Below are 72,089 nucleotides of genomic sequence, written 5' to 3'. Positions count from 1 at the left end.
CATTCTGACAGCCAACTCTGTGTCGCTTTTAAAAAACTAGCTTTTACAAAGTTTTATATTTTTGTTATATTTATGTAGAATAAAGTTTGACTCACCAAACAAGATCAATAGGTTTAAATTACAGCAAAATAAAGGTAATTATTAAACTTAATAAAATACCAACGGCCTGTCTACGTTCAAGCCCCTCATTTTGGGTGGTCAGAAATTTTACATGCTCATAACTTTTGTAATTTACAATAATTTTGAATGAAATTTAAAACCTGTTGATGAATTAAAATTTAGTATAAGATAGAAAAGTTAAAATTTTTACTACATACCTGCCCTCACGTTTTGGCTGGGTGTGGGGCCAAAACTTTGGGTTATTTTTGTTTCTATGCCTTCATCATCGCAATTTTTTACAAAGCTTTTTCATTTGGCATAGATATAAATATACTTAAGTTTGGAGTTAGCACAATATGTGATCAAATCTAAAACACTAAAAAGTCCTGTGGCCCCCATGCATATGTGTTTATATTATTTTTTTGCGTTAACACTTTAAAGCGAACAGATACGTTATAAGTACGGATGACTAGTATAAGGTATACTAATTTTACTATTGTAAAGAATACCGTTAACAAATTTTTTTTGGGCAAAGTTGTTATTAAAGTTTGTAAATAAGTTTTAACGGTTTACATAAAACAAACGTGTTTTTTATTTTATCTTTTTGTTTGTGTGTTTTATTATACTATTAACTATTGGTTGGACACTCTCACTAAAAAAAAACTCTCACTAGATAAACAAAAAAAGTTGAAGTCTTTAATTAACTCTTCGTTGGACACTCTCACTAGATAAACAAAAAAATTGAAGTCTTTAATTAAAATCCGCAATTACTTGATAATGGGTTTTAATCTTGCAAAATTAAAAAAATTAAAAATTAAAAAAAACGAACTATTTAATCACGATAATTCATATAACAAATATGGAATAGCAATTTAATTCATTAAGATAATATAATTATTAAGTTATGAAGCCAGTCCAAAAAATAATTATCAAATATAAGTAAATAGATATAATAAACTGTATAAGGGAGAGGTTAAGCGATTGGTTTAATTTGAAGAACTAATTTATACTTAAAAATGTATTAGTTAGCAAAATATAATAGGTTAAGCTTGTGAGGCTATTTAAAGTAAAATAATGATTTGTATCAAGGTATCCCACCCATGGGGAAGCTTGATACAAACTATGAGCATCATTTAAAAAGTAAATAAAAAGTATAAAACTTAGAGATAAGGCAAATCTTTACTTTATATCGAATTAAGATCTTCTAGTATTATATTTACTTAAATCTCTTAAAAATTGACGGTAAATAATAAAAGAAATGACTTTTAGAATTGTTTATGACACAATGGAGTACTATTCTACAGTTTAATGACCCGCAACAAATTAAGTTACCCCATGCTTGCTAATAGAAAACTATTGCTTCGTTTTTAGAACCAACTTGCTTTTTTAATACTTTTGTTTAGAGCTGGATTTTAGTTTACAAAATAATGTTACTTACCGATAGACATATTGAATAACATACCTTAAAACTTAGAAACTTTAAAAATTAATAAATTACTTTGTCAATAAAAAACACAAAATTTGGCCCCTCGCAGGCCTAATGATATTAAATGATATAATCTTTTTGTTAAAACAATAATAATAATAGTAACTGTTTCACCATAAGAAAGTGATCTCTTCATAACTCTTAAGGTATCTCATGTATCATGGTGCCCCAAGTCTCCCCTAATACTTTTTAGTATACCAAATATACGTCAAAGTATACCGTAAAGGTATACCATATACTGTCACCGGCAATCCCTGGTTTTAACAGCTTTTAAAAATAATGGAAACATTTTTTACACCAGTATAATTAAAAAAAATACTCGAAATTTGTGATAAAACCATTATAAAAGTATTTAATTATCGAAATGAGGAACTAGAAAAATAAATTTATCAACTTGAGAGATGAAAACAAGATATTCAAAAACGAACTATCAGAGTTAAACAAAGCTGTCGAATTTGCAAGTAAAAACTATGATAAAATTTACGTTGAACTAACAGAGTTAAAAAATACAGTCTAAAAAATCTATAGATATATCTTATAGTTGAATTTGACACAGTAGAAGCTCATAATAAAGTTATTTCTTGAGCAAAAAACTTAGCTAATTCAAAGTACAAAAAAATCTTCATTCAACCTTACGTTGAATGAAGATTTTTTTGTCCCCATCAGAACAAGCAAACCTTAACAAGTGGAACTTAGAAATCAAGAAACCTAGTGATGAACTTAATGCCAATTTTAAACTTGATCAGCCCTTTCAATATATTGTCCGTGGAGATTCCGTTTGTTATATAGGCGTTACCCAAAAAGATATTATCAGTTCTTGATAATATCTTTTTGAGTCAAAAAATATCCCTTTGGAAAAACAAAAGGCAGCAATCGAATGTTAAAACCATTGACCTATCACAATCAACAACAACTACCAGTCAATAAAATAGTCAACTATAAATCCAACAAAGTATCAGGTATACACTAAACGCTAAACCCCAAATCATTACCTAGTGGATTTTGAAGCTGCTTCTATACCTATGCTAAGTCTTTAAACCAAAACAATCTCCTGAAACTTTCAATAACTGTTTCTAACTATAGAAATGATATCATTTTTATCACGTCCTGATTTAACGATTTTTCTTTCCCATCTCTTCCAAACTATAATATTTTTAGAAAAGGCTAATCTACTTATGAGGGTGGTACTGCAATTTATGTTAACTGTAGCCTCATTGCAAGCGAAATTATAAATTCTAAAATATTTGCTGTAAAACATTCAGAACAACTCTGCCTCAAACTCAATTTGAATTGCAAAACTTTTCTTATTGGTTGTACTTATCGCCCAAAAACTTGTTGAATAAAAACTTTTAATGAAGTTGTAAACACCATTTCATACACCAAATGTTTATTAAAAAAAAGAAATGCAGAACTAATCATTACAGTTAATTTGAACTTCCTGAAAAATAAGTGGAAAATAAGGGTGGATATACACCTTGAAATAAGTTTAGATACAAGATCTGTAAACATTAACAGCTTATACTTACATCAACATATCACTAAACCAACCATTATTCAGTACAACGGATCTTTAAAAAATATTCTTGGCCAATAATCAGCAATTCGGCCGACCGTACAAGTGAAACTATTGTTGGTCCTCCGTTATAAAATATTTTTACACTGATAGTGTCTAGATAGAGTAAAGTGACACAAGGTCACTTTACTCTATCTAGACACTATCAGTGAACTAATGACTACACCAACAATAATTGTTTTACAAGTTCAAAATTTATTTATAATAAAGGAAATTATATTAAATTTAGCAGTTACTTTGCCAAGCAGAGGTGGGAAGTTTTATTTAAAAACTTAGACGTCAAGCAAAGCTACCAAATTTTCTGTAATATCTACAATAAAGGCTGAAAAATTTATTATATTCATTCCTTTAAATATAAGAAACTCTTGGTTAACCAAAGAGCTTTTATCACTAAACAAACAAAAGAAAAAACTCTCATTTCTCAAATGAAACAGCGCGTAGAGAATTATCTCGCTGGCAAAAGAGCCGCTACTTGTTCATTTGAGAACAACCTATCTGAATACAAGAACAATCCAAAGAGACTTTTTGTCTACATAAATAGCTTATAATCAAAGTCTACCTTAGTTTGCTCAACGCACATCTGTTTCTCTTTTTAACATTTTGTTTGAATATAAATCTGTTCGAAAACACCTCGAGGCACTTGACTGTTATAAATCTACTGGGTAAGATGAAATAAGTCTATACGTTCTTAAAGCATGCGCGAGCACAATGGCAACTCCACTTGCCATGATTTTCCAAATGTAATGGAACAAGCAACTGTACCAAAAGCATGGCTTGTTGTTAATCTATCTCCATTGTTCAAAAAAGGATCCAGGACTGACCCAAAAAACTACAGACCAATTTTAGTTACTTCTGTATCTAGTAAAATAATGGAAAAAATAGATAATTATAATTTATATATCACTTAATATCTAACGACCTTCTTATTATTTATTTGTAATACAGAAAAAAATCCTGTATTAAAAATTTACTTGAAATTATCTTTAAAAATCATATTCTTATTATACGATGTTTACATATGTTGAATTTGATAAAAAAGGCTGCGTATAAACATTTTTATTTGTTTGTTTTAGATATAATTTGATATAATTATATATTTGTTTACAATATTACGCTGACCGCTATACCTGATGATGCTAACCTATAGCGGTCAGCATTATCAGGTGTGATACACCTGATGGTGCTGACCGCTATAGGTCAGCGAAATTATATATATATTATAAATATATATATATAATTGTATTAAAGTATATTTAAAACAGATAAAAAAAAAGTTTATACGCAGGCGTCTTCATCAAATTCAACTTGAAATTATGGATATTTTGGCCTATACTGCCTCAGAAAAGTTACCTGTTGATGCCCTATTTTTTGATTTTGCAAAAGCATTTGACAAAGTTCCTCACAAAAGGTTATTAATAAAGCTTGAATCGTATGGGATTTAAGCCAAAATCTTTATTTCGATTAGTTCTGTTCTTTCCAACAGAACACAACTTGTCATCCTTGAAAATGTCGCATCTGATTGGGAACAGGTTAATTGTGGCGTTTCTCAGGGCTCACTTCTTGATTCAACACTATTTATAGTCTATATTTATGATTTACCAGAACACATTATCAGTGAAAATAATTTTAAAATGTATGCAGATGGCACGAGATCCTCAGAGTAGTTAACACTTTAGAAAGCAAAGTTTGTCTGCAAGCTAATTTTGGTAACATTGTCAATTGGACCCAAGTATGGCTCATGCAACATCAAAAAATGTAAAGCTATACATATCAACAAATCCAGATCTGTTCCTCACATCTATTTCATCGATTATAACAACTCCAATAGTGGAGCCATAAGAATCCGGTTAGATGTTAAAACAATATTGGAAAAAGACCTTGAGGTTAAACTCTCTGATAATCTAAAGTGCAATAATCAAGCGTTCACTGCTGCCTTGGCTGATAAAATCTTAGGTATTTTAAAGAACACCTTTGTTAGCAAAGGTGTGATAGCCTGGAAAAACCTCTATACAACTTGTGTACGTCTACATCTAGAGTATGCCGTGACAGCCTTGTAACTTTAATTGTGTGTATATATGTGTAAACCGCAATTGTAATATAAATACACAAAAATAAACTTAACATTCTAGAACCCTTTGTTTTAAATTGAGGTAGTGGTGTAGTGGTAGAGCACTTGCCTAATAAGCGAGATGTTCCGAGTTCAATCTCCACCAAGTTCCTGATAGTACCACGCTCAAGGTTCGTGTTTCAGAGTTATAGAGAGTTGAGAGAGGGTTGTAACCACAATTTAATTAGCCTCCTCAACTGTTGAGGCCTTTATGGGCTTAGGAAAGTGAATTAAAGTTAAAAAAAAATTGATAAAGCTCATCGAGTAGGAAATAAATAGCCATAAAGAAAATTACAAAACCAGATGCGTCGTTGTTCGTTTTCTAAATTATAAAAGACAAGCCCTAATTTTGAACAAGTATAAAAGAATAAAGCTTTGGAGCAATTCTACATAAATGAGAACTTTATTATGTATAAAAATATAAACACAAACTAACTAAATATTTAAAATAAAAGACAGTGGAAAGTAAAACTATTTACAAAAATTGCATCAAAATCTTTGGGCGACAAATTAAGGTGGTACTAGCCCGACAAATTTCAAAATTTTCAGATTTTTTTTTTTTCTAAATTTGAAAAATAGAATCATTGTAGATTTCAAAAATGTACAGTTTTACTATGTTTTTAAGTCATTTAGTGACAGAAAATGTTAATTTGGTAATATGATCTCAAAAAGAAGCCCTTAGCAACCGCATAGCAACAATAAACAATGTTTACTTTTGGGCTAACTTTCCATAAACTTCATCAAACAATTAATTTCTATTATTATTCTACATTTCATATATATCTCCTTTGCTTTATATCAACTTTGCAAATACGTTAATTCCATTAATAATATTAAATTGAATTGTATAGTGAGAAGGAAGTGAATTTATAACAGTGTATCAATAACAGCTTGTTATGATTATTTTATTGAATTTATTGCATTTATTTTTCACATTTTACTGCTTTATTCTTAGATGGGAAATAAAAAAAATAGCAAAGGAATGAAAAGAAATTATTTTCATGGAAATCAACATAAAATGTCTGATCAACAAAACATTTCACCTGAAAGTGCTTCTTATTCAAATATGTTTAGTAGTACTAATAGTACAAGTGCTAAAAAGTTGAACAAAGCAGTTAATTGTATTGGCAGTTCAGCTAAAAACAAACAGACATCTAACGACCTTAATTTTTTTATATTTATACATTTTGGCATTATGAAAGATTTATTTGAGGAGTTCTCATGCTGTTCTAAGTGTAGCTCACCTGTTAAGCTTACACATAATAAAAATGAACACAAAGGGTTTTCACTTAAATTATGTATAAAATGTAGTGTTTGTTCAGCATGCAGATTTTCTTATACTTCTCCTCAATATATACCTTTACAAAAAAGTAAAACTGTGAAAAAAGCACATGAAATTAACTATCGCACAGTTATGGCTTTTCGCGAAATAGGCAAAGGTCATGCTGGAATTGAAACATTTACAACAATGATAAATATGCCATTTTCTATTGCATTTACTACTTATAAAAAAGTTAATAAGACTCTATTGTGCATATGAAAAATCTGCTGAAAAAAGTACCCAAAAAGCTGCTCATGAAGTGCGTCAAGTGAATAACATTAATGCGTGTAGTAATGATATTGTTGACTGTCATATTTCTATTGATGGAACATGGCAAAAAAGGGGTTATTCATCCCTGAATGGCGTGGTATCTGCAATTTCAAAGGATAATAAAAAGGTCTTAGACTATTACACTATGTCAAAATTTTGTAAATCTTGTGAGATTTGGTCAAAAAAAAAGGATCAGCTGGTTATGAACTATGGAAAAGAAGACATAAAAGTGCAATTAATCATCACGAATCATCTGGTGCTATGGAGTCCGCTGGTGCTATTTCAATTTTTTGTTCTTCATTAAGTAAGTTTAACTTAAGGTACAGTCATTACATAGGAGATGGGGGACACTAAAGCATACAGCAAAGTAAGGAAAGCAAGACCTTATGGAGAAACGTTGATACCAGAAAAACTAGAGTGTCTCGGTCATGTTCAAAAGAGACTTGGAACAAGACTTCGGAATTTACGTGCAATAAAAAAAAAAAAGAAAGTTGAATGACGGTAAAACTCTCTCAGGTAAAGGGAGACTAACTGATGCAAGTATTAACTTAATGCAGAATTACTTTGGTATGGCTATTCGTCAGAATGATAAACTCTACCCTATGAAAAAAGCTGTACTTGCAGTTTTATGGCTCTGCTGCGAAGGTGATGCAGCTACGCGTCATCAATTTTGTCCCAGAACCAATACTAGCTGGTGCAAATGGCAAAGGGATAAGATTACAGGACAATGCACTTATAAAAACAAGTTAAACTTACCAGTTGCTATAAAACCTATTACACCCAATATTTATGGAACTTAGTTCGGACAATCTTTTCTCTGTTAACAGATTTTTAAACTTTGAACAAGAATATCTTTTGAACTACTTGGAGATTATGGCTAAAATTTTCACAGATTATTCATCAGGTTACTGTGAAGGGATTTGACCAAAAAGAGACTTTTATAGTTAGCTGTTGTCGAGATATTAACATTAGCAGCACAAATTTTACATAAAAATTAAAAATTATTTTTTAAAGTGCAGCCATTTTGATTCTGTAAAAGTTCTGACGGTGATTCTGGTCAAATCCCTCAATCAACATTTTGTTAACCTTTTTGCAAAATTTTAGCTTCACACACTGACTATTTCATGAGAAATCCTTGTTTAAAAATGTAGTTAAAATTGTATATTTTTTGCTGACTCAGCATGTTTTCGAGTATACTAATACTTTTTATTATATTTACTCTAAATAATTTTTTAATGCACATAGTTTAAAAAAAAAAATTGCATCAAAATTAAATAAATTGACTGTTTTAATTTTTACGGGCTAGTACCACCTTAAAACCTCTTATTGGTTCAAGACAAATAAACAGATCTCTCAATGTTGATAAAACGGTGTGGCGAAATAGTGTTGCAAAATTTTGAGTGTCACAAATTTTTATCGCAAATTTGATTGTCGAAAACGTAAAAAAGGAATGGTGTCGCAAATTGTCGCATTATTGATTGTCAAATAACAGAATAAGGAATAATGTCGCAAATGAAGTTAATGAATTATGTCGAAAATAAAAAAAAGGAATAGTATTGCAAATAGTAAAAATGAAATTGTCGCAAATAGTTAATTTCAGCAATTGCTTACTCATTTTGCTTATCTTTATAGCATACGGCTTTTACAGGAAAAAAAAGAAGAAAAAAAAATAATGAAAGAAAAGAATGCTACCAATCATTTGCGATAATATACCTTTTTTTTGCGACATTAGGCCTTTATAATATATTCAACACTATTCTGAAGTTCATTTTTCGACTCTATTCCTGTCATCCGATAAAACCAAATAGATTTTCTTGTATCCTCATTTTAAAAAACACTCACTGCTAAATAAAATGCCATGACTTTTTATTGCCAACTTTTTAATAAAAAAAGTAAGCTTCAGCAAATTTTTAGGCGTTCATATTGATGAAAATCTCTATGATCAGGGTAAAAGCACAATTAAAACTTGGGTAGTCAAATATCTTAAATTATTGGAATATTATATACAACAAGAAGCATCCTAAATAAGCACACTTTAACTAAACTGTATCATTCATTCACCTATTGCCACCTAAACTGTGTAAATGTTGCGTGAGGAAGTACAAATAAAAGTAAACATGAACTTCTATATCGTCAACAAAAACATGTTGCACGCCATATTAATTTTATGGACCGTTTTACTCATGCCAAGCCTTTCCTAATTGGCGCGGATGTTTTTAGTATATAGGAGCTGAATATCTTCAATGTTCTTTGTTTTATGTATAAATGTAAAAAACATCTTATCTTATGAATTCTTTTAAAATTTACATACTTTAAAAGAAAAGAGAATATATAATAAATAAATAATATAATAATAATAAATATATAATAAATATATAATAAATAATATATAATAATAATAAAAATATATAAATAAAATAAATAGAATATATAATAAATAATAAAGACAATCTGCCATAAATAAACAATAACTAAAAAAGTATTATATTTTTAATTGATGAAATCGAAATATCTAATATTTTTTAAATTCTTATTTTAAATTTTCTTTTAATGTTGTTTTCACCATTGAAATAGTTTATTGTTAAAATAATATTTCATTGTAAACATATAATATGTTCTTATGCAATAGTTCTGTAGATTTTTTCTTGGAAAATGTTATATATAGTTTGATGAAATATATTTTGTAAAACTTGTATGTATGTATGTATGTATGTATGTATGTATGTATGTATGTATGTATGTATGTATGTATGTATGTATGTATGTATGTATGTATGTATGCATGTGTGTATGCATGTATGTATGTATGCATGTATGTATGTATATAAGTGTTATTTGTTTGTATGTATATGTGTATACTTGTATTCATACATATATTTTTGTGGAAATGAGTACACATATGATGTTATGTTTGTACGACTAGTATGATCTTCATAGCTAACCTAAAAAAAAAGTAACGTATACGGCAATTTAAAATAAAAAATATTAATTAATGAATAACAAATACTTTCTTTTATTTGACTTCAAGAGTTAAAATAATTGTTGTTCGAAAATTAAATTTTTGCATCGAAAGATATCTTTAAATATGTTTGCAATCGGGGTATAACAACTTTCCGTTATTAAATGACTGTAACTGTTAAGTTTTTTTTTCTATCGGTCAACAAATGACTAACAACTACACTTCATCTTATAAACATTATATATATATATATATATATATATATATATATATATATATATATATATATATATATATATATATATATATATATATATATATATATATATATATAAAGAAATATAACATGATATTGAAACATTTCGCAAAAAAAATGTACGTTTTAAAATAAAAAATGTTAAAATAAAAAATGTTAAAAAATTAAACTTTTTCACTTAACAATACATATTTCAAAGTATCATAGCATAACACTTTTTGAAAAAATAGTCATTAACTTTTATTAAAAAGGATGCATCTAAAATGCGAGAGCTTTTGACATATCCAAAACTTGTTATCGGTTACACGAAAACGGAAAATTGTCAAGACCGATTGGTGACTGCATCCAAAGGAGAAGATCTTGAATTGTTACAAAAAATACGTCATTTAGCTTTCGTACATCGTTTATAAATCGTATAACGGCTGTAAAAATAAAAAACATTTTTTTAATTGCGCTTGTGATGCACTCCTAATACGATTATAATTTTCAAAATCTTACCGCTTTTTCTCGACGGTTTGTTATCAAACCATATTGAATCTGTAAACATGGAAAACGGTTGCTTGTTGTCATCATAGTGAAGCTTAAAGTTAGTCATGATCATTTGATAGACGCTTTCTTCATCGTCTAAGTTAACACAATCACTCATAGTTGTGCCAAATTTTGCCCCTGAGGCATCACATTGCCAAGTCACAATCGGAACCTCCCACAAACCTGGATAGAAATCTGAAACAGAACAAGTGCACTGATTATCTTAATGCAGACTAACAAATATTTTTATAGTAGGCAACAAGAATGTTGCACTTTTTAAATTAACAAAATTAAACAAAATAAAAATAAAGTATTCTAGTGCAATACTTGTTGGGCAGTTTTTCAAATAACAATTTAAAGAGGGCAAGTAGTCAAAAGTATACGGCCACCATCTTACTCCAGGAAATGTAACAAACGAGCTGTCGTACAAAAATCCGTTAACTGCTAAAATTCTAAACGTAGTTTCCGTGCTTTCGAGATATGGGTTTCGCCAACCTTTGGTAATCACACCCACTTCTGACTGTATTGCTTTCTGTTGACCAACAATTTCGGATTCGAGTTCTGTAACAGTTGCCTTAGAAAGTAGAATATAAAAAGTATATATATATTCTGAATAAGTAATCGATAAATTGTTTAGAAAAACTAACAAAGTTGATTCATTTAAAAAACAAACGAACAGATCTATTCTAACATACATTTGCGCTCCACCACTCTGGAGGAACTCTTTGAGATACTGAGTGATCGGCGAGTTCATGTCCTGAAAAAGGTATACAAATACAACGTTTGTTATTTTTAAAGTAAAAAGTTTGAGTAAAATTTTTTGAAAAAATATTGCCGCTTTCGTAAAGCTTTTTTACTAAGGTGTAGTTTGCGTTATCTCCAGAAACAAAAAAAGTGGCTTTAATTGGACATCCATTAAAATTGGTAACTCCTTCAAGCAAATCTTTGTAAAGCTGAACGTTTTGCGATGTAACACTGTCACCAAAGGTTAATAAGATAACTTGGGGCGTGTTATTTTTAAACAAACCACCTGGAATATCTGTTCCAGCGCACCTGCACGTTGGTAAACGACAAAGTAAGGAGTTGCAAGAAGCTAAAAGACATAATTTTAAAATGCGTTAGAAACTGTGCGTAAGTTTTTTAGTGAAAAGATTAGTTATTAAAATATAAACCAAAACAAAGTTACCTTGACCATTTGAAGCTTGATCTGATTGGTAAACCGTCGTTGGAACAGCATTTGTGATATCGGTTGGCAGGACGTCGTTAGCTGCATTTGAATTATTTTCTATTGTTTGAGTGCTTATCAAACGCAGAACACCCAAAATACACGCTACTGGTAGCATTGGTTTAGTCATCTAAAAAACAGCCTGATTTCAAACAGTTTGTTTTTGGGTAGTAATAATAATAATTATCAAGCAAAATTGAATACCTTAAAGTTTTTTTTTGTTGCTAATGATCTGAGTAAAAATGTAATAAATAATAGATTGGAAACTTTTCATCGAGCATTTATAGGACGCAATTTATGCGCAAACTATAGCCATTAAACAACTTGAGTAGTTGTTGAAATCGTTAACATTGGAAGCATGTACTCATAGAGATTATTAAAAAAGTAACAAATAGTATATAGAGTCTAATGTATCAACAGATTCCTCCGTTTTGATTTAAATAATTATGAAATAATGAAGCAAAAAGATCTTTTTTAAAATTAGTTTATTTCGCGGTTAAAAAATAATTAAAATGTCTACACTTGTATTAAAATTAATGGCTGGAGCGAGAAGGCACATTTAGCCTTATAGTCGAGCCCCATCAAAAAATTTTACATAATAGTAACATAAAACTTTTAGTTGCTGTACGGAAATTAAATGCGCATATACCTGGATGGTTGGTAGGTGTGTTTGAAAATTGATACAAGATGAAATCTTTTAAGCAAACAGATCGAATCGAAAGCTACATTTTTTAACGGTTTATTAGTTTATCACTTATGTACTCAATAATTATATAAAAAACAATCAACATAAAAACAAAATTTTATAAACAAAGCAGAATTTATTGAAACAAACAGATTCTCTGATTTATTTGTATTATGGAGAAGTATACATTTGGTTTTATAAAACCAATTTTATACTTTTCCATTAAGTAAATAAATCAAAATGTATTCATCTTTATTTACAAAATCATGGCCTACTATATTCAATACGAATATAATAGACCATGATTAAATCTTATAGTTAGTAACACTTATATTAAAAGAGAATCATTCGTAAACTTTTCAGGAATAAAGCTGGATGAAAAATTTTAGGGTTTTTTGTTCCCATTCTCCTATCACAGTAACTTTTTTTTGTTAAGAATCTTTTCGTCATACATATAAACGTAAAAAAAAATTGGAATTTACCCCAAATATTTTCGATAAACAGTCTATAGATCCTTAAAAACGGCAACTTTGAAAAAAAGTCTGACTCTATATAGTAATCTAATTGTGACTGGAACTTATACGATAATTTTTTTTCATACGACTTCTTATTTTCTTTGTAACGTAAAAAAAAAAATATGGGAACAAAATATGTGATAGGAGAATGGGAACAAAAAACCCTAAAATTTTTCATTAACGATTTCAACAACTACTCAAGTTGTTTAATGACTATAGTTTGCGCATAAATTGCGCTTCCGTTGCAAGTCCTATAAATGCTCGATGAAAAGTTTCCAATCTATTATTTATTATATTTTTACTCAGATCATTAGCAAAATAACAAACGTTGTATTTGTATACCTTTTTCAGGACATGAACTCGCCGATCACTCAGTATCTCAAAGAGTTCCTCCAGAGTGGTGGAGCGCAAATGTATGTTAGAATAGATCTGTTCGTTTGTTTTTTAAATGAATCAACTTTGTTAGTTTGTCAAAACAATTTATCGACTACTTATTCAGAATATATATATACTTTTTATATTCTACTTTCTAAGGCAACTGTTACAGAACTCGAATCCGAAATTGTTGGTCAACAGAAAGCAATACAGTCAGAAGTGGGTGTGATTACCAAAGGTTGGCGAAACCCATATCTCGAAAGCACGGAAACTACGTTTAGAATTTTAGCAGTTAACGGATTTTTGTACGACAGCTCGTTTGTTACATTTCCTGGAGTAAGATGGTGGCCGTATACTTTTGACTACTTGCCCTCTTTAAATTGTTATTTGAAAAACTGCCCAACAAGTATTGCACTAGAATACTTTATTTTTATTTTGTTTAATTTTGTTAATTTAAAAAGTGCAACATTCTTGTTGCCTACTATAAAAATATTTGTTAGTCTGCATTAAGATAATCAGTGCACTTGTTCTGTTTCAGATTTCTATCCAGGTTTGTGGGAGGTTCCGATTGTGACTTGGCAATGTGATGCCTCAGGGGCAAAATTTGGCACAACTATGAGTGATTGTGTTAACTTAGACGATGAAGAAAGCGTCTATCAAATGATCATGACTAACTTTAAGCTTCACTATGATGACAACAAGCAACCGTTTTCCATGTTTACAGATTCAATATGGTTTGATAACAAACCGTCGAGAAAAAGCGGTAAGATTTTGAAAATTATAATCGTATTAGGAGTGCATCACAAGCGCAATTAAAAAAATGTTTTTTATTTTTACAGCCGTTATACGATTTATAAACGATGTACGAAAGCTAAATGACGTATTTTTTGTAACAATTCAAGATCTTCTCCTTTGGATGCAGTCACCAATCGGTCTTGACAATTTTCCGTTTTCGTGTAACCGATAACAAGTTTTGGATATGTCAAAAGCTCTCGCATTTTAGATGCATCCTTTTTAATAAAAGTTAATGACTATTTTTTCAAAAAGTGTTATGCTATGATACTTTGAAATATGTATTGTTAAGTGAAAAAGTTTAACTTTCCAGTTGATTAGTATATAACTGGTTTGTTATTGCTTAGCCCATGATATATGTTTTGATAACATTTTTTATTTTAAAACGTACATTTTTTTTGCGAAATGTTTCAATATCATGTTATATTTCTTTATATATATATATATATATATATATATATATATATATATATATATATATATATATATATATATATATATATATATATACATATATCTAATGTTTGCTAATATATCTAATGTCAGCTGGCAGCTGGGTTCACAGCATATTCATAGTTGCTATTTTCCTACCTCCAAAATCCAATATCCGACCTTCAAAAATATCGAAAGATAAATCCTCCTTCTGGACTTCGGTTCTTTGGAAAACCTGCTTCTGGGCTTCATTTCGGTTTCCATATATATTAACCCCGCCTCCTGGGGTCTTGTGTAATTTTGGTTTCAGTTTTAATGGTCTCAAGTTATATATATATATTAAGATATATATATTAAAAACTTCGTTTTTTTATTTGAGATAAATCGAACACATGTTGGCTCAACTTATTTGGGTTAGCGAAGTTGGAAATTTAAGAAATGTAGGAGGACGCGTCAAGTTGAAGCAGTAATATTTAATCATATATCGCTTTTTTATGGGATTCTGCAAACCTTTTTTACTAATCTAAGTATTTATTTAAAAAATTTATTTTTTATTAATTTTAAAAGAATTTAAAAAAAAAAAAATTAATTATTTTAAAATTTAATTAATTTTAACGTTACCATCTGTAAAACATCAATTTTTAAAGGCTTTTTTAATAGTAATTTTTATTTGTAAATATATTTTACGTATTACGATTTTGCAAAACATATTCAAATGGTGCTCAGTGAACAAATAATATATAACAATAATAATATAATATAAACAACTGTGTAAAGAGCGTTATTTAATTATAGCATATGTTTATAAGTGTATAAACTTTTGTATAAACATTAATACGTTTATACATGTGCATCTTTTTAAAAGTATATATTATGTATATATAGGGTGATGATAATTTTTAACTTTTCTTAAAAATCATTTCCTGTAACAGGAATGGATGAACTTTTGCCTATTATTGACTAAAATGACCTATATTCCAATAAAATATTGAAAAAAGTCACACACAAACCAAATTGAAATGTAATATAGACCATTTTAGCGTAGTATATACTTGTTTTAATAATATTTATAAATAGTATAAGTTATTAAACCAACTTGTAAAATAATTTATATACTGCATATTATTATAGAGACAGACTTGTACCCCTGGGGGAGTCGCTGGGTGCAATCGACCCCCTTTTTTGAACCAAGTGGTCTTTATTTCACGGAAATTTGGTTATAAAAAACTAGCAAAGTATTTTTTTTTACTCTAAATTTCTTCGCTTTACAAAAACGAATCTCCCTAAAAAACCTTGCAGTACTGCCCCGAGAGAATTGTTTGGAATTTTCCAGAATATTGTATAGCATTATGCTTTCGAGAAGCGCCTACAGAGTTATAAAATTTTCTTTAGCTATTTTGCAGTGTGGTATAAACTGGTATATAAGTGAGGTGTTTAAAGCAAATAGTTAAGCTTAAATTAGCTTAATTTTGTGTAAACACTATTATTGCCTAATTGAAAGAGATCATGTATTATTTGGTGAGCTACATTGGTATTTGTACTTTATATACAAACATATAACTGCGCATATAATATTTAATTAGTGTCTTGAAATTGAACTTTCCACACGTATCGGATCAAATCATTTGTGCAAAATTATCAAAACTTTTGAAAGACTACGAGCGCTGCAGAAAGAAACAAAACTTTAGTGCATTGAATGAACAGCTTTGCAAAGAGAACGAGAACCTGTATAAACTGCAAATTAAGTGCAAAGGCTTGGTTGGTTATTTCACTGGCAAACCTGCTAGTGCCAAGACCATTCACCCATCCAAGCAAAATATGGTAATCAAAGCAAGATTGTTCAGTTACCAGCTCAGCGCCCCCTGATTAGTTTGAAAGTAGCATGGACTCCAACTCATACGAATTTCTTCTAAAGATGATGAAATTGCAACATCAACGTGCAAAAGGAAGCATTAACCAATATGCATTGTTTCCTACGGAGCAGGAAAGAAGTACCACCAGTTTTCCGGTGAGGGCATTGAAATCCCAGCACCTGCGCTTAAATTGAAAGATGGAAAAGCTCAAACAATTGCAGAAGGAACTCACTATGCGTTAGAAGAGTTCAACCTATAGGCTGAATTCCTCTAACGCATTATGAAGTCCTTTTAACGATACAACAACTATAAATAATGGCGAGAAGAAAGGCGTTGTTGCTTGGCAGCACTAAATGTTTGAGGAGAAAGGTTAACACAAACCCAAGTTCATGAGTTTCCAACACCATGTGCTGGATTGTATTCTTCGCATTGTCAAATATGATGAGCTCAATGGGTTGACTAAATCACCAAACATTGAATACTTCTTTGATGATTTGATGTGCAATTATGATAAATTGAAGTCAGCCTTCAGCAACGGTAAAAATGAGAATAACAGGCGGTTGGAGAGACGATATAAAGTTTTTTACCATCTCACTTGTGTCATCCGTCACACACTGAGATGAATTAGATTCGCAAATGAGTAATCCCAAACATCAGCAATGCACGCTGGAACTCTCGAACCATTCTAGCCCTTCTTGCGTTTATTCTGATGCTTGAAACCCGTAACAGGCTGCGTAAAAATCCTACTCGTGGGTCTGATTTCGCAGTTCCGCGCTAAAGATTTTGATGAACAGTGCTAAATGAATATTCAAAAGGTCTCAGATGCTTGCGAACCAATGGAAAACATGCATATTTCCAGTCGACAACGCCCGAAGCAACCAGTGCAGTGAGCGTGCGATCCAAGTTTTCCAAGACCTGTAAGACTCCTGCCACAATAAGGACAACTTCCCACAAAAATTCAACCTGTTTAATAACATTATTGTAAATAATTGACTTCCTTGTGCGTTTGTTGACCCTATAAAATGTTGCATATTTTATGCATGTTTAATTTTGAAACTGCTTAAAGAGACCTCAAAAATTAGGCAAAAAATATAAAAAAAAAATTTTAAGTCATTTTGTGCGTGACATTTTTTTATCAAATTACCTTGAAAGTAAGATTTTATCTAATCTTTAATAAAAGCTCATCAAATAATGATACAAGGAAATAAGATTGTAAAAAAAGTCATCACCCTAATACTTATATCTGTGTTTTTATTTGAAAATATGATAAAAGTTACAAAAATAGTTAAATATCAAAAACTATGATTTATAAATATAAAACAGTACTACATAATTATGTTACTTATAGTAAATTTTTTTTCGTCTCGGATTACTTGACGGTATAGTGACAAAGTTTATTGACAAACATAAAGAGATGCATCCACACAAGAGACACCGTTAAAACGCAAACCATAGTCGCAATTTCTTGGTATAGTTCGACCGTTGATGCATTCATAATATCCATAGCAGTTAAAAGGGTTCGCAAACATACCATTTAACTGGTTAACGCAAAATGTTGGGTCTGATAAAAAAAAAACAAAAAAAAACCTTTATGAAATACTATAAAAAACTATTTTTGTGATCCAAGGTAATTTTAAAAATCATATAAATTGCAGAAATAAGTTTTTTAGTTGACCAGCATGGGTAGAATGAAACGTGCGCATCAATATAAAGTTTTTATACCAAAACATACAATAGGCCATATCAGCCTGCGAATAAATAAGTTAATAAGTTGTTAAGATACTGTTGCACATAACATTCTGAGGGTTTTAACCCCTCAATTAAATAACTTTAAGTACAATAAGCCTTTGTATTTTTGGATTTTACATTATATAGGTGAGAGTCAAACAAGCTAATGTTAATCTATCTAGTTTTTTCCTAAATCTTTTGAAAAGTTCTAAAGCTAATGTATTACCTATTTTAATTATTTATTTGCTTCCACTAACATGTATAAATAATTCATACTTATATTACGCCTTAATTAAAAGAAAAAAAAATCATTATAACTATATGAAAAAAATATATAATTTAAATATTTAGTTATAAAATAAAGAGAAAGGAATCCTTATATTCTGGTCATGACTACTCCAACATGTCCGTTATTGACCAACATTTTTACTTACCGAAGTAATATCCAAGCTCTGAGTTAGCGGTGACTGGATTTAAAGTTGAACTGGCTTGAGGTTAAATGCGGTTAAATCTTTTTCTGTTTCAATATAATTCAATAAAATTTAATATGCTTACATAAATTTTATACTATGGTCAGAAATAAACGAAAGCCTGAATTTTGACAAATCGAAAATTTTTTTAAAGTCGACGATTTTTATAGCCTAATTACACTGAAAGTTTTTATTCTTATAAGTGACTTGCATTATTTTTTTGAACTTTTTTTTTTTAAGTTTTGTGATGTTGTTTTGTTGAACACAAGTCATAATAACAAGGGGGATCTTAATAATCGAGGGGGATCTTATTAATAATAGGATGGGTGGGGAAAATTTCCGAAAATTAATAAATGTTAATAAAGGGAACACCCAAAACTTGTGCTGCTAAAATTATTGCTATTGATAAGAAACGTACAATTTTTACATATATTTTATTCAGATAAATTGCTTAATATGTAATTGGATGAAGTCCTTTTATACATTTCATTGTATAACCCTTTTATACTTTCCGCAATCGGAACCAATGTCTTAAGAAATCGATTGAAATTAATGAGTTTAAAAATTTCTAAAAATTTTTTGTGCATTTAAAAAAAGTCTTTTTTTTTCAGCAAAAAATTTGAAAAACAAGGTCTAGAAATATTTTATGTTTATAAAACTATTATTTCTGTAAGTCATTCTGGTTCGGTAAAATCATGGTAAAGTCATTCTGGTTTGGTAAAACTATATTGTCTATTGAACCTACCTCCTATACTTAATGTGGAATCATCTGATAGATATCTAAGATGTAAAAACGCAAAATATTGCCTTTGAATATCATTACCCAAAGATATTATAATGTTTTCTGAAATTCAGGGAATATTTCGGTATTATTAAAAAGATGGTTTATTCCTTAATTAAAGATGTTGCACTGAACTGATAGTGATTCTGAAATGTAATGACAATCAGATTTTGAATTATGCAATGCATGGTATCATGACAGTAAATGAGCAAACATGATATCGCTCCTGCTAATCCTTTAAATACAGATACATGCATCGGATGAATATAAGGTGGTTAAACAAAAAATTTCTTTAGAAGTTATATTTTTAAAGCAAACTACCTCAAAAACGATGGTTTTGTAGGAACATTTATTGTTTGAGTAATGTAAATAAACCATTTCACCATAATTGACAAAGAATCTTTGATCTCCAAAAAAGAGGTGATTCAAAAATCTTTTAACCACTTCTGAAATCAAAATCTTCTTTAAAATTTGGTATATATTTTATTGATATCACAACTGACATTGCAATTTATTAAATTTTTCAAATGTACCAGTTATATGCCAATTTATGCTATATATATAAGATTTTGGTTTATTTATTAACAGTTAATCACAACTGATGTTGAACTTATTGATAAAACTGCTAGATCAATGACCTTGTTTATGTATAAACAGATATGTTGACATGGTTGTTTCAAAACACAAATAAATGATCGGTGTCGTGAGTTTGTAAATGAAATTTCTAAAGAACTTAACTCAAAAACAGGAACAAATTAAAGAATTATGAATGCATACTATACTCAAGCTAATAAATTAGTTGAGCGAAAGAATCAAATAATAAAGCGTACATTAGTTAAGGTGCTGGATGAGTCTGCTCTGGAATGGCCATATATTATTGATAGTGTTTAGTTTTCGTTAAGAGTTAGAAAGCATAAGTCTACTGGGTTTTCACCATTTTCTAGCAGTTCTTCCCATTGGTTTATATTGCAATTTAATTGATTTTAATGGTAATGATGCTCATAACAATGAAGATTCTTACAACAAAAAAATCGTTTCAGAAACGTTCTATGCAATGAATAAAATGAAGAATGACTTTTTGACGAAGCTTATCAAAACATAGTAAAATCTCAAAAAAGTCAAAAATGTGATTATGACAGGAGAAATGCTTCAAATTCTGAAATGAGCACAATTCAAAAAGTATTGCTAAGAAATAGTAGACGTCATGATAAAAAAGGCGGAAAATTTGTAAAGCCTTGAACTGGTATATATAATGTAACCTCCATTTTAAGCACAAACAACTGTACCTTGAAAAATCTGAAGGGCCTAATTCTAAAAACTGAAATGAAAAAAAAACTAGTGATGAACAAGAAAAAATAACAAGTGATGAGCAAGAAAAAATAACTAGTGATGAACAAGAAATCACATTTGATGAAGCGAATATGGAAGTTACTAATGATAAGACTGGAAAATACACAACTATTGAAATGAGAAGTTCTATTTCTAAAAATTTGAAATTTGTATAACCAGAAATATATTTACATTAGATGTTAATCTACTTTAGTGTCCTAAACATCTTTACAGAACCATAAGTGATGGTAATTGCTTTTTTAGAGAAACATCTTATATCATTACAGCCAGTGAAAGTAATTATGAAAATATAAGAGAAAAAGTTGTAAGAAATGTGTACACAAATTAATGATAAAATGAATTCATATTTGAACCAATCAATCATAACATATCTTAATGAAAGTCGTATAAGTGATAATAGAACATGGGCAACCAATGCAGAAATTATTGCATGTGTCTCATTGATGGGTATTAATATAAAAATATATAGTAAATATGGAGAGGAACTAAAACAGCTGACTTACCCATGTAGTTTAACACTAACGCAGCTTAGTGAATATACAATATTTCTTGACAATTCAACTGAAAATCATTTTAATGTTGTAAAACTTTTTTTTTTTCAGAAAAAAACTATTTATTATTCAAATCAGCTTGTCATTATTCATTATCTTCTCATAACCTTTAGAGAATTTGTATAAATATGATCCAAATAAGTTGTAATAATACAAAGTAATTAAAGGCCTTTATCAGAATTTTATGAAATAGTTGAAAATAAAAGCGTTATTACATTGTTTTCAGAGCTAAAAAGCTATGATTGGTTCTATTGTCAGTGACCCTGCAGGTGATAAGGCCCACAACTTTCGCCTCTCAATCTCTAACACAAATAGTCAATTTTCCAAATCGCCTTACCTTCTCAACTTAACTTATGTCTTGTCTTATGTCAGTTTCTCCACATTAACCCTTAGGTGCTTCTGATCATGTTTTGATCACTCTAAAACTATTATCTCATTCTTCTTCATCATTAGAATCCCCCTGTCATCATATCTCTTACAACTACCTTAAACCTGACTGGAACTTTTTTCATGATTTTTTGTGATGGACCTTGGGTAGAAATCTTTCGCCTTCCTGCTGACAAATGTGCTTTTTGTGTACCTTCTTGGATTCAGTCAGGCATGGAATCTTTTATTACCTTTTGACGATTCCAAGTCAAGCCTCACTCTTCTCCATGGTTTTCCTCTCATTGTACTGTTGCAATTTCCAATCATGACCATTACTTCCATATCTATCGCCAAAACAATTTTCCAGAAAACAGATGTAAAAAGAAAACAGATGTAGAAATCATTGTAAAAAGGTTTTGTCTAAAGCCAAAGCCTGCTCTTGTCAGGTCACGTATATCTTGTCAAAAAGTCTTGTATATCATCTCAAAAACATGACTCTCGTTACTTGAGAATCTTTAACAGTATCTTTAATAAGGGCAAATCTGTTATTCTACCTCACTTGTAAGGTTCAGATTTTTTCGTCTAACCTAAAGATAAAGCTGAATTGTTTGCTAAGAACTTCTTATCTATATTATCTCTTGATTCCACTAGTTGCGTTCTACCTGATAAAGCCGACAAAAAAGTTAATCGATAGCCTGACCTTCTTATCATTCTAGCTTCTGTATCTGAAACGATTTCCTGCTTTAACTCTTTTACAGCATGTGGTCCGGACAACATACCTGTTATAGTCTTGCAGAAGTGTTCTCCAGAGCTGCTGTCTATACTTTCAAAACTATTGAACAAGTACTAATCAGAGTCTTGTTTTCCAGCCTTCTAGAAAGCGGCATCTGTTAATCCTATTTTCAAAACTTTGGAGAAAATTCTGACTTGTCTAACTACCGTCTCATTAGTCTTCTTCCTATCATAAGCAAGGTTTTTAAGTTTTTAATAAACAAACACTTAATCTCTCATCTTGAATCTAATAACTTACTTTCTGATCATCAATATGGATTTCGATCTTCTTGTTCTACAGCTGATTTGCTAACAGTAATAACCGGTAGGTTTTATTGTGCATTAGATAAAGGTGGAAAGGTTAAGGCTATTGCTCTTGACATTTAAAAAGCTTTAGATAAAGTTTGGCATGCTGGTCTTCTCCATAAGCTCTCTTTTAACGGTTTGCCAGGTAACATCTTTAAGACTATTGAATCCTTCCGTACCAATCATAGTATAAAATTTTTGTCTTCGGTGGACAGCACTCTTTTTCATTTTCAGTAACTTCAGGGGTTCCTCAAGGTTTTATTCTTGGTCCTATGCTTTTTCTAATTAACATTATAATAATAACATTAACAATGTACCAGAATCTCTCACATCTAAGGTGGTATTGTTTGCTGATGATACTACAATTTATTCTTATTTTGATAAGAAGCCAACACTCTCTGATTACTTGGAGGGGGCAATTGAGCTTAAAAAGGATCTCACTTCTGCTACAGCATGGGGCTCTCAGTGGCTGGTAAACTTTAACTTAAATAAAATTCTTTTTTTTTTCCAGCTAATTGTTATTGCAACAGTCTAGATCTTCCTATATTTACGAGCCATAATTATTGTCACATCGCCATAATGTTGCTTCTCTTTCATTTTTCTATAAATATTATAATGGGCACTGCTCTAAAGAGCTAGCGCACATTACAGTATTTTGATACTATAATGGCCAATTAAAAGTTTTATGATACAAAATGAAACTTTTACTTTATGTAACTTATGTAAACTTATAAACTTTTACTTTATGTAACTTATTTAAACTTTTACTTTATGTAACTTATTTAAACTAAAATTCTAATATTAAAACTTTAATGTTTATGTAGCGCATAAACATTACAGTTTTAATATTAGAATTCAAAAATTTGAAGAAGATTAGTTTGCTACACAAACTAATCTTCTTTTAATAGCGCTACACAAACTAATCTTCTTCAACAAGTAGAGTAAAAAATTAATTGATTTTAACTGGGGAGTACAAAAAAAGGAAAGAAGTAAAGATCTAATTCTACACCAGATTTGTTTGTTTTGGCTTCAGCGTGGCGTTCATCTAATTTATATCAAGTAATATAAAAGACTCAGTTTTTTTTTAAATTTTAATAATCATTAAAATTATACACACTAAATATACTATTAATATCACACTAAAATAATGTTTATATTTTTTGATTTTAAAACTTGTATATCTAAGTAATTTTTTTTCTCGTGCTAAATTTCAAAATGAAACTTGACATTTTTTTTGTTGATAGTAGTACATATTTTGTTATTTAGTAAAATATGTTACATAAGAGTTACACTTAGTAATACGAATAATTTAAATAAAACAATTTTAAAAAACAGACAAAGGCTCAAAGAAGAAATTGTTGATGCAATACCAGCTCAATCTTTTCATAGAGCCCTGTAATATAAATTAATATCGTAAAAATGTTATATTGATCTAAGATTTGTTTGTGGCTTACATTCAAGTTATTGTTTTAAGTGCTGAAAACAAATTACTCCTATTAGCAAATTGTAAGAAAGTTACATATATCATGTATAAAGTAAATTGTTTAATCTTTTAATTTTTCTGCCAGAATAATAATTATTACCATATAAGGTATACTCTAAAGGTAAATAAAATACTATAAAAGGTAATCAATGACAGAAATTTAACTGAAGCTTAATAAAAAAACCATATTGAAACTGTGGGACACCAATGTCCCATAGTTGTTAAAGGGTTAAAACCATTCTTTGAGCCATAGCACTAGATTGACTAAAAGAATTTTTCTTTTCCTTATTATTATGGTTCCTTCCTTATTTATATGGCTACTATATGCTCAACTTTTACATAAAAGAGATTTTATTAAACAAAATAATAAAAAAGTAATAAAAAATATTTGGCTCTATTAAGTATAAGAAGTAGGTCTGGAAATAAGAAGTAGGTCCGGAAATTCAATTTAATCTTTAAATTCAAAAAATTTCAAACTCGCCAAATTTTTTGCTAAAAGCATTACAAATAAGCTGCTGTAAAAAATAAAATTAAATCATATTATAATTAATTTATATTAAACTTATTAATATAAATATTCAATTAATTTTAAAACATACACATGCAATTGTCAATTTCAATTTGAGAATTTTATTCGAACTGTAGAATTTATAACTTAATTAAAACTGTAGAATTTCAGTTGGTGTCAAAAAAAAATTATTTCTATCTGATGTAATTTAATCAGTATAAAACATATCGAAGTCAATTTTTTGCAAAACTTTTTTTTTAAAAAAAATGCCAACCTCCTGGAACTTTAAAAAGAGGATAAAACTTTTTACCAAAACTGAAAACTTTACCTTCGCAAGAGTAAGAATAAGATAACACACACATTCCTGATTTCGGAAAAAAATTTGTGTGTAAAGGACATTGTTTCTTTAATGGCAATTCATCTCCAGTACATATGTAATATTCGTTGCATTTTTCTGCGGGGTAACTACCAGGTATCTTTCCAAAACAGCTGAATGAAGGAGTTGAAACTAAAAAGTAAAAATCAGTATATATATATATATATATATATATATATATATATATATATATATATATATATATATATATATATATATATATATATATATACATATACACACATATATGCGTGAGGTGATATGTGACCTTCATAAATACAAACTTTCTTATGCAGCTTCTCAAGTTATACTTCCATAAATGCAACCGAGTAAGAATGCGTTGTCTGGGGGACTATCATCAGATATCTTATGGATATCTGGACGTCCGACAAACATACCTTAGGCAACGTGTGCCCACTGGGAAACTTTTATATGCTTCTCCTTGATTCAAACCTTTATGAAAAGCAAGCTTTGTAAAAAAAAGCAAATAAAATTAACTATTGCAGAGTTATACTTTTTGAGAGATTTGCAAAGGTTATATTTAATATTGAGGCATTTATAACCATGATGAAAATGCAACTTTTTATTGCATTTATTTTGAATAATAAAATTAATAAAAACCTTTATTATGCGTATTAAAATCCTGCTAAAAAAATTACCTAAAAAGCTGTTAACGAACTTTGTCAAATGCTTAACATTAATTTAATGAGCAATAATAGTACCGACTGTCATTTTGGGAAATGGGGTCATTTTTACTTAACGACGTTTTATCTACTATTTTGAAAATTAATAAAAAAGAATTAGACTTTAACACAGTGTCAAAGTTTTGAAAGTCTTGTGAGGTTGGGTCAAAAAACATCAATTGATTATGAATTTAGGAAACAACACATATATGCACTATTACTCTTTTTTTTTAATTTAATGTTATTTTTTAGTTATCACACCCCCAAATATATTTATTTAGGGATGGTAAAGTAAGTTAACTTCATCAATGAAATTTACTGAGTGAAAAAAAAAATATATTTTAAAGAATTATGTGCAAATTCAATTCTAGATTTTATAGCTCAACTTGCATTAATAGATCTTAATATTTGGTAGAGAGATAAGGCTGCAAGTAAATTTCCAAATTTAGCAAAGATTGCCAAATAAAATCATTTATTAATCCAACTTTTCAAGCTACAAGTCAATAGATATGGAGTTTGTACAAGTTTAAGTTAAGTATATAGTAAAAGGCAGACTTAACATATAGTATACTAGCAATTCTTACTCCTACAACCTTAACACATAATTATAATGTCAATTGTAGTTTATGTGCTATGTACAGAAATATACAAACTATTACCCATTTTTATTTTTCACAATTAATAGTATTTATCTTGTTTCAAGTTACTTTAATATTACAGATGTGTTTTTTTAAATTTAATTTGTAAATATATTTTAATGTTTGAGATTATTTAGCTTTTACTGTCCTCATATATATTGTATGTCTTACAATACAACAACTGTATATCTTTGTTAACCTCACAATACAACAAGGTTGTTTATTTTTTTTGTTTTTTGAGCTTTAAATAATAAAAGTTTTTTGAATTATAAATATTTTTTAAATATCTTGAATGTATAGTAATAACTAAAACTGTTTCTTTAAAACAATAATTTATAAGTTATATTTTTATACAATATTTTAAACTATATTAAATGTTAGATACCCTTGTTATCAAAGGAATGTAAAAACCATTGTTATCAAGGAATATAGATATTCATATAGTTTCTGAAATATTATTTACCAAGGATAATATTTTTTTATATTATCCTTGATAAATTATATTTTTTTAACTTTATAATACTTTTCTTTTTTAAACTTTATAAATAGGTTTTTGATTCTATATTAGGAATAAGTTACTTACGTATACAGTTGACATTTTTTGGGTAATCACATATATTTTGTTGTTCGTTGAACCATAAACCACGAGGACAACTTTGTATTTGACTGCGAACACCAGTGCATGTGATAAATACACTACAACTATTAGGATGAGCATAGTTGCCCAATTTTTTTCCAACACATATGTTTGAAGGCAAACTTGGTAAAGTTTCAGTTATTAAAGTTGTTGATATTTTTGATAACCATGCTAATAAAATAGGTTATAAACATAAAATGCAAAAACACAATTTACTTTTTTAATACCAGCTTACAATATAAAATTTAAGTTGCACAGATTTTCATAATGAATGCTAAGATGAATAAATGTTTTTTAATATAAGTTGTTCCAAGTTATAACTTAGCACTTTAAGATACTTCAATGAGTACTTGAGATATTCACTAAGAGTGTTGCAAATTAATAACGGGTGATGCGGAATTTATCGGACAAATCCTAATTTCATTATTTGAGCATAATAATTAGTTTTTGTGGCTTATCTTTGATTTTATCACAAAAACTGATTATTACTTGAGCATAATAATCAGTTTTTGAGGTAAAATGAGGTTAAATGCAGCTGAACGAGAATCTTTTCGAATGCGACTAAAAATGTTTTTTGTAAATAAACCTAATATAAAAAAAAAAATCGTAAATCATTTTGAAAAGGAAGGATTTGCTCGAAGTACAATATATGATAACCTAAAAAGACTTGAAACTGTTCAATCGTTTTCTGATAGAAAGCACCCTGGTCGTCCGACATCCTGGACTAGAGAAAAGAAAGCCAAATTAACGAGACTTGTCAACAATCGAAAAGGGGTCAGTCAGAGAAAAATAGGTATTAAATTCGGTGTAAATCAATCGACAATTGGTCGTCAGTTAAAAAAATGAATATTAAATATAGAAAACGTGAAAAGACTCCAAAATACACTATAGAACAACAAATAAAGGCAAAGAAAAGAAGCAGGAAACTAGTTAACCAACTCTATAGCACAAAATCGCTTCTAGTCATCGATGACAAAAAATACTTTTGTTTTGCAGGGGACAATATGCCTGGAAATTCTGGATACTACACAAACAACAAAAAGACATGCCCAGAAAGTGTTCGTTTTATAGGAAAAGAGAAATTTCCAAAAAAATTATTAATGTGGATAGCCATATCTGACCGTGGTATGTCCGAGCCATTGTTTCGCACTTCCAAGGCTGTAGCGATCAATTCATCAATCTATATTAATGAATGTTTAGAAAAACGACTTCTTCCATTTATTCACAAGTATCATGGAGACTTTAACTATTTATTTTGGCTAGATTTAGCAAGTTCTCATTATTCTAAAGATTCTCTAAATTGGATGGACCAATATATCTATTACATTGATAAAGAATCCAATCCCCCAAATGTGCCTCAAGCACGACCAATTGAAAATTTTTGGCGACATTTGGCACAGAAGGTTTACGAGGGAGATTGGCAAGCTTCAACAGAGCAAGTTTTGATTGATCGCATTAAATTAAAACTACAAGAAATTGATTTAAACTTTTTACAGTCGCATATGAAAGGCGTCAGAGCAAAATTGAGATCAATTGCAGATGGTGGTGTTTTTTCATATAAAAAATAATATATTTTTATTAAAAGATAAATGCTTTATTTATAAAAAAAATAATAGTTGTTTGTTTTTTATTTATAAATAAGTTATTGACGTTTTTATTTTGTCCGATAACTTCTGCATCACCCGTTAATAACAGTTACAACAACAACTTACAAATGCAATGGACGTTGATTGGATAATCGCAAACATTTTGTGTTTCATTAAACCATAATCCACTAGGGCAGCTTTGCACTACATAAGAAATCCCAGTACATGTTATAAATCCATCACATCTTCCAGGATGGGCGTAATTTCCTGGGGCTTTACTGCTACAAAAGGTTTGCAAAACAGCGGGTGTAACTTCTAAAGTTTGAGTTAGGAATTTTTTTGAGGTTTTGACATAATAGTTTGTTTTAGTCAGTGGTGTAGTTTCAGTAAAGGTCATGTCTTTGAAGCTATTAACAATTTCTTGTGAGTCTTTGAAATCAGATTTTGTGTCATTGGAAGCACCTGTTCTTATTGCTAAAAATGAAAAAAAGTAGTCTAAAAGTTCTTGTTATTTTTCCTTTCATTTTTATTCAAATTTTTTACCTTCACATTTAACATTTTCTGGAAAATCACATTGCTTTTTATCTTTATTAAACCAAAGAGGTTTTGGACACTCTATTTGATACTTCAAACCTCCCCGACAAACTATGTAGCTGTTGCATGCTTCTGGATTGGGAAATGTTCCATTGTGCTTACCTTCACAAATGTTTAAACTAGAAGTTCCTAATAAAAATAGTACTAAAATTATATATATGTGTATATATATATATATATATATATATATATATATATATATATATATATATATATATATATATATATATATATATATATATATATATATATATATATATATGTAAATTGTTAGTGTATTTTACAAATAGAGTGCTCAATGTTCTTAAAGAACAGAGCAATAATAAATTAGTAAAAAACACTTATCTAACTTTTTCTTCAACACAAAGTTTCACCATTGCTGAATCATATGTAAGAGTTACTAAATCTCAAAAAAAATTCAATTTATAGAAAAAATATTTATAACTTTCTGTAATATATTTTTTCTATAAATTGAATTTTTTTTGAGTAACTACTCCTGATGATCCAGCAATGGTGAAACTTTGTGTTGAAGAAAAAGTTAGATAAGTGTTTTTTACTAATTTATACATACATATATATATATATATATATATATATATATATATATATATATATATATATATATATATATATATATATATATATATATATATATATATATGTATATATTTATTTATTTAACATATTTAGTATGATGTTCCAAAAAAAAGACTAATTTTAACAAACACTGTTTGTCATGCCTGCCATTGTATTACTATTGAAATTTTCTTATGATTAGGCTACTCCATTATGAGTCCATAAATATTTAAATAGTTTTGCTATTGGAAAAATTGTTCCGAAAAATGTTGCCAAATTTTTTATAACATCTGTTGGGTAATTAGTTAGTGATTGGTTAGCAACAACTACTAACAATAAAAACAGTCATCTGCTTAGAGGATTGCTTGCAAAATGTTGATAAAGATAAGTTATCGACGATTCATCACACGAATAATTAAAAAATAGTAATTTGACTATGAAGTTTTCTTTACATTTTGTCTTAAACTTGCAAATTTTACATGAAAAAGCCGTTTAATATTGTTATTAACACAATACAAAACATCCAGTAACATTTAAGGAATATTAGCTTACATTTATTGAAACCAGTTTGATTTGCCAACAATTAGTGTATCTTAAGTATAGTACATAAACAGACTAGTATAGACAGCAAGTTCAAATATAGACAATAAATTTACCGAATTTTATTCAAATTTATGATATTCCTCTAGCACAACTCCATTTATTTTTTTAATAAATGTTGGGCAAAATTTAAATTCAAAAAACAAAATGTTCAATTATTAAAAAAATTCAATAGTAATATCAAGGTTTTAATATATTATGTGAGGTAATGTTAATTAGAATTTTATATTTTTTTATTTTGGAACAAATTAATAGACATTTTTTTGTTACATACCATTTATACACGGATACATGTGACTATGTACACAAACCATGTACTTTGGGTGATAATGAAGACCAGGTGGACACCTCTTAGTGGCTTCCTCTTTATTGATTTGACATACGATATACTTTGAGCAACTTCCATGTTCAGGAAAAGATCCTATTCTCCCATTGCACTTTAATGAAGACATGGCATTAACTGTGGGCAACCCACGTTTAGATGCTAAATGTTAATTGCCTGTATTTAAACTTGAGTACAACTTTATTAATTCAGTATTTTTAAATTGGAGTTGAAATATATTCAATACTCACTTAAAAATGTTAGAAAAATTATGATAAATTGTTGTAAAATACCTTTACAATTGATATTTTTAGCACTAAATAATTATGATAAATTATTATAATTATGATAATTTATTGACTAAATTATGATTAATTATTGTAAAATACCTTTACAATTGATATTTTTAGGACTATCACATTTTTTTGTTTCAGGATTAAACCATAATAATGGAGGACATCTCATATAATAAACTCCTTCTGGATAACATATTATATAGCTATCACAATAACGATGGTCAGGGTACGTTCCTTTTGGCTTATTGACACACGGATTAACTGATGTAGTTACTGTTCCTACCAATTAAAGTTAAACATAAAATGTTTTTTATTAAAAAAAAACTATAAACAATATATATTAAAAGACACTAGTTAGATTCTGTAAAAAATGAGGAGTCCAATATTTTTTTGGATAAAAGTTTAGAAAATTATAACAATAAATTATATATAATAAATTCTAGCGCGTTGCCTTATTTTTCAATGAGGTCATTTTCTACCGAGTCCTCATACCAATGCAAACCAATAATTAAAAAACTACATATATAAAAAACTGTTATCTATGTGCCTGTAAAATTAAAATCTCTAAACATTCTTGGTCTAAAAAAGAAATGTTTTTGTACTCTAAATAAAATCTTATAGCTATTAAGAGAAAACACAACTGCAGTGAACTAAATCAATCTTTTGCTTCAGGTTTAAGTTATACTAAATAAACTAAAAAAAAAGAAAGTAAAATAAACATTTTTTCACTATTAAATAATACAATTTTTTATTATGCTTTCTTTATTACAAGCTATGTACAAAATCTTCTTATAATAAATTTTTTTTCTGCTTTAATCAACAACACAATAGAGAAGCTGCTTTGAATAAAAAGGATAACAAATGTTTTTATCTTTCTCTGTGTGGTTTGAATGTTAAATGGAAGCCTCAGTTACTTGTTCACAAAATAGAAATAGAAGATTTCCTTATTTTCAATAAATTGTGGAACATGATGACTGTATGTTCTTTTGGTGGTTCTTTTGGAAAAATCTTTTTTTTCAAAATCAAAGAAACAAAATTATTGCTGAATCATTAAATTATTTTAAAATTATTAAATTATTAAAAAAAATTAAATCAAAAGAATCAAAATTATTGCCAAAACACCCTTCGACAACAGTTATAAACAAAGCAAATGTATGGATGAATACAGTACACTGATAGAAGCTGGCTTTTTCAGAGAGATTCTTCAATTGACCTAATTCATTAAAATGTTTCCTATGATATGGTTGAGAAAAATCAAAATGTTTTTTTACTAAGAGATTCACTATCCCAACATAGCAAATGGATGACTATGGATAGAATAGCTTCAAGCAAAATCTTGTCATTAGGAAACCCAAGCAATAGCAAATAGATAACATTCTTGAAGTATTTAGACTGTTTAATATCTCTCTAAGAACTTATAAAATTTTGACATTGTTTTTTTTAATTCACCAAAAGTTCTATGATGACCACAATAACAACATGAATGCTTACTGTTGTAAAACTAAATGCCACACACAATGTTTTCAAGTTTCATTTCACAAGAAGTGACAAAGAAGTTAATTCAACATTTCTTCTGATTCTTTATCAGGTTTAGAAAACCTTTGACATTTAAATAAATTTCTGGTGTGTCTTGTGCAAGTGCTTGTGTCTTGTGTAAGTGCTTGTGTCTTGTGCAAGTGCTTGTGTCTTTTGCTTGTGTCTTGTGTGGTCTCTGGTGTTTCTTGGTGGTCTTGGTGTGTGTGATCTCTGGTGTGTCTTATCTCTGGTGTGTCTTGTGCGAGAGGTTCTGAGTTTGATTCCCACCATGCCGCTGGTAGTACCACGCTCAACTTGTTTCTCTGCACAGTGGCCTTGTTCATCAAGGTTCGTGTTTTGGAGTTATAGAGTTAAGAGAGGGTTATAACCACAAGTAGCCTTCTCACCTGTAGCGACCTTCTCGCCTTAGGAACGTGAATTACAAACAAACAAAAAAAGGGCAATGTTAAATTATTGCTTGACTAGGGAGATAACAATTTGGCTAACTTTGGAACAAGACTGCAAAGCTTTGACTCATTAATCTCACCAGTTGAGATAAACGTGAAGCTCACTTTATAAAATGACTTACCTTTATTTATACTTAAAGTCACAACTCATGACGTTAGAGTGATCTTGTTCTTTCTCCAAATTTGTGAATTTTGAGATAAAATAATTTAAAAAATAAAAACTTCAGGAGACTTGACTCTACGGAGATAACATATACATTTTTTTTATAACATGTTTTCTAACTTTTTCACTTATAATTAGGTCTTAATACAGTAGAAAAACATTATTCTGAGGTACACAACGCAATCAATGACTCAATTTTTTCAAAAAGTGGAGATAAAACAAAATAATTTTTATGTCTGGAGTTGACGAATCACTAAACTTTTAAGACATTGGAAAAATTTCACACAGTTTGTTCAGACAGTAACAGTAAACAACTTGGCATATCAAATTTTATTATGCAACATTAGGTTTGTTGCCAGCTTTTTTCTAGCTTTAACAATTTGCTGAAAGTTTTGCTCTACTATTCTAATAAAGCTAATTTAATTTAGAATTGATAAAAGTTTTCTTATTTTAGTATCAAAAAGCTCAGTACTTTGCTGAACCTACACTATGATTTGACTTAACAAAGGTTTTCTAAACAGTCGCTGTTCAGCTGAAGGTTCATAACTTTAAAAAACCTGATGATGATGCTTCTTTTTCATAACTTTAAAAAACCTGATGATGCTTCTTTTAAGTGTGATTGGTTAAGCCAATATACTTAATGAGTTTCTTAAAAAGTAAAAGAATTAATAAGTATAAGAAATCATTAGAGACATTAACAATAATCTATTATTATTTGGGGAGGGTTTAGTATGTTTGATAGACAATATTGAAAATAATGTGTACTAAAGATAAAAATATTCTTATATATTTGTATATATATATGTTATATATATGTACATATATGCATGTTTTATAACGGGTAGGGCATAAAGAATGAGACAAATTTTGCCAATTAATTTTGTAATGTTGCAAATAAATTATTCCAAGTTTTATATATATTATTATACATCATGAAACCCTGTTTAAAACTATATAGCTTTTGAAATTTTGCCTTTAGAATTTGTTAAAATAATGATGCTAAATCTAATCATCCGAAATATGTTTAAATCTTGGCTAAAGCAAGGTTTCAAGGCTCAAAAAATCTACTGTTTATTACAAACATAAAAATCTAGGGCAACAGTGTACAGATGGGTCAATTGTATACTTAAATCTGGTATCTCAGCCAAAACCTCGCCTGGTAGGCCAAAGAGCATTCGAACAAAACAATTCATCGCAAAAGTGAGGCAATGTCTTGTATCTAACAAGAAAAAAAGGTCAGTTAGAAAAATTGCCAGAGAAGCAAGTTGTTCATCTCGAACTGTTTGTAGAATAGTTAACGAGGACTTAAAATTGAAAGCGTACAAAAAAAATTGTGTTCCTGCATTAACTGCAGCTCACATCGAAAAAAGAAAGTCGTTTTCTCATTGGATAAGTAATCGGTTCACTAAACCGAGTTGCCGAAAAATCCTATTTTCAGATGAGAAGATATTCAATCAAGATGGGCAATACAATCGTCAAAACAACAGAATTTATGCTGAATCAAGACAAGCTGCTAACAAAGGCATTGGCCTTCATCCAGTACATAAATTTACTTTTAAAGTCATGGTGTGGTGTGGACTCACTTTTAATGGACCAACCAAATTAGTAGTTAAGCCAGACAATATGAGCTTTAATTCTGATTTTTACATAAAAAATGTCCTACCAATCGTTAAACAAAAAGAAATTCGACTAATTGGAGATAATTTTATCTATCAACAAGATGGCGTCATGTCACACACAAGCAAACAAACTATCGAAAACCTTGAGCTCATGGGCATTGAAAACATTTCACCTAAAATCTGGCCGCCGAACTCTTAATCCCTTAGATTTTTTTTTGGAATGAAGTGGAGGATCGTTTGAAATCAAAATCTTTTAGTAACAAGATTGAGCTTGTTAAAAAAAATAAAAGAAGTTGTTAAAGAAATAACCTTGAAAAATATCCAAGATTCGATTGATAGTTTCAGGTCTTGAGTTTTTGCTATTAAACAAAATCAAGGTGGCTTAATTTTAAATAAAAATTTTTAATATTAAAGAGTTTTATTTCTTTATTAAATCAATATATAAAATGAACAGATATTTTTTTTAGTATCTACTTAAAAATTGATATGAAATTTGTCTCATTCTTTACGCCACACCCGTTAGATATAATCTGTTTTGCTTTTCTTTTTTTGTCATATTACAGGTAAAAACATGTGATGGGAGTTGATTCATCATCATGATTGATTTGTTCAGTTTTTCTAGCTCTCACATTTTTATCAAAAGTTTAAAGCTTTTTTGTACCAGAGTTACTAATTTTCACAATTGATTATATACTGCCTTCTATTTTATTACTACATTTGAATTGTCCATTGGAAGTTTTAGCAAATAAAGGGTATGCCTAACTATTCATTATAGCTCTATTCAACCTAATTTTAAAACCATATTGGCGTACAGGCTCTAACAAAAACTTCACCATTAACCGCTTTTCCTCTGACAACCAAACAAAGTGGCTGACAACCAAAGTGGTTACAATTCAGTTGTCTCGCAATCTTGCAATAATATATAGATAACATTTTGTGCTACAGATAAACAAATAAAACATTAGCATAACTCCATTTCTTAATCATCTTTGAGTATACCTTGTTCATTAAGTACTTTACTGGATTATTTTGCTTTGGCTTTTTGTTTCTTGTAAAACAGACTTAAAATTCTGTACATGTAATTAAATTTAACTAAAAATATTTGGCTATTAATGTGCAGTTTTAAAACACACTCTGGGTTGCAAAGTAAATAATATATCCAAAAAATCATCAAACGCATTCTTAACAAATGCGATTCATATCATGGAAACTAGTCAAATAAAAAAAAAGATGTTTTAGTGTTCAATTTACAGGCTTTAAAAACTCTTAATTTTTAAATATCATTTTTTTGGTAGCAGAAAAAAAAGTCAAATATACAAATAGGTCTAATTGAGTGTTATCTTCGCTTTAATTTCGTTTATTGACAAATTTGCGAAACATTTTACCCATTAAAAAAAGTATAAACATGCTATTACATCTTTATTGTATATATACAGCCGTGGGTATAGTAGGCTATGATTTTTCCAATCAGACTTGAGAAATACATCAAAAATTTTCTTGATTAGGCAACATTGATCATAATTTTAAAAAAATAGACTAGTATATTTTTGTTGCAAACAAACATAATCGAAGACTTGCAGCATCAGAAATGAATGAAAAAAACTGTATATCTTACTTTAAAGTTAAAAGACATTTGTGAGAACTGAGTTTGCTTAGTCAAGTCACTGCCTACTTTACTTGCTGGATATTTTTGAGGAGAAAATTGAGAGTTCAATTTTAATTTCAAAAATGGCTGCACTTAATATTTAATTTTTAAAAATTCAAACCTTTTGAAATATATTAGGTATAAAGATTTAAAGGTGTTTAAGTAAAATTGTTTATAGATTTATAGTCATAGCTAAATTTAATTTTTTCAAAAAAAATCTTCACATCAATTTGCATTTATGTCTATGTATAATAATTACAAATAAAAAAAGTTAATTACTCCTTCAAATTATATAAACTTAAAACAATAACCTATATAGACAAATGCTATACAACTTGCATAAAATAAACTTTATACAAATTTCATGACTTATATTAACAATTTCAATTTTGTTTTTTATCTTTTGCTTTATTAATATTTTTAAAAGAATTTTTAAAATTTTTGTTTATAATTAAAAAAAAAAATTGACAAGTATTATGTTGATAACATAAAACTCCCCATTTTTAAGGCATTTGCAAAAAACTTTGCCTTATGGTACATATTTATCTAACTTGTATATTGATGACTTGCTAACAGGAGTTGATAACAATAAATCTTCTTCTCAATTAAATCCAAAAAAGAAAATACTTTACAAGCTAAATCTTCAAGCTGTTTAGAAATTAAAATAGTTCATTGCGTGATACAAGAGAAAAAAAAGTCATATTATTAAGATCACAATCTATAGCTTTCAAATATGCTTTGGAGCTTTTGCATTTAGATTAGGGTTTAACATTATTAGTGGCTTCTTTGGGTATTCAAATAATTTGTATATCCGAATAACTTTTATAATATTATTTTTAAACCATTCAAATTATTTCAATATATCAACAATGTGCAAAAAACAATAATAATAAATAAATGTAAGTAATATAATATAATATATTTTTTATAAAAATCATTAATTTATTGTTCATTTATAACTAAAACAAAATGTTTCAAGAAAACTCCATTGGCTTTTAATATATTTTATTGAACTAACTTCTTCTTTGAGTTCTAATTTTAATTTTCTTTCTAAAATAATATTTTTGGTAAGTAACCATCTAAATGAAGTTTAGGCCTTTTCAAATTTTTGTTATTGCCTTCTTGAAATTTGGCTTAAGAATAGTTTGATGGTCTTGTTAGTAATTTTCAACAAATAACTTTCAACATTTTTAACTCAGTAACATTATTATCCGATTCAATTTCTAAAAAATTATAAAGTAATCAATTATCATCAATTATTCTTCACAAAAACCCAGTACAAACCAGTTTTTGTAGAAAATATGTTGTTGTATTGCAATCGGTTGTGATGGACAACCAAATACATTGTACCTGGTGAGCAGGACTTTCACGTCCAAATTTAAACATAGCGCTTGCATTATCATTTGTTGATTTAGCAATTAGTTTTTCAAAAGAAAACTAATTTTTTCAATATTAATTAGCAACTTTTTGAGTTTATGGTATCATAACCCTCAATTCAAACTCTCTGGATCCCATTTTGAATAAAAAAAACTCATTTATTACATTAAATTTTAACATTAAAAAAATTGTTTGTTAGCAAGAGTTGTCCACTCATTGAGAATTAGGCTTAATCTTCTACCACTGTTTAGTTTTTTATTAAAGGTTTAAATAAATTTGATTTCATATTCTTTAAACTAAGAAAATGATAAATCCATTACTTTTGATGAGTTTTTGAAAAGGCTAGACCTGTTTCTTACTGTAACTTCTTTATCTTAGACGTACTTCTTACTCTAACTTTTTTATGCTAAACCTGTTTCTTACTGTAACTTTTTTATATTAAACTTCTTTATGTTAGACATGTATCTGACTGAAACATTTTTATATTAGACGTATTTCTTATTGTTGCTTTTTTATGTTAGATGTTGGGTATAGCGTGGCATAATGGGACAGTTATGTTTAAAGCCTAATATCTCAGTTGTGAATTATTTTCTTTTTGAAACCTTTTTTTGATGAAACATTTTATAGTATTGTGTTTTAATATTTAAAAAAAAATTTCTTTAGAAGTACCAAAATGCATTAAAGTATTAAAACATACAAACATGCAAAAAATAAATTTTTTGTATTTTCTTAAGCAATACTACAAAATGTTTTTTTATATCTTGAATTATTGCTAATTCCTTTCATCTATAAAAAGTTTAGATTTTTTAGACATTTTTTATACTAATTTAGAATCTGGTTTAAAAAATGAATTCTTATTAAATTTTTGGTGGAGCATATCAGAACACTAAGTTAATTTAATAAAAATTTTTAATAAATATTTTGTGGGGCATATCGGGATGCCAACTTATTTATATAATCTAAATATTATTTGACTATATTACCACCATTATGTGAGGCTGTTTACATTTGATGATTTTAATTTCAATCTAAAATATTATTATTTTTATTTAGAAAAGTAATATTTGTAATGAATTCAATTAAATTAATAATTTTTAATGTAAATAACCATGGTAAGAAATTAAATAAGAAATACTAATCTTCCAAAATATGATGAAAACTTTATGTAAGATGCAGTTTTATATTATTTAAACTTAGTAGTGTTGGCCAGTTTAATATAATTTAATAATTGTCCAACTTAATTTTTAGAACTTTTTTCTAGGTTTATTTGTTAAATTTTTTAATAAAACACTAAAAGTTTCTTATTTAAATATATTCTGCTTTCTGATTAAGTTTTGAAAATATCATTTAAATAAAATGTGTACTCATATAAGCAATTAATTTTTTTTTTTTTTTCAATATTATATATACTTTATTAATGAAATTGATGCATAATAAAATAACTTCTATACTAAAGCAAAAAATAATGCTAACATTAACAAAAACAAGTATAAATACCTTCACATTTTACATTCTTTGACCAAATACAAATCTTAGTGTTTGGATCAAATAGCAACCCTGTTGGGCATTTATTTTCAAATATCAATCCTTCAGAGCAAGTAATATAGCTGTGACATGAGTGCGGATTCGGATAATTTCCATTAATTTTATCTTTACAATAATCAAGACTTATTTGATTTTTATCACGAGGGTTTATAAAAGATGTTGTCAGGGTTCTTTTATATGCTAAAGAACATTACACATCATAAGTTTGATAAAAAATAGTTTGATAAAGTAATAAAGCATATAGTTTAAATAAGGCTAAAAGCACTAATGCAACCAAGGAAAGAAATAGACATGTTTTTCCCCATATCCTAATTATAAAAAAAGAATGCAAACAAAAATTAGCACTTTTAATTTTATTTCAATTCACCTCATCAAGGCCATGAAGGCCACTAAAGTCGAGGAAGCTACTTTAGTTGTAGTTACAAACCTCTTTCAACTCTATAACTCCAAAACATGAACCTTGACAAACAAGGCTGCAGCGCAGAGAAACAAGTTGATATATCTTTACACTTTAATAACATTGAATAAAAAAGAAAGCCTAAATTGACCAAAAATTAATCCGAGGGCACGGAGTTGGTTTTGATAAGCCAAAAAAAAAATACAGTGAAGACACTGGAAAATAAAAACTTGGGTCCTTTCTATAAAAACTGAAGGTGTAAACCTGTTTTATAAAAATTTACAGTTTTAAAGAAGTATTTAAAGGTAAAAATTATATTTTTGTTTACAATTTTTATGTAATATCATAAAACTATTAAATAATAAGTGTTTGTGCAATTATTTTTTTCTTCTATTCTTTATTACAATTGAACAGCATGTCGTTATAAAATTTATAAATTAAAGTATGAAGATATATCAAAAATTACAAAAAAATACTGTTAATAAAGAATAAAACAAAGTGAGGACTTGTAAGATCTTGTCATCGAGAACAGCTAAAGTGAACATAATAAAGTTTCTCATAGTAATTAAATAAAACAATTCAATTTTTTTTTTACTGCGTCATAAATATATAAAAAGTAGATATATCAAAAATTATTAAAAGAATATTAATAAATTAAGAATTGTAAAAATTATATCTTTGAGCATTTTTTTTGAGTTTAAAGAGTTAAAGTTACATTGTTGAGAAAATTTTTTTTATTGTTATGTTCCATTAAAATGATCCGTGAAAATTAATGTAAGACTTATTATAATTTGTTTAAAAAAATAGCTGCTTAGTAAATTTGTCATTACATAAAATGTATTTATTTATATCTTTTGACAATTGATTAAAGGAAAAAAGGGAAAGAATTTATTTTTACATTTGCACATAAAAAAAAGAATATTATAAACAATAAGTTGATATAAATTTATATGCTTTGCATAAGTAATAAAATTCATTCACAAAAATTTATTAAAGATGCTGGATGCTACTGATGTCGATGAGGTTCAAGTTTGATTTTATTAGTACTTGTCCATAATTTTAATGGCTATGAAAAGTGTAATTGATTTAAAGTTTTTTTATTCAAAAAGCTTTTAACATTTTTACAAAAATATTTCAACATTTTCACCCCCCCCCCTACCTACCTCTCCCCACAAAAAATTCCTGGATCCGTCTCACTGTAAATTCTATGATTTTTGGGTAAACCTTTAGTTAAGCGGCGTAAAATAATTTTATTTTTTCACTTGTCGCTTGAGACTTGCTCAAGTGGTGACTTTTTAATATAAACATACGGAGTATTTTATTATCCTTTTTGTTTGTTTTTTAAAGTTTTTTTTTAATTATTTGATAGACTGCTTGCCCCAACCAAACCCACAATCGATATAGCGACACTTCCTTGTAGCAGCAGGCTTTAAGATAGTCGATGTAGCAACACTCCTTTGTAGCAGCAGGCTATAAGATAGTCGATGTATGTGCTGAAGTCAATAAATTTGCTTTATAATTATATTAAAAAGTCACCACTTTGAGCAAATGTCTTCACGATATCGTAACAAGCAAAAAAATAAAACTATTTTACGCCGCTTAACTGAAGTACAACCGATTTTTAAATATTTGTCACATAACTTTACAATGAAAACTTTTTTTTAAAGATTATCATCAATGTGAACGTGTAATAGTTTGTAACATTTACTCTATTTATTTTGATATTATCAATAAAAAGAAATTGCATTTCAGCAGGTAGCAATTTTTTTTAGAAGACAGATTTAGAAGAAGGAGATTCCGATTAGTTATTGTTAAGCAATAGTTTTTTTGATTTAAACCAACAAGAAATTTTCTTTAGTTTTAAGTTCATTATATGGAACCTTTTTAGTTCTGAAGTTATAATAGTGTAGTGATGTTACTATGACATTAAATTAGGTTTGTATAGTCTGCAAATAATTTGTATTGTCTGCAAACAATTAGTATTGTCTGCAAATAAACAAAACAAACAATGAGTATTGTCTTAAAACATGATTATCTTTAACCTGGATACGTTACAGATTGTTATTATATATAAGAAAAAGTTGAAATCTAAGAATAGAAATTTGTGAAACACCACAAGTAATTTTTAACAAACTCATTAGCGAATAATGGATACAAATTTGTAAAAAAAAATTGTTAAATTAATCGTAAGCAATTTGAAACAAATTGTATATTTGGATTTTTCAAACGGCTACACAATACTACTGATATTCCATGAGAAGTACAAGTGTACGGCTATATTTTTTTCTTTTCAAAAAGGGAATCTGTCCTTTATTTTTAAAGCAATTTTAAATTTGCATTAAAAACTAAAATGATAAAAAAAAACCACGTTGATGACCAATGCACAGTGGGCCAGTGACTGGACAAAAGTATAAAAACCAAAATCAGAATTTTGATGCTTAAATGGTGTCGAACCTATATAAAGACATTATAAAACAATTTAAAACCGTTTATATACACTTAAAGTTTTAATGAATATACTAATGCTGTGGTTGAAGTAGACGCGATTGTAAATTAGAAAAAAAAAATTATAAAGAGAAAAATGTTGTTTAAAAAATCGATTGAAATAAATAAAATTTACATAAAATATTGCGCTATTTAAAATATTATATTATAACTCTATATATTATCTAAATTTTAAAAGTTGTTAGACTAAAATTAGTATGTAATTAACATTTTTTTTATTGCTACATCTTGTTTTTATACTCAGATATTTTAAAGTTTATATATGTTTGCTTTAACAATTTCATAAATCTGGCTGCCACTAGGCGCCACTTTGATTTTTTTTTACGTTTGAACTCTTTTACCTAACAAAAATTCTGTAATTGCGCTCAAAAATTTTTATTTGCACAAAATTTTAAAAACATGGAAAACATATAATACGGTCTTAGTCATACAAAACGTATTACTGAACAATACTATATATATATATATATATATATATATATATATATATATATATATATATATATATATATATATATATATATATATATATATATATATATATATATATATATATATATGTATATATATATATATATATACATATATATATATATATATATATATACATATATATATATATATATATATATATAATATATATGAATATATTATATTAATATATTAATATATATATATATATATATATATAATATATATATATTATATATATATATATATATATATTATATATATTATATACATATTATATATATATATATATATATATATATATATATATATATATAATATATATATATATATATATATATATATATATATATATATATATATATATATATATATATCCTAATTTAAATTTTATTCTTATTTATTGGCGCTTGTCAAACCAAATTGATTTAATAATCTGTTTTGGTTGCTTTGGTTGTGGCTATTCATTTTAGATGTTGAAATGCTGTTTTTATTAAGGCTTCATGAGTGTCACAAGAAGTAAAATTCACTAAAATTTATTTTGATTATGTTAAGAGATGGATTCAAAGTAAACTAACCGGTGCAAGGTTTATTAGAAAGAATTCAGCTTGGCTTGAAAATGATTTTAATACCACATTTATGAAGGGTAGTAAAATTAAACAACTCGGCAGACCTACATTATCATTTCAAGAATCATCATTAAAAACAAAGAAAAGTTGCAACTTTTTCAACTTCAAATTCTTGTGAATTATTGTTTGCTAAGCTTGTACTACTTGAGGATTACATTGTCAAAGATTTTTGATGATTGTGAATGCATGGGAACAATATAAACATACAAATTTTAAAAATTCTGTAGACGCTCGTAAAATCGCTAATTAGAAAAACTAATTAATTAAGCTAGAATACAATTTTTTCTACAGGAAAACAAGTTTATCTAGCAACGTGTAATAGCACGTGTAGTAACTCTAGTTAATCATATTAAACTTAAATAAGTTTTGCTTTTCACGAGCAAGGATCTCATAATAAAACAGGTGCTAAATAGTGTACATAGCACAAATAAAACATATGCAACTAATAAAAGTTAGTTTTTAAAACTAAATTTTTGCTATCCGAAATTTAATATCTATAGCCACGAATTAAAAAAATAACACCTTCATAAGAAGCGCAGACATCATATTATTACTCATCCTAATTTTAGTCAATATAGCCCTAATATTAAATTAGTTATGAATTTTGTCCAGTAAAAGTGAATTCTGGCCCACTGTGTGATGTTATGGCAACGTTACTCGCAACATTGTTCTAACGTTTTACAAACGTATTTGTGCTAGCTGGGAAGGAATACCGGTTTTTGCCGAAAGCATTTTTAACACATTTCTTGAATAACAAGGGTATATATAACCCCTAGAAACATTGTAATTTAATATAAAAAATTTATAAGGATAAGTTTACATACTATACCAGATGTTTCAACTTAATTAAATTATATAAAAACTTATCTTAGATGTTAAATTTTAAAAATTATATTGTCGCTAATTATAGTATTGGATTATATCATAACATCAACGCATTAAAAAACGCAAAGAAAAACGCAGCAAAATCAAAAAATCAATGGATGTTTCTTCAAAGATGTGTTAAGCATTGCGTCATCCCAAGATTTCTTCGTATAAAAAATCAACTGAACAGTAAATTTAGTAAATGCTTAATGATAAAAGTTAAAAAAGATCTTCTACACACCCAAAAGCTAGCAAAAAAAAAGATATTTCAACAACATAATTTAATCAAAAAATTGAAAACTTATAAAATCTTGTGTAAATAATGAAGATTTTCAAAAAAATTACAAACATTACAGATAAATCCTACGAGTATATGTTTTTGCGATCTAGAAATAAGCTAAAAAACAAATTTGATTTATTAATAAAGGAAAGTCGATCTAAAGATAACGATAACCAAAGAAAGTACAAATTTATAAAAGAGGTAACACTTAATTTATGTGGTGATAATATCCCAACACATCACAAAAAATTACTTGAATTAGGACCTAACTTTGTTTCTATTCCAAGTAAAGTTCCATATATGGATATAATAAGTTTAACTGAAACGACAGCTTTAAAGTTAAAGTATTTTAACAAAAATACTGATGCAAATAAACTTAGACAAGATGTACTTTGAGTTTTGAAAATGCATAAACCGGTTTCTACAAATTTAGATAATGATCAGTTTAAAGCGCGCAAGGAACTTAAGTCTAGCAACACAATTAATATTTATCCGTTCGATAAAGGATCATCTTTACCCTTCAATACCAGCTAAAGAATCAATCGATATTTTATTAGAACAACTCCGTACCAGTCCTGTCTTTAATTTAAAATTATCGTTTTCAGAAATAAAAATACTTTTAGATTAGTGTTTGTCAAACTATTATTTTTTACATGAAAGCAACATACACACATTAGAAGATGCCGGTCCTATCGGTTTATCATTAATGGTAGTAATGACAGAGAGTTTTCTGCAACATTATGAAGAAAAAGCGTTAATACAGGCACAATATCTTAAACCACCAATACGTGTAAAATCATTTAAAAGGTATGTTGACGATATCCATTCCCGTTTTATTAATGAGGCAGAATCAGAACGTTTTCTCGACTTATTAAATAATCAACAGACAAATATCAAATATACAATTGAAAAAGAAAGTGATTCACACACAACAAATATTCTTGATCTCTCAATAACACATAACAAATCCGGAACATATCTTTTTAATATGTATTGCAAAGATGCAATAACTAATGTGCAAATAAAGCCGCATTCTTGTCACGATCCAAAAGTAATTTATAGTGTATTTAAAGGTTTTATCCAACGAGCTTTTGCATTATGCAGTAAAAAACACATAAACCATGAAATAAAGTTTCTTACGGAAATGTTTATAGAGAATGGTTTTAATAAAAAAATACTTGAAAACATTGTAAAAAAAATAAAAAAACAATAAGCAAAATAATCAACAAAACAACAACAATAACATCAAAAAACTAGAACTTAGTTATATTTCTCTACCATGGGTACCAAAATTAAGTAATCAATTAAAAAAGATATTTAAAAGTGCCGGCTATACAGTATAGCCGGCACTTTTAAATATCTTTTTGAGTTATTGATTTTTTTGAGTTATTGACTTTTTTTGAGTTATTAATTGTTGAAGGTTTTTTGGTGATTTAAAAACTGGAGTATAGTATACTCCAGTTTTTAAATCACCAAAAAACCTTCAACAATTAATAACTCAAAAAAACAAGCCTCGACTTCCCAACAACTCTTACCCAGGAGACTACAAACTGGAGTGTTCGTGTGGAAAGTTATATATAGGTGAAACAAAACTCAAGATTAGACTTGAATAACGAGGGTATATATAACCCCTAGAAATATTGTAATTTAAAATCAAAAAAGATTTATAAGGATAAGTTTACATACTATACCAGATGTTTCAACTTAACTAAATTTTTAACACATAAAAACAAATCAAAATTGCCGCTCAATATTGAAATCAAATAACTTACAATTTTTTTTTTTTCAACTTTGAAAAAAAAGGAGCGCCAGTTGATCGGTATAGATAGCGCGGGGTAGCTTCCTTTCCCAACCCTACGTCCTATGCTATATATATAAATGCACATATTTTTATATATATATATATATCTTTATATATATATATATATATATATATATATATATATATATATATATATATATATATATATATATATATATATATATATATATATATATATATATATATATATATATATATATATATATATATATATATATATATATGTACACTATATGTTATATGAATCCGCCACTGATGCTCAATTGAATTTCAATCATATAGTCTATCAAAAATACTGCATAATCGGACCTAGCAGCCAAAATATGTAACTTATACTTGAATGATGCTTCTTAATGAAAGGACACCATTTCTAAATATTACCTGCTTAATCGCACTCTTACTGAGTACAGTTCCAGTATTCCACGAGGAAAATATTAAAAAATTTTTTTTTCAAACTTACGTTTTTTATAAAGTTTACATTGGTATTACACATTTTGGTTTGTAAACTTTAAGCTTCTCTTTGAGCATAAATGGTTTGTTTTTTTATAGTAATTTTTTTTAGAAATTGTTTAGCTGCATTTATTTTTTCCAATTCTTTTCTTTTTCATTTTCAAATTGAAAATTTAAAAATGAAAAAGAGAAGAATTTGAAAAAATAAGAAGAATTTTTTAAATTGGTAATTTTTTAAACCATACCAATAAAAATTTACAAATGCTGATCGTAAATTAATATAATTTGGTTAGGTGTCACTCATATAGTTACAAACTAGTCAATGGGTGACACCTAAAAAACACCTTAAAGTTATAAATAAGAGAGAAAAAAAAGAAAAGATTGTTTAGTAAATAATAATGATATATGTAATAATTATAATAATAATACAAAATAATAATAATAATAAAGTATCAACAATATGAAGAATAATTATAATACAATATAAATTGTATGTACACATCATAGGTAATAACTAAATATAATAATAACATAAAATGTAGCAATAATAACACAATAATAAATAAATATAGTATAGATAAATAAAAGATAAAGCAAAAATCACCCCACTTGTTCAGTAAAGAAATTATATATCAAAGGCAACATAAGTACAGAGAGAAATTTTAAATAAATACATTCCAACAATATATTTTTAAATTGAATTCTGTTGAGCATTAAATAATCCGTAACAAGGGGTATCGTTTTTTAAATTTTTTTATTAATGCAGGAATACACTGGTTCCATTGGGAAATACATTGTTGTTTTATGGAAAAATTACCATATTTAATTGTGTTGAAAAAAGAAGAGTATAGCTTACTATTTTCTGTATTCCTAGAGTGATGATTGTGTATTCATTTGTTTTAATAAAAAAATTTAAAAAAGAGTTTGGTAGTTTATTTTGGAGAAAGTCAAACACAAAAAGACAATTGTAAAACTTTACAAGATCATGGAGTTTTAGGATTTTTAGTTCAGAAAATTTCTTTTCGATATCAGATCTCATTGGTGAAAACGTCATTCTAATAGATGCGCGTTGTAAACTAGCAATGCCATTTGTAAAAAGTTACTTTTTTGACCCCAAACAATACAACAATAGCAAAAGTGAGAAGAGAAAAAAGAAAAATAAATCATTAGAAGAGTTTGGATATGAACATAGTAACGAATAAGAGAAAGCATACTGTTAGCTCGTGTAAGTTTTTTTAAGATCATACAGTTGGTTATACCAAGATAAGTTTTCATCAAGATATACTCTAAGATACTTTATATATTTTGACGGAACAAGTTTTTTTCTGTTAGTTTTAATTTTAATATTATCAATAGTTTTTTGAGGGGAACGAAGAATAATGTATTCAGTTTTATTGATATTCAATGAAATACGATTACTATTTAACCAGTTACTTAAGCAATGAAGATCTTGATTAATCTTTTTACAAAGAGTCGTAAGTGATTTGTTGATATATAATAGATTGGTATCATCAATATATATATATATATATATATATATATATATATATATATATATATATATATATATATATATATATATATATATATATATATATATATATATATATATATATATATATATATATATATATATATATATATATATATATATATATATATATTTCAAAGAAGGTACTAAAATGAATCCAAACATTCCTCGCACTAGACTGCTACAAAAGCTGAAATCCTATGGAATTGAAGATAAAATTTTAAACTGGATTAAACCGTTTCTTTCAAATTGTACTCAGCGTATCCAACTTGGAAATGTAACATCGGAATGAGAAAAAGTTATTAGCGGCGTTCCTTAAGGTTCAGTTCTTGGTACAACGCCTTTTTCTATCTTCATTAATGATTTACCAGAACAATTTGTTGCAAAAATGTATGCAAAATGTATGCAGACGAATTCCTAGTGTGGTCATCTGAAAAACAAAAATTTTGTCTGCAAACTGACATTGACAATATTGTTAATTGGCTTCAAGAATGACTTATGGAAATAAATATTAGGAAATGTAAAATAATGCATTTCAACCAATCCAAATCCGTTCCACACCAATACATTATTGATGACCGTGGCTCAAACAACGGTTTCAACAGAACTCAACTTGAATCAACCTCATCAGAAAGAGACCTTGGTGTTTTACTTTCCAATGACCTAAAGCAAAACTCCCAAATATCTATTGCTGCAGGCAAGGCAAAAGAACATTTCTGTAATTGAAAGTATATAACTGCGTATTACAAAAGTGCCGCAAGAAATGAAGCCTTTTGGTTTAAAACCAAGATGTATCAAAGTTGGTCTCACTTTTCTATGCGAACGAAGTAAACGATTAAACCTTATTCAAAAATATAAATTAGAGAAAAAAATAGAGTTAGTTAACTGGTTTATTAATCCAATTAACATTCCCCCCAGCTATTGATTTCGCATCCGCTACCATCGTGAAATCAACAAAAACTGTCAAGTCTAATTTAACTTTTTTAACAACAATGGAATGCCTTGCCAGACAAAGTAGTAAATACTACCTCAGTGAAAAAGTTCAAAACTAATTTAGACCGGCATCTAAAACAGTTACCATAGCACGTCATTTTCTGTGCTATATATATATAATGCTGCTATATGAACTAGCTTTGCAAGTTAATGATTAATTTACGATATTGTTCCGTGTAACTTATCAATATTAAAGATAATAATGAAATTAAACAGCAAATCTGAGGGTCGTTTCTAAACCTACCGTAAGTAGACACTTATAGTAGACTTCAAATAACTTTCTTGACATAATTTCCTGACAGGAAGTTATTTATTTTCTATATTTTTTGTATGAACAACTGCTTTTCTGCCTTTTGAATTTGCAGCCTTGTTTCAGATATTATAACCAAAGGTAAACGTTAATTTTGTGTATGAACTAATTAGTAGGTAAACACACAAAGTTAGTTGAATGGTTACGTCATAACAAATTGGTTTGCTAAACTTCCAATGCTTTTGGGAAAAAACGCTCATTATTTAAATGGCTCAACGTGCATTTTCAATATGGATGAGAATGATTTTCAGTCATCAAAAGCTGATATAATAATTCGTGAACGAGGAAAAATTTTAAACGAAGAAAGTACTCCAGTTTATTTGCAGTAAATGCCAGTAAAACTTTTGCTACATTATTATGAATTTTTAAATATGTTCTTCTTCCAAATAAAGTTATAAATGCTGGTAAATCAGGATAGGACATAGGAAAAGTTGAAAATGGTTGGATGACCGCAGGAAAGAGTCTTACCTGACACATGTAAAATCTTATTTTTACCTAATGATATGCAACATAATAATGAAAAGCTATTCTAAACCTGTAAAGTAGAAAATGTGCATATTATAGCCGATGTGGAAAGAGTTGGTAATAACATTGCAGCGGTAACTGTGGTAACAGCAGTAACAACGGTAATAGAACCATAACCAGCTTATTTTAGTTCAAAATACCGGCAGAAATTATCCAATCAATAGGTACGTGAGTACTTACAAATCGTACGTGAATACGTACTAAACATCTGCGTCTCAAGACGGTACAAGGCGAAACAAGACAAAACGATAAAAAATATTATTTTACGAAACGTAAACAATTTTTTTACAATTTCGCAAAAAACGGTACAAAACGAAATAAAATTTTCTTGTTTTGTGAAAAATACGGTACTAATCGAAACAATAATTTCTTTTTTTGTAAAAACCGAAACGAAACGAAATAAGGTTAAACTTTTTACAAAATGAAACGGTAAAAAGCAAGACAAACAAGAAATTTCTGAAATTTACCTGAAAGCTAATATTTTTAGGACAGATAGGGTTAGCATAAAATAAAAAAGTAATTTACTTTTATATTCTACCAATTTACGCAGACATTTTCAATTTTTAACGAGAAATTAGTTTTATTTAGACTTAAAAATTAATTAGTTTTGCAGAATATTGAAAGTTAAAACAATAATCTCGTACTTAGTAGGTTCTCTCCTTTATATAGTAGAATTTAAAATATTTCATTCAAACAAAGATTGCAAACTCTTGTTTATATACATACAAATATGTATAACTAACACAAGTTTATATACATATAAATTTATAATTTATGTCTAGATGAACTTAAAGTTAACAAAAAATTAAAGTAAACCTACCTACAGTTGACAACTTTTTTGTTATTGTTTTTAATACAACAATAACGTCTTTTTAACGTTTGCAAACTTTCTTAGAAGCGCTAAATTTTATGAAAATGATGCTTTTTCATTGCTTTGTTAATATACCTTTTAGTTAAACTTTCGTTTACAAAACATTATGTTAGCAAATATTAAACTCACATTTATTCTGCTTGAATGTTAAAGTTCATGTATTGCTCGTGGGCGTGGGAATAGTGAAGTATCTGTTGGGGGCGGTAAAAACCGATACGAAACAAAACAAGTTTATTTTGTTTTGTAAATAATGATATGAAACGAAACAAAATTTTCTTCGGTACGAAACGAAACAAGTTTTACTTGTTTTGTAAAAATATGATACAAAATGATATGATTTTTTGAAATACATACGACAACAATAGAAAACTGTGTTTTAGTTTGATTAAAATATGAATTTAACCATGGATGATTTAATCACCCAAGATTAGCACTCTTATTAGTAATAAAATGACTACACTGTATATCACTTATCAATTTAATCAATTTAGTTGGATCAACTCTATTAAACACTCATTTTAAGTTATTACTTCTGTTAACAGTATAACCTTTAAGATGAAAATTGTTAACATAATTAATAATACTAATTATGTACTTACGGCAAATTAAATTGCATCTTCTTAATTCCTGATAAATATTTTATAGTTTCTAATATTTTACAAATGATACAACCATTGGAACGCAAAAAAAAACTGCGTTTTGCGTTTGCGTTCCAAAATAAAAACTCACACTCAAACTTAAACGCATTTGACGCAATTTATTGCGTTTACTTTCGTAAGCGTAAACGCAATATACGCAAATAACTGCTTTTACGCACGCATTTAATACGCAACTTACGCATATAAATTGCGTTTACGAACGTAACTCAAACGCAATCTACGCGTATAAATGCGTTTACAAACGTGACTGAAACGGAACGTACGCATATATATATATATATATATATATATATATATATATATATATATATATATATATATATATATATATATATATGTATACGTAGTGTTCTCCCCCTACGTAGTGTTCTCCCCCTTCGTTCTTTGCACCTTTAAGTTTAATTCTTTAATTACTTCTTTGTTTAACAATTGTTTTCATTCTCTTCATTTGCTTTCTTATTTTTTCAAGTTTGTGATAGGGTGGGGCAAGATGTTCATAAGGTCAAGTCCCCAGTGCGTTTGAATAATATTGTTTAATTCCTTTTATATACTATTTTTTAGATACTTACGTATTCAAACAATTAATTGGTTTATAAATAATTGGTCTATCAAGTTATAACTTTTTAAAGGATTTTGTTAGTAAATTACTAAAAAAGTTATAACTTTATATAAAAAATTTTAAAACAATGGAATTTAAGGCATTAAACAATATTAATCTACCTAGGTCTCTCAAATGCACAAGGAACTTGAGTTTAGGAAAATCTTGCACCACTAAAAGATAAAAAAATTAGTTGTATTATAGGTACGTTACAAAAACATAACGCCGTCGGCGATACTTTGGCTCCTTATTTGTGTGACAAACTTCGCATGCGTTTTAAAAGTATATTAGTTCTTCGTCATTTTTACTCGCTTCAGTTGGCATAAAAATCATATTTTGCTTATTGTTTTATTTAAGAAAGAATTACACTTTTATTTGGTGCTACAATTTAATTTTATTCTCCACCACATTCTTATTTGTGCTGGTTTGAAATTTAAAGTAAACTATTATGTTTAAATTTAACAAAAACATGAGCGTGGACCTTCATTATATATTTCAAGTTTGTAGGATATTCCCCTGACATCTAATTTTTTCCCCCTAGATTAGAACTTTTTATGTTTTTGACAGCCATTATTAAATTAGCTAATAAAACCTTTTATTGCGAATTTTTTTTAGTAACCAAACTAGTGTTAAAGATTTGTAATATTTTTATTTTTATTCAAATTCATAGGCTAACTTCTAACTTAAAAAATGTCTGTACCAAATCATCCAATCAAGAAATATGGTATAAGCCAGCTGTACATTACTGATAATTTTTCAGCAAACCTTACATTACCTTTTGGAATTGCAGTATTAAAGGGTCATGTTATGTTCACTTATTATTCAAATGGGTCCAATTTAATTAAAACATTTAAAGCTCTAAAGAACTAAAGAAAAATATCAACTTCGTTTACAAACACAGAGTTAGAAAAGTAGTTAACAACTTTAAGAAATTCAAAAGCATATTACTGTTATTAGATTTCAGCACTATAAATCTCTTTTTCATGAGCCTTTTGAAATTAAACCAGATATCAAACAGTCTAATAATAAAATAAACTATTCCCATGTTTCTCTAAATGTTGAACCTCCTACCACTAATTGTGCATAGTGTGCATCTCTTAGATTAAGGTTGCATAAAGCCATCAATGATAGAGTTTTTAAGAACAAAAAAAATGCTGAACGTATAAATAGCCTAAAAACTCTGTTACAAAAGCAAAAACATATGCAAGTTCTAAACCAAAAGCTGAAGCTAAAAGAGGTGCAGATGCTCAAGCTTAAAAACATATGTATGATCCAGAATACAGGTTGAGAAATATCATTAAAATGTTAAGAAAAAAATGCAAGTATTTAAGAAATGAAGCAAAACGAGCAAAACATTTTCAAATAGAAATCAACTCTGAGCTTCAAAATGTTAAACAATTTTATCAACAACTTCAAGAAAAAGAAAAATGTATAACTGCATTGCAAATAAATAATTCAGTTCTTGAAGAAAATTTAGGTGAAAAATAAACTTCTCCCTAATGTTCAAAAATATATCATGAATCATACACATTCAAATTAAGGCTGTTTGTTTATAATGCAATTGTTAATCAAGTGCCAAAAAAAAAACATTCCAATTATCTTGAAAAACTTTTGGTGTTGAGTTTGAATCAGTGTCTTGTTGCAGTACAGTTGAATTAATGGTAAGTGAGTTAGAAATAATAACTGACTATCAAGTATCAGAAAAATTATTATCTAATAAAAATCTTACACTTGGCTTTGATTCCACCACACAAAAGGATATCCATATTAATCCACCACACAAAAGGATATCCATATTAATCCTGTACATTTTACAACACAATACGAGTGTTTTGTTATGGCTGTTGACCAGTTAGCAGTTGATACTCTATTGACTACCATCAACATATAATTAATAAGATGAACCGTCTCGCTCTTGTTCCATTAGAGTTTAACAGTGCAAGCTATCAAGAAACTCGTAAAGCAATGATGAGCAATATTGTTAATACGATGACTGATAGAGTAAAAGTAAATCATGCAACTGTTGAATTGTTAAATGAATCATGGGATAAACCATTAAATGAGTTTAATGGTTATCTACATCCTTTAGAAACCATTTCCACAATGTGTTATTTAACCTTAAAAAAGTTAGAAAGTGTTTCTGGAACACTTTTTGGAAATAATTGTCTTGCAGGTAAAATTATTTTACAAATGAACAAGATGAGGTTTATAAACGGAAAAGTTTATCCCAAAGGCTTTTCTTAATTCTTAGAACTTGAAGGTTTTTTACGTGGTTTGATTTCAAGATATCGTGGAAATCATCTACATATCTTATTTCACTTGGCTGGAGCTTATTTAGCCACTGGTACAGTTAAATGTGGTGGCTTACAAACAAGTCTACGGGAAAATTTCTCAACTGACATTGCCTTATCGGAACTTCAAGTTCTCGGAATTTTGGGTAAACTATTCACAGGTCCTTGGATGAAGAAACTTTATACCTCAGTAGAAAATCAAGTTCGTCATCTATACGGAATTAATAAAGCTCAAACTGTTATTAATGTTTTAAAAAAAATATACGATGGTCCCATTAGTATTTTTAACTTGTGCAAAAGACTTTTTTGGAGAAGAATTACCAAATAACAGCCTGCTTCTTTCATTAAGAAAAAAATCATTAAATGAAGAAATGTTCCATAGACAAATGTCGCATGTCTAACTTGTTGTGTGGATGTTCTTCACAAACAATATAAACATTATTTCGAAATGGAAATAACAAAAGATCTTTTGATTGAAACAAAATCTGATAGACTGAATAACATTGATTGAGGAGGTTTTGGGCATGTTTAGTGCTGCTAAAAAACGTTCCTCTAATGCTACTTTGTGCTATTTGACATCTCGAATATGAGCACAAATAAAAATATTCTTGCTTTTATTGATTCATGCAATATAACTGAACAGGAACAAATTATAAATTTTGCAATTTCATATGGAAGAAAGAAAAGGCAGCAAAAATGTATTCAGTAAATAGAATTGCGAAAAGAAATGATAAATAGAGCAAACCATAACATAAGTAAAAGACAAATTTCAGATAGAAAAAATTAGAGAAAAAAGTGAAAAATTTAACTAGACAAAATCTAGGTGTAGAATTTCCTGAGTTTGATTCATAGACCAAACAAGATATTTTAGATATTTAGAAGGTAAAGTAATTGGTCGAAAGATTTTTCACGCTCGAAGTGATGATGATGCTCGTCAGGCAACTATTTACAACGGAAAAATTGAAAAAATGAAAAGAAAAATAGCCCTTCATATGTCACGGCTTACTGGACTAGTAAAGCTGATTATAATCTGGCAGAAGATTTTGACATTTTGAAGTTTGCTTTAGTTATAGATCTCCTTAGCAAAGATTTGGTATTTGCCAACTAATTGACTGCTAAGTAAAATTATTTTTTAAATAACATTTTTTTTTTCTTTTGTTGTTTAATACTTACACTTTTGTTAATTTTTGTTAGTCGTTTTCCAAGATCAATTCTTTTTTGTGTGAAAAAATTACAGGGTTTACAATTAAAGACATTAGAATTAAATAAATTGTATACATATATATATATATATATATATATATATATATATATATATATATATATATATATATATATATATATATATATATAATATATATACATATATATATATATAAATATATATATTATATATATTTATATATATATATGTATATATTATACATATATATATATATATATATATATATATATATATATTTATATATATATATATATAATATATATATACATATATATATATAAATATATATATTATATATATTTATATATATATATATATGTATATATATATATGTATATGTATATGTATATATATGAATATATATATATATGTATATATATATATATATATATATATATATATATATATATATATATATATATATATATATATATATATATATATATATGTGTGTGTGTGTGTGTGTGTGTGTGTATATAGCAAGAGAGAGAGAGAGAGAGAGAGAGAGAGAGAGAGAGAGAGAGAGAGAGATCTAGCTAAATCAGTTAAACTCCCACTAAACGGCCACTAAGTACAGTTTATGTGAACGAAAGTCAAGTCTATGAAAAGTTTTTTTTTTTATTTAACGTTTAAGTTACGTTAGATATCTCATAAAAGAATGATGGTTTTTATGAAAATATTACAATATTTATACAATATGCAATATTAAAATTTTTTACGCAAAGTGCCTCGTTGCCAAATGCAAATTATCCGCTTGAAACTTAATCAACTTAATTATGTTACGACCAACATTTCACGAGTGTGAAATGTTGGTCGTAACATAATAAAATTTGATAATCAAATATACATAGTTTTCCATTAATGTTAAGTTTACACAATAAAAATTTCTACAGGTTGCATATAACTTATAAGAAAATTAATTTTTAAACGGTAATTTTAATGATAAACTTAAGTTTTTAATAGTGCGCGATAGTAATAAAAACATAATTAATTTTATTATCAAGTATTACAGTGATGGTGTTTATATATTTGCAATTTTAGTTTAATAAGGTAAAGCAGTAATGATGATTTTTTCAAAATCAAAAAAAAAAACTCAGTTCTGCGAAGATATAAATAATTTAAGGTTATTTTTTGTAATTAAAAAAAAATTATGATCACACAATTTAATGTAAAATCGGAACTAAAAATAAGTGTTTTTTAAGAAACTGAAACACTAATAACTTTTTAAATTTATATTGATTTTTAAAAATATCAAAAGAATTAATATGCAGTTTTTTCACCCTTCAATATATTATATTTAATTTAAATTTTTAAATGTTTTGAATTTTTTTATAACATACCTATGTATTATTATTATTTGTGTGATTATGATAAAGAAATGTTTGTTTTGTGGCTAATTTATTCCACGATAATCAAAGTATAATAATTCTAAAACTCAATCAACAAAACTCGTTTATTTGCAATTAGCTAGTTTTGTAGATCTTTTCCCAGCCACGAGCAATTAATTCCTTTGAGTAATTGTCCCATTGTATGTTTTTTCATTTTATATATAAAAAGGATCGCTTAAGACGAGCAATCAACCACAAAAACACAATGTGATTGATTTTAAAAATTGACATTTAAAAATTGCTTAAAACAAAGGAAAACTTATTTTCCGCTCACTAATTGAACGCAATAATACTCAGTTGTGTGCAGTACTATTATTTTAACCAAAACTATTTTTAGAAAAAAGTATAACTTAATACCTTTAATTAGTAAGCTCATTTCAATTATTATAAAAATCTGACTATATTCACTCAATTTAAAAAACATAGTACAATCTTTTTAAAAGGAGTCATTATAATGAGAAATTAAATACCACTTTTAACAAATTTAATCGATAATTACTTTTTAAATTTGTTATAAAATGACCTAAAATCAGATAAAATCACGTAGTAATTTGTTTTAAGGGATATGTCTAATGGCATTTCCTTATACCATAAGGAAGTTCCTATAGGCATTTCGATATGATATAAAGATATGCAGCTTATACATATAAAGCATAAAAAAAATAAGTTTAGGAAACAAAACTAAGCTTTACTTAATTGTTTTATAAATATCTAATCTAATATGATTCATCAATCTCGCAAGAGTAAATCTATCATGAGAATATTATAAAGTCTAGTTCAAAAGAGTGACATGAAGAAATATTGCAATCACAACAGCTGCAATTACAACCTTATTTATCTCAAAGTTTGTCTGCATCTAAATCTGGAGAAATAATTTCAAAGAGAACAAGATCTGCAAACCCTACAAAAACGACGAAATCTACTATGCAGACACCAAGTACAGCTTTGACATCATTATCGGCAAAGTCTTCGAATAATACTTCAGCTTCCAATATTTCTATTCCTCCTATTCAGCAAAACCCGAGATTAAGGTTTCAGAGTTATAGTCTTTTGGCAAAATTATCTGAAGACTCGTGTAATTTGATAAACAAAATGCAAAATTTTGGCCAAAGAAACATTTTCCCGAAATTTTCGAAATTTACTTTACAATTAATTGAACGGGTATTTAAATTACTTTTTCTAAGATTTAAAGTATTATTAAGAACAATGTAGCGCTTGATTTTTATATATTTTAGGAGTACACTTCATATCTTCATTTCACTACATCTGATACTCGAATAAATAAATCACAAGATGATGTCGAGTTTTTCTGCATGTTTTGTAATCAAAAGTTCACAGCTCGCATTGGTCGAACATCCAACATTAAGAAGCATTTACAAAAAGACCATCACAACATTTTGGGTAAGTGACTCACATGACATACAAAACAAATCAAATAAAAAGCGAAACGTGCTAGATGCCGATACTTTGAACACTATCAAGTTCTTTATTACATCGAACTACTTTATTAATGCATTTAATAATCCCTTTTTTAGGAAAATTGTCAAAGTTCCACTTTTTTGTACAAAAAGTTTTAGAGAAAACTTGATACCAGAAACGATGGCAAAATTATCAAGCATAATTAACGAAAAAGTAGACAATGCCCTGGTTGTCACTTTATTTAGTGATATATGGACATTTCCTGAAATGTTGGACTTTATTGCGGTTAGTGCAACATTGAAGAACAGTGATTTAAAAAAAGAAATCATCATTATAGGTATGGAACAATTGACGGGACGTCACTATGCAGAAAATATTAAATTAAGAGTTGAAAAGATTATCAATACTTTTACCTTCAATAAATCAAAAATAAATGGTAATTTTTTTTTAATTTTATAGCTTTAATTACTGTAAGCACAATTAATTTATTGGTTAATTAAGTTATATTTATTTAAAAGCTATTACATGTGATGAAGGAAACTCATTTGTCAGACTGTTTAAGCAATTATATGAAAAGTCTCAAGAAGAAAGAGTTGAAGAGACAAAAGGTGGCGATAGCGCATATGAAGATGATCCATTGCTGAACCAAAAGGTTTTCCTTTATATTGAAGAAACAAATAATGAACTGCTAAAAATAGGTGAAGATGAAGTCTTAAATGTTGAAATTCAAACCTCTGATTAACTTCTTAAAGTACTATTAATTGAATCAAGAAAGCTTACTTTTATAAATGTTATTCAGTTAGCCAAAATAGCTGAGGAAGTAAACATCACTTATGACTTTTACGAAGATAATGAATACGTTCTTTGTGCTGAGCTAATTAAAGATCTTGAAATTGAATTAGGAACATCAAAACGTGCTTTTCATGCGCAGATCATAAAACAAACATTGCTGTACGAATCGCAATTAAGAAACAAAAATATATGTGTCGTTTACTTGCAACGCTTTTAAAGTATTCAAGAAGCAAAAATCAGCCTATAAATAGCGTTCAATACTTCTTAAAAAATAAAGCTAAACTACAAAAAAGTTGTGATAAAATTCGTTTGTCAGCTGTTTTCCTAATGTTACAGATTTTTAAAGTGCTTATAAAAGAAATGCATTCGATCAGGAAAATCAATGTTCAATCGAATTAGATAGATTGAACTATACCTACAAATCATTCTTCCTGCATATCAGTTCAACTTAATTTTACAAAAGAATCTTTCATCGGTTGCTGATGTTTTGCCTGCATTGACTATAGAATTTGCCAACTTGTTAATTTCTTCTTTTAAATTAAAGTTTCAGTACGAACTTAACTCAGGAATTTATCAAATATCATCACTGTTGAATACCTCAAAGTTTAAATTGTGGTTCTTTAGACCTGATTGTCAATTTATTGTTAAAGGTATTTAGTTATTAAGTTATATTATTTAATTAAGACAAAAAAAAATTTAAAATTTAGTTTCACAAATAGTTCTTCAAAACCAAATTTATAAATTTAACTACTTTTATATATTAATTTATTATATTAAAGTTTGTATTACAACTGAAAGTTGTTTAGGAGCAGTAGAAAAAATCTACGCGAAATCCTAAAATTCTTTACACCACATGATATTTATCAAAGTGCTTCAGAATCGCAATCAGGATATGAGCATACACACGAAAGAACGATTGAGTTCAATGATCAGCAAACTGATTCGCTCAGCGGATTTATGCTAGATCATAACTATTGCCCAGAAGCTCGCCAGCCTAATTTACAACTTTATTTACTTGAAATCGAAAAAAAAAACTTTACTTTTTTAAGCAAATCAAAGATAAATGACTTGCAATATCTGTGTATCCTTCTTATGATTTTTGGTTCGAAAATTCTAAAATGCCAATGTTACGAAAGCTATTTGTCATCTTACTAAATTTCCATCGTCAGCAGCTTTTATAGAGAGATATTTTTATACTTTTGATTTTGTATGTGAAAAGAGACGAGGCAACATGAATGCTGATCTGATTATCAGTCGCTCATTGTTAAAAGTAAACTTAACTTTTTGAAAGTTTAAATGATTTTTCAGACGACGATGACTCAGATAGTGAAATGTAAACTTATAATATAAAGATAATATATTTTTTGAACTTGAAAAGCACAAAAATAAATTAAATATATAGTGCAATAAAAATATATCTCTTGAAGAGATACATTTTTTAAAATAGTCAAGTTCGCAAACGCATTTAAACGCGTAAGTTACGTTTGAGTGACGTTTATAAACGCATTTTATATGCGTAAGTTGCGTATTAAATACGCGCGTAAACGCGGTTATTTGCGTAAATTGCGTTTACCTTTATGTAAGTAAACGCAATAAATTGCGTCAAATGCGTTTGAGTTTGCGTGTGAGTTTTTATTTTGGAACGCAAACGCAAAACGCAGTTTTTTTTGCGTTCCAATGTATGGATACAACTTAGTTGCTTTAAAATTTTTGAATTCTCCGTTGTTGTTTTTTAATTGTTATTTATTTTAATATTTTTTGTTTTTCATTTATTACACGCAAAAAATGTTTTTTGCTTTATTGAATTTTTATTTGTTATTTTATCTTACAAATGGCATTTAGTAAAAGTACTTTTGCTGCTGTTTTTTTGTTTTTCGGTTGTAAAAAAAAAATAATTCTTTTTTAATGAGTGACAACAGGGGCTCATTAAAAAGGTTGTGACGATAAACACATCGTCCTTACCTTTTTTGAGTACCTGACTAATTATAAATTTAAAAAGTTTATATCTAGGTGTTTTTGATGATAATTTTTTTACATAACTTATATGAAAATTGTAATACTGCTTAATCAACGAAATAAAAAGTTATAATAATAATATAATATAACAATATTTATTTTGATAATACCTAATACCTTTACAGTCAACATTGTAAGGGTGATCACAACTTTCTTTTATAGCATTGTACCATAAACCTTTTGGACATGCTTGATTGTAAGCCACTCCTCCAATACATTTAACAAAGCTATCGCATTTTTCAGGATTTAAATACGTTCCATCTTTCAAACTGTTGCAAATGTTTCTATCTTAAATATATTAACAAATATTTGACAAACCCTATTCATTTAATTATTAGCTATTCTGAATAAATATCATCAAGTAACGAACAACCAACAAGTAAGGAAATATCAGCAAGCAACAAATTATGAACGAAAATATAATTGGTAACGAAATATCAACAAGTAGCGAAATATAAACAAGTAAAAAGATATCTACAAGTAATAAAATATCAACTATCCAATCTAATTACATAGTAACAACCATTTTAAATTACTATTACTAATTCAAAATTAAAATTACCGAAGTTCTGGGTTTATTTTTAACAAGTATGTTTTGGCAGAAGCGGTGCATATAAAAGTTACTTAAGTAATATGATGTAAGGAGATAATATTACTAAGACCAAAACGTTTTACATAGATAACCATTCTGGATAACAACCTGCTACTTACCTTCACATTTATAAATTTGGTTCCATACGCACATCTCAAAGTCTGGATCAAAATTTTCGTTGTCAGCACATTCTTTTTCTATACCTTTTCCAATTCCTTTACAATAAAAATACTTTTTGCAATCACTAGGATGCTTAACTTTTTTGTTGCCATGACATCCTGTGACATTTGATTGTAAACCAGAATCTTTATTTTCTGTACCTAAAATATAAAGGTACAAAGATTAAAAAACGTTATTTTAAAACAACTGTTTATTGTTTCATTTGGTGTTGCGTTCACTTTTATTTTTTCTAAAATGACAAAAACTCTTTTAGCTAGAATAATATTTACAAGAATGGTATACCTATCGTCTCATTAAAGATTTACAAGAATGGTATACCTATCGTCTCATTAAAGATTTACAAGAATGGTATACCTATCGTCTCATTAAAGATTTACAAGAATGGTATACCTATCGTCTCATTAAAGATTTACAAGAATGGTATACCTATCGTCTCATTAAAGATTTACAAGAATGGTATACCTATCGTCTCATTAAAGATTTACAAGAATGGTATACCTATCGTCTCATTAAAGATTTACAAGAATGGTATACCTATCGTCTCATTAAAGATTTACAAGAATGGTATACCTATCGTCTCATTAAAGATTTACAAGAATGGTATACCTATCGTCTCATTAAAGATTTACAAGAATGGTATACCTATCGTCTCATTAAAGATTTACAAGAATGGTATACCTATCGTCTCATTAAAGATTTACAAGAATGGTATACCTATCGTCTCATTAAAGATTTACAAGAATGGTATACCTATCGTCTCATTAAAGATTTACAAGAATGGTATACCTATCGTCTCATTAAAGATTTACAAGAATGGTATACCTATCGTCTCATTAAAGATTTACAAGAATGGTATACCTATCGTCTCATTAAAGATTTACAAGAATGGTATACCTATCGTCTCATTAAAGATTTACAAGAATGGTATACCTATCGTCTCATTAAAGATTTACAAGAATGGTATACCTATCGTCTCATTAAAGATTTACAAGAATGGTATACCTATCGTCTCATTAAAGATTTACAAGAATGGTATACCTATCGTCTCATTAAAGATTTACAAGAATGGTATACCTATCGTCTCATTAAAGATTTACAAGAATGGTATACCTATCGTCTCATTAAAGATTTACAAGAATGGTATACCTATCGTCTCATTAAAGATTTACAAGAATGGTATACCTATCGTCTCATTAAAGATTTACAAGAATGGTATACCTATCGTCTCATTAAAGATTTACAAGAATGGTATACCTATCGTCTCATTAAAGATTTACAAGAATGGTATACCTATCGTCTCATTAAAGATTTACAAGAATGGTATACCTATCGTCTCATTAAAGATAAGCTATTTCAAAATCCCTAGAAACAAGAAACTGCAACAAATATTGTTATTTTTAAAATATGAAAATTTTAATGTGTATTTTGAATACACTGTAAGTATCCTTTAAAGTCTACAATTCTGTAGTTATCACAAAAACAGAGTTGTTGAAAAAGAAATTTTCTTAAAAAAAGTCTGCTTCAAATTTAGCTATTTTTAAATCTATAAAACTGATATTACAGCGTTGCGGGGTTGCGTTAGCTTGAATTTCTTTATGCTTTCACAAATAGTGACAATAAATGTAAAAGTTACAAAACTTAATGCGATAATGCATGTTGTCTCAAAATTAAAAAAAGAATCTCTATAATCAGAATCAAAGGTATTCCAAAAGTTTTTCTGTCTTCCTGTATTGTATATTATAAATGCAGCAATAGACTTTTTAATTTCTGATCAAACTTTTGTATTGTTAAGCAATTTTTAAAAAAACAATGGTTGTTATCATGTGGAATTGTTATCATCAAAACATTTCTACGTTGAGTTCCATAAATTTTTCTTTATGTTAGTTTAAAGATGCTAACCTTGTTTGACCAATTGGAAGCTTTCAAAGAACAGGAATTGTTTTTATAAAGTATAGTTACTAAATAAACAAATAGTCTATTGCACTCGGTTCTTGGTAGTGATGTGGAGTCCCAAAAAGAACTTTGGATTAAAAATTCACAAAATAAATAGTTTCAATAATGTATTGAGTTTTAATATTAAGAAAAAGCCTTTTAGGTTTAGACAAGCAATCAAAATTTGATCCTTGAGTCTTTATGTATGATGGTATCTTATGTGTAATGGTGTCCAGGACTCCGGGAAATAAACAATAGGTTTCAAGTCATAAAATCTCATAACTTTTTTTTTTATTACAGATTATAAGTTACTTGACAATTTTAGAGCTCCTGGATACCAATAACGATAAAAGTAGAGGTTTAAAGCCGAATTCCTTCAAGAGTTTTTGTTATTTTGAAGATCAACTCAAGAGAAACTTATACAAATTTTGTAATTTGATTTTTAAATTTTTTAAATAAATACTTTTTAAAATACTTGAGGGCATTTAATTTAATTAAATCACGTGTTTCTAGTTTTCAAAATATTGTTTGGTTTCCAAAAATGTTTCTAGATGCTTCGGACCAAACGTTGGGAGATGGCTAAGCAGCTCAGTCCAATCAAAGAAAAACATTTGCAAATTTTATACATGTTACTAGAGTGAAAACAACTATTTGAAAACAAAGTAATTTTAAAACTTGTTTTATGTTCTCAAACATTAGTGCCAGCAAGGAAGGGGGGGGGGGGGGAGTGCTAGGGGGCACTTACCCTCTCCCTGCGTTTTCTAAATTTAGAAGAAAAGCTTCGTGTTTGTTACCAATCCAAGTGCCATAAAATTTGTTAAACATGAACAGTTTTGGTAAAAACGTTATTTTTTTGATTTTATGGCGGTACGGTTTCGGTAAAAAAAATTACTTTTTGGTCATGTTTTGTTACGGTTTCGGAAAAAAATTAACTACTTGTTTGAACGGTTACAGAAAAATTATAATATGTCAGTACTAAATTTTGTTACATTTCAAATAAAATAATTGAACTTTGATAAAATTAATTTTGACAACAAATTATGCACAAAAATTTGTTGATAAAATAATGAATTTGTATAATAATAAAATACAAAAAGACTAACAATAAAAGAAATCTTTCGTCCGTTAAAATCTTTTAGGTTTTTTTAAACTTTTCTCTAACTGAACTTTAAAGTTTAGATCATTTATTCTTTTAGTGGTTTTATTTAACATAAAGTGTTAGATGGTAATAAACTGAACTTTAAAAATATATAAGTAATAATTTTAGAAAAACTAAATTGTATTATATTAAATCTAAAGAAAAAAAACAACAAAAAACATAAAACGGAATCATCACAAACACTATTTCTCAAACAAGAATCTGACAAACATAAAGAGAAGATACTAGGTTAAATTGTGACACTGGACATATGTAAAATGTACTATAAAAGTTCCTATTGTTTGATAAACTAATCTTTAACAGTCTCACCCACCCCACGATTTCAAAAGTGACATTTTTCAAATGGAAAACGTTAATTAAGGAATTCTTGGCTTACCCAGTATACTTTATGGTTATCATATTCACCTAGATAAAAAGGTACTTTGGGTATTTTGTGCTTTATTCCACAACCAATTTAAAGAGAAATTTAAGGTGTCTTCATTTCTAACCCTTTTACAAAGTGTTTTACGAAGTGTGCCAAAAACCATACCTGCTTAGCATGGCATCCTGGGACTCAGAGACATGCTAAACAATTCGCATCAACAATAAGAGATCTAAATAAAAATAATCATCAGATAATTCAGTAAAATTATTTCCTGAAAAAACAGAAAAAAGGTGTATCCTTTTATTTCTAAAATCTTGTTTGCAGAACAAATGATTTGGGATTACGTAGTAAATGTAAAAACAAAGGAAATGTCCAACAACTTTATGAGTATAGAATCGGAAGTGGAGGCAGCATTTAAAAAAATATTTTTTGATACAGCTGCTGAAATACCAGTTATATTATTGAAAATACCAAGTTATTGTAAAAGTTGCCAATAATGCTGTTGGATTTTTGGTAATAGTTGATAAAACAGTAGATATTTCAGAAACAGTTATCACTGAGAGTGCGGTTTGTTAATACATCTAGAGAGAAGGCTGTAATGAGTGAGGAATTTCTTGGATTCTTGCTTAACGCTGCTACGGTATCTTATTTTATTATTCAAAATTAAAAAAATTCGCTCGATAAAAAATTTGGTCTTCTATAATAATTCGATCGATAAATGGTGCTCCACAATGGCTGGGAAAGAAAATGGTGTTCAGGAAAAATTTCGAAGAATTTACCCCAAAGTTCACTGCGCCTCACGTAGACTCGATCTCGTAGGTAATGATCAAAATAGTGTTGCAGTGATACGAATTACTCTTGGCACTGTCAAAGCAACTTTTGCATTTTTTCGTGATAGTCCAAAACGGATATCTTTTGTCACTAATATTTCTCTTCTATGTGAGACAAGATGGATAAGTAGGTATAAAAGTATTTGAGTCTTTTGTAGTTAATTTAATGTATTTTCATATGAAAGAGTTTTTTATTGCATGCAAATGGAATTACACAACATATGTACATCAACTTTGTAGTTTATCAAAGTCCAGCACATATTACTTTGCAGTACTAAGTCATACTTAAACCAGTTAGTCGTGCTTTTCAAGCATTTAATAATTTAATTAATAAATGGTTGAAAAGATTAATTCGATCTTTCAGAATTCCAACTGTAAGTTCAAAAACTACTCAGTGTAGTAAAACTTCAAAGTAAGTCCAGTAACTATTTCAGGGATATTTTGTAAAAAAGTACAACTTGCGCAGAAGATAATAATAAATAGTTAATTCTAAGTAGTGCAAAAAAAAAGCATTTAATTAATCTGGGAAACATAAATGTTGAGGTTGTTCTACAGAGAAAACGATTTATATTTCATACTTAAATTGTCTTAGTGGAATGGAAAAGGAAAGATGGAGACGGAGCCAAACGACTGTTTTATAAACCTGATTAATACAAGATACCAAATATGCTAAATTGGAATATGAAAATGAAATTCAAGATTGGATTAGACAGAAATGGTTATTTGAGTATAGGGGAAATGTGATGGGATTGCCCAAAGGACAAATTATTTTAATGGCTGTGATTCAGAGAAACAAAGGCAATAAAATTTGACCTGTTTTGGATTGGAGAGAAACTAACAATTTCATCGAGGTGTGTACATAAGATGCAGGTGTGTGCGTTGATAAGTTGAGAGAGAATGGTGAAGAATAAAAAACAAACTACCAACCATGATTCTGCGCTAGGTTTTTCTCCAGTTGAAAACTGAGGAATATCTTCAGCAGTTCAAAACTGTATTAATTTGCAATAAAAGTTATTTTTAGGCATAACTTGGTTTTGTATTGAATGCTGCGCCATTAATTATTAAATCCGTTGTAAACGCCATTATTGACCAAGATGAGTTAGTAAAGAATGGAACATCTGCCAACGTGGATGATATCTTTGTTGATGAAAATGTGGCGAGTCTCGATTATGGCAAAAAACATTTAGAAATATATGGTTCAGAGAGCAAATAAGGTAAACAGCTTGGCAATAATGAAGTCTGTGTGATGGGATTATGTAAACAAAAAGTTGTGACGAACTGATGTGGTCTATTAGAAATCGAGTTGAAAAATCTAGAGTATCTCTAAACGCACAAAATCTATATTTAAATAATTATAAATGACTAGACTTTAATTTAGTTAATCATAATGCAGCTAAAATAATCATATCTCGTACAAATTCTTCATTTCCTCAAGCGCTGGACAGTAACTAATTTTTAAACTACAAAAAAAGTCAAACCAGTTATTGTTTTCTAAAAGGAAGCATTCTTATTGATGCTAGATTCAAATGTGTTTAAGGCTGCACTCAACAACATATAAATGTTGCTGCCGCTAAACAATACAAACTGCATCTGCATATAACAATATAAAATAACATTGTGAAATCTTTTTGCTACCCCAATGACATGATTTTTCATTGACTATACTGCAAGCATAGTACAGTAACGTTTATGTGATTATATGCCACAAAGATTTTGTAAAGTTCATATGATGTTATATGTTGATATTGTTTCTCTCTTTACATTTTGATATTCACGTTATAACAACAGGTTACACAAATATTTAATAAATATTTACGTAACCTGTTGGTAAATATGGTAAATGAAATTATGTTTTCTAACAATATCAATTTGTTAAGACGCCAAAAATCATCTAGCCAGGGGCGTCAAAAACCTAGTTATGCCTCTGCCTAACCTTTTAACAAAACATTGACAAAGTTATAAACTTTTGTATTTACCGGAAAACTACTATATAAATTACATACACTTCATGCATAGTGAGAAATCCATCTTTTGAGAAATATTATTCTTTTTTTTTTACTAGAAATATGATTTAACGATTAGATTTTTTTTCAACTATCTAAAATGTGGAGAATTAGGAAAATGTCGATAATGCTTCGATATGATAAAACTATTCGTGTTACGTGCCCCAGAGTTTTTTTATAAGATCAAAATTTACGGCGTAAGTACTAAAATATCTATTTTTGTTAATAAGTAGACCTGCTCAAGGAAAAAGATTAAGGAGATAAATGCAATTTTAGTTTTTGAATTTTTTTTCCTAAATTCATTTTTATCTAATTTTTTTGAAGGTTTTGCAATAAATATAAGATCGATATTCGTTTTTTATAGTTAGCATAATTAGAATGTAGCATTTTTAACGCAACTTGTCTTAATAGTCAATTTTAAAAATCGACTATCAGCTTATATTCAATAAAAATAGTGTTTATGCTTTGTTTTCAGTTAAATTTAGTAAAACAAGCTATTCGATCCAAATAAATCTTAATTTTGTTTATTATTATGCTTGTGGATTATAATTTTTTCATAAAAAACAAAACTAACGTCTTATTAGGAGAGCAACGTCTCATTCATAAGTAAAAACAAGTAATTTAAAAACTGTGTTCACTATCAAAAATATATCATTCTTATTTCTTTAATTATAAACTTTCATTTTATGCATATGAACACACACACACATATATATATATTTACCTTCAACTAAATGTGTTAAACAAAATATAGCCAGTAAGAAAGTTAACATTCCTAAACAATAATGCATTGCAATAATGCTGTATAATCATTAAAATACATAGATAAATGGAATTTAAAAAATTATTTAAAATTCATCTTTCAAAATGTTTTTTGGCGATATATATTTAGAATTTACATTTCATCGAAAAGCGGATAGTAGTAAATTCCGGTGTAGGATTTCATTTTCTACATTTTGTGATAAATAACTTTATAATATATGTTTATGTTTCAAAAGTGTTATTAATTTTTCTTTTCCTCATAAAAATTTTTTCGTTGTTAATATAACTAAAAGCATATTGTTTTTATTTTATTTTTTTTACAATGAAAGTTTAATGTTTTTTTTTTAAAAATTAAATCATTGTAAAAAATATGAGTGTATATCTGGTTTAGTATGTAGATGCATTTATTTGAGGAGCTTTTATTCCAATGTCATCATGAAAATGTCATTTGATGTCAGAAAACGTAAAATTAAGTAAATAAATAAATAAACACAAGTATAAATATAAGTTAAAATCTAGATGCTATATTTACTTTTAAAATTGAACTGTTGTTAATTGAAAACTATGAGCTTCTTTTGCAATCAATCTATAGATTTCAAAAGCATAGCCGACGCAAGTTTATTGTTTTAAAATGTGTATAACAGCCGACGCTTTGATATAAGTTTGAAGCTCATGAAAAAGTAATAAAGAGACTTACTATTGTCACACAAGTTTAAACAACAGGAACAAGCAGTAAAACTCTTAATAGATCATTGACAAAAAATAAAGTTTGTCAATGCTTGACTATTCCAGTAGTATCAGAGTGGAAACCGTTGAAACGACAATACTTTGTTAACTACACAAGAAAAATAAAATATTTTTAATTTAATTTATTAAATTAAATTTTTTTTTAATTTACTAAGTATGTCATTAAAAAAAGAACTCCTATAAATAAGGAAGAGTGAGTTCCATAATAATATAAGGAAGAGTGAGTCCTATAACTTATATTTTATACATAAGAAATTTGGAACATATGTAATTTAGCTTGCAAGCTAAATTACATATGTTCTTTTTTTAACCAAATTCAAACATAAATTTTGATTTTTGTATTGAATTTGGTTAAAAAAAAAAATTTTAATTTATTTATAACTTTAAATTTATATTACTCATACTGAGTGTTCCTGGGATATAAATGTTCATGTCGGTCAGCATTCTCTGGAAAGGAAAAAATGTCTGTTATTTGGACACAACTGTATAGCAAGATATCGTGACAATCGTCTTTTTGAAACAATACAGTGCTTTGACGCACTTTTTGATCATTGGAACAGTAAAATGTGGCTTGATACAAACTTTTCTGCGATCAGCATTGACATCTTGTATGCTAGATGTTTGAAGAACGCTTTGCTTAAAAACACAGTTTAATCAAATTGCTTGTTAAAAATTTTTTGTAAAAAATTAAAGACGGCAAACCTAATCCAGATTTACTAATAAAAAGTGAAAATTTTTTTTTCGGAAACCCTCTTAAAGTGATTGTTTTAGGGCAAAAATTTATGTTCTACCAAAAAGTAGCTTATCAACGTGATTGTTCTAATTGCTATTTTTATTTAAATATACTTATCAGTGATATTTCTTCCTTTCTATTGCAGTAAAATTCAAGGAGGAGACAGCTAGTGCACAACATAGGTAGTGGAGAGTTAATGGGCATGTTTAGTGAAACTAAAAGAAGAAGAATTAATAATCGACTGAAGCATACTGCATTATGATGAGAGATTTCATAATAATTGCAAAAGATAAAATTCGGAATAAAAAAAAAAGAAGAAATAGCGAGAGCTGCGGGTACCATCTTTAATTTTTAAATATATATATATATATATATATATATATATATATATATATATATATATATATATATATATATATATATATATATATATATATATATATATATATATATATATATATATATATATAGTTTTGATTGTGTTTATCAGTTGTACTTGGTTGTGTTTCTTAGTTGCATAATGTACACTGTACAATGCAGAATTAAAATATTTAAAATTTTACAATATTTTAATTCATCATTGTGCATTTTACAATTAAAAGTCAATCAAAGCTGTTAAGTTTAAAATTGAGGCTTTAGTTTATAAACTTTAAAAGAAAATAAAGCTAAAGAAAGCAAAACACTTATTAAAATCAATTATAACTATGAAAATGTAAGAGCTGCAAAATTTAAAAAGCGCCAGTGAGAAGGCTGTGTTTGCTTCTTTCTTGATAAACCAGAAATTCTTAAAGCAGTCTCCGTTGATTGAACTAATAATAGTGTTGTTCGTAGCTTTGGTGTAATCACTGTAGTCAGAGTAAATCGATTAAATTTAAAATGATACAAAACAGCCACTGATTAGCATAAACAAATTATTTTCAGAAAGTTTAATGACGACCCCTGAAAATTTGTCAGACAACCCCAGTAAAAATTGCGACTCACAGGTTGTGAACCGCTATATTAAGTAGTAATGATCTTAGCCGGATTACCAACTTACCGGTTACCGGATTGGCGGACACTAAAAAAGCGACTTATTTGGTTCTGCAATTATATGCAATAAATTGACTCGTGAATATATCCCGGCGATTTGCTGCTTCACAGTTTATCGTTACTCAAGTAATGATAAACTTCTTAGGTTTGTAGGACAGAATGAATTTAGTTTTGCTTTTAGCTGAATAATTATAAACTATTCATTTACTTTAGATAACTCTTCGCAAAATAGTTTTTTAAAATTACTTTACATCTTTGTGAGAATAATAATACTCACAAAGTTTATTTTTTAA

General features: G+C 27.9%; 1 protein-coding gene across 3 annotated transcripts; it reads right to left on the bottom strand.

Annotated features, from left to right (window-relative positions):
• Positions 1 to 17,710: 17,710 nt before the first annotated feature.
• LOC100210597 (chondroitin proteoglycan 2) lies at positions 17,711 to 69,469 on the bottom strand. 3 transcript variants are annotated; one of them, XM_065791640.1, is made up of 11 exons: positions 69,250 to 69,469; positions 62,177 to 62,377; positions 61,583 to 61,753; positions 39,382 to 39,609; positions 31,192 to 31,377; positions 30,755 to 30,964; positions 29,254 to 29,433; positions 28,837 to 29,184; positions 27,071 to 27,295; positions 25,119 to 25,298; positions 17,711 to 18,037 (listed from the first exon to the last, which is right to left on the bottom strand). In XM_065791640.1, the coding sequence occupies exons 1-11, from the start codon at positions 69,314 to 69,316 to the stop codon at positions 17,871 to 17,873; spliced, it is 2,163 nt and encodes a 720-aa protein (XP_065647712.1). In that variant the 5' UTR covers positions 69,317 to 69,469; the 3' UTR covers positions 17,711 to 17,870. The 3 variants fall into 3 exon arrangements, with proteins under 3 accessions (XP_065647712.1, XP_065647713.1, XP_065647714.1); XM_065791641.1 differs by lacking the exon at positions 39,382 to 39,609 and having other exon boundaries at positions 69,250 to 69,404; XM_065791642.1 differs by lacking the exons at positions 30,755 to 30,964; positions 31,192 to 31,377 and having other exon boundaries at positions 69,250 to 69,404.
• Positions 69,470 to 72,089: the final 2,620 nt, after the last annotated feature.

This window comes from Hydra vulgaris, chromosome 02 (assembly GCF_038396675.1).
Source record: "Hydra vulgaris chromosome 02, alternate assembly HydraT2T_AEP".
NCBI classification, from domain to species: Eukaryota; Metazoa; Cnidaria; class Hydrozoa; order Anthoathecata; family Hydridae; genus Hydra; species Hydra vulgaris.
This window is presented reverse-complemented; position numbering and strand designations above follow the sequence as displayed.

Bases quoted from the DNA above. Each gene is read 5' to 3' on its own strand.
- LOC100210597 (XM_065791640.1), bottom strand. From the start codon at position 69,316: ATGCATTATTGTTTAGGAATGTTAACTTTCTTACTGGCTATATTTTGT. The intron at 25,299-27,070 runs GTAAGTAACTTA...TTTACTTTTTAG, and splicing joins AAAAAATGTCAACTGTATAC to TTTCAACTCCTTCATTCAGC. The intron at 18,038-25,118 runs GTAAAGTTTTCA...TTTTTTTATCAG, and splicing joins TTATTCTTACTCTTGCGAAG to ACCCAACATTTTGCGTTAAC.